Source organism: Pyrus communis, chromosome 13 (genome assembly GCF_041283825.1).
Source record: "Pyrus communis isolate YQ-2024b chromosome 13, ASM4128382v1, whole genome shotgun sequence".
NCBI classification, from domain to species: domain Eukaryota; kingdom Viridiplantae; phylum Streptophyta; class Magnoliopsida; order Rosales; family Rosaceae; genus Pyrus; species Pyrus communis.
In genome coordinates, this window is record NC_142577.1 from 9,134,919 (window position 1) to 9,207,007 (window position 72,089).

Here is a 72,089-nt window from a genome sequence, read left to right on the forward strand (position 1 = left end):
AACTACCCGGATCTTTGTATTTAGGGGGTAATTTCCTTTGTAACACAGCAGAGACATTTTCACTTACCTGAACCACCTCTTTGTTCGAGATCCTTTTCCTTGTTGTACAAAGTTCTTTCAAAAACTTAGCATACCTCGGAACTTGCTTAATCGCATCAAGGAGCGGGATATTGACTTGAACTTTCCGAAAGGTCTCTAGAATGTCCTTCTCAGCTTCTTCCTTCTTTGATTGCCTAAACCTGCTAGGAAAGGGCACGTTTAGTGGAATAGGACTAGAAAAAGTCGAATTGGGACTTACCTTGGTGGTTGGGGATGGTTTAGGAGGTCTAGATGAATTTGGCAAGGTTTGGTCATCCTTGGCCTTGGGCTTTGCTCCCTGTGCTTCTTCTTGCAACAACTTGTCCTCCTCGTCTTGACTTGATTTTGGTGGTTGTGAGGTGGTTCCAACTTCCTTGCCACTTCTTAAGGTGATTGAAGGAAGATTTGTGAAAAACATGTTCATTTAAGCAACATCAATAGCATGCAATTAACAATTAAAGGCGGAATCATGCTTGTATGCACTTAAAACAAAACATTTACCCATGAAATTCAAAGCCTGGTAGATAGGTGAACCAAGACTCAACTCAAAACAAAGTGAGTTGAGAAATCAATACCTTTGTAGATTCCTCTTTGCATAAGCAAAGGCTAATCACCCAAAGAGAGGGCCTTCATTCCTTGCATCTTAGATCCATGGATTTGAATGGATGAAAAGGATTCTCCAAGTTCCCAAAATTGAGAACCTCTAAGTCTCCACACCAAGGTAAGATTGGAGAAGAAATGAGTGACCTTGAGGAAGTAAGATTGCTAGATGTTATCCTCAAGGTGGCCGGCCATTTCTAGAGAGAAAGAAGAGTTTGTGTTTCTCCAATTTCCCCAAAAAAACACTTGATGAATTTTGGCTATTAAGTCAAACTTATACCTTAATTCATTTGAGTGGCAAACTTGTAAATAAGTCCAAAGCCCACTCTTTCTCTAAATGGCCGGCCTTAGGGTATTCTTTGGGCTATTTGGGCCTTTGTGAATCATTATTCATTAAGTTGTCATACAACTTAAGTCAATGGACTTGACGTTCGAAGCCCATTGGGCCTTAAGGTCCAAAACTATCCCGAGGTCTTCAACGAACTTATTCGTTTGATTAATAATCATATTAATTAATCCTTGCCATAAATAATTAAACCATTTAATTATTCTTACTCATCTCCGTTGAATCTTCAATCTCTACCTTACACGGTGTACGATCCATTAGGTTCCTTTTAGCGAGGCAGTGGGCGATTCAAACTCTTTCAAATCGATTGTGAATTGAAACTTACTTTCAATTCTCCCGTTAGTGATAATACACTTTTAGGGCTTCCACAAACCATGGTTGACGCCTAGCAGCATGTCATGGTTACCCAAGCTAATCAGAAGAGGTGGAGAACCTATTCAGTTTTAGGATTACAAATGCAATACGGTCTTTCTCTAATACAATACTCTTGACCACATTGTTTGGTTTGACAGTTTATTCATGTCTACTATCCAATGTGAGTCTTGTGCTTATATGATTACCTTGAATGTGATCTGGAACGCATTCCAACATCTCATTCATACTCTGGCCAGAGATTCTAAATCATATCATAGAGTATTCTCCCTCAAACAGTTTGAAGGTTAGAGATCCCTTCTTGCGCATTCACTTGCCTCCATGGCTAAGTGGCTTAACCCCGACGATGCCGTGGACACCCTGATAGAGTGACTTTGACATAATCAAAGATTAAGGACCTAACCACAAGACAACTGTGATGCCTCAGGTCAAAAGACTAATTTGCATTATCCCAACCATGAGTTCTCATGTGACATGAATATGAGAACTCTTCGTTGATCATGTTCAGTGAACTCATTCTCTATTGAGCACCTACGTACTTGTCTTGATGTCACACACACCAATGACTCGAGACTAGTCACTCTCCCCGAGAGAAGACATAGCACGTACTGATCTTAACGGACTGTCAATGCCCAATTGGCAATCCTATGATCAGGAACGTTTAGGATGTGTCTACGAAAGAATGGTCTCATGAATCTAACTTCTTTAGATCGCATTCTCCCAATCACATATTCCTTGGACTTATCGTTTAAGCATATAACATTTATATGAGACGGCTCAAACAATAATGTTTGCCCTTTACATTTAAACTACATTAGTTTGAAATGAACTACATTAGTTTGAAATGTCCGTAAAGTATCATCATATGATTGGTTTTAGGGCACATTTCCAACAATCTCCCACTTGCACTAGAGCCAATCAGCTTAGTCATCATTGATGATACCTCTTCTGTAATTCATTTCATAAATGGCTGAGTAGTAGGCCTAAACAATGGATATCTATATGTTATCCATAGAAGCAACCTTGAGAATAACGACGTCACCATTATACATGATTCTCAATCATGTGGTTCAGTCTCTCATTTGAGTTCGGACCTTGATGAGACCTTGATTCCCTGGCTTGAGCTATCGCCCCATTAGTGTCATACACTTTCTGGTTGGAACCGAATGGAGAGTTCATGAATGAACTTTCCCATCCAAACAACAATGTTGTAAGCTTCTATATGGCAATATATTTTGCATACATGATAGAACACATTAAAGTCATTACTTTTAACGTTTCCACCCAAATATCTCTTTAGTCATAATAAAGAGATATCTCGTTATCACTTCATTCATAATGAAGAGATATTCTATGATGGATTAGATTCATAATCTAATACATTTACGCTTCCATTACGTTACTCTAATTCTTCCTCATTCTTGAGGAATCCATCCTTAGTATTTCTTAAATACCTAAGGATTCACTTGACAGTTGCCATGGTTCTGATCCTGGGCTTGCACTGATATCATCTTGTACCGTTCTAGGTACGACTTATATCAATGTTTTCATACAATATGAAATACATAAATCACCTTTCTGCGTATGCATAAAGGATTCTATTTACGCATTATTTCTTTGGGAGTCAAAGGGTACATTCCCTTTGAGAAGAACAACTTCCTAGTCTCACTAGAATTGTCATTCTAATTTGAAGTTTATCATCATATGAGAAACTTCCTAGCATCTCTTGTCTATTTTAGAGATTGATATAATCCAATTATATCTTGAAATCTATCATTATAGATTTCCATCCCATGTATATAGACTATATCTCCCATATACATTCTATCATTATAGAATGTTTAAAGTCATAACTTTAACGATGAAGAATTCCTTTCATTTTCAAAATTAATATATATCATGTATATATATTCTAATTTAGGAATATGATCAACTCCCACTAATCTTTTGTAAACCTAGTAAACAAAAGATTCATTTACATCTTTATGAGAAATCAAACAATTGATCTTTTCTCATAAGACGCTTATAGCTCCCACTAGCTTGCTAAGATCCATGATGGATGGATCTTCTTACAACTAACATGTCTTAGAAGTATATATCATATATATATGGGTAATTGATAATGTCCAATGAACTAAATCTTATTTATGTTCATTCTTCTCCTAATGGAGAAATTCATTATCTTACGATGCTACTTTCCTTGATATTTTTCAAGGAAATTAATCTAAAGTGTTACTTTTTCCTTGGATCAAATCTAAGGAGGTAAATACTTTAGACGTCTTACTCATCTACTTACATTTCTTGAATTCTTTGAAACCTTTTGCAAAGTATTCGGACTTGTGTTTATTCAAAATAAACTATAGTCCAACCGAGAGTGATCTTCGGTGAATGTCATACAACATGAGTAGTATTATGTTGTGGACAAGTGCCACTAACATCTAAGTGAATCAACCTCAACAACTTTGTGATTCTTTCTTCTTTCCAAAAAGAATAAAGATTCGAACATTTCGCCTCTATGAAATTTTAACAAGAAGGTATTGGATCCGGATCTAACGATCCAAAGCATCCATCTATGACCAACTCGTAACTTATGTTTTAGAGGTATCACAACTCAGTTGGGATTAGTCACTACCTTGCAACCTTTTGGGTTTTAAGCATCATCGTATTCTAAACAGTTAAACTACCACATCATCTCTACTATAGAGACAACCAATTTAAATTACAATAATCTAATTATTGATTAATAAAGAACAATGTTTTTGTCAAACAAAACATTTATCCATCTCTACTATAGTGACGGATTTAAGTTCCTTAAAATTGGAATGTAAAGACAATCTTTAGTATTTTCCAATTTCTTTGGTAGTTCATATGAGGAAGTAAGTACAATCCGCTTTCGCAGAGATCTATATTCGATTCACGTTTGGAATGTGAAGTACTTTCTCTTCTCTCATTTAATCTTCTACTTCTTATTAGCACACTTTTACAACAATTGTAAAACATAGTTACTAATACGGAATCAAGCATTCAAGTAGAAGAACCAACTGTTTTGAACTATTTCAAGAACATATTACAACACCTTCGAAAGGTGTGTTCTTGACACTTGCAAGACATTTCTTGCAAATACCCCTTCCAATGTCCATCCTTTCATAAAGAAAATTTGTTCCCTTGGAGTTATTTTGCCTTCTTCATTTGACTTCCCTTTTGACTACAATAGTCATGGTCCCTAAACTCCCACTATCTCTCTTGAAACTCATTTCAAATGTGTTATACACATCAAACGATTTGGAGAGCGTGCGGTTATTGTTCACTATATAGTTTACAATAAACTTAGTGAACCATTAGGATAGGGACACAAAGGTGAAGTCCTTGCCTAGTTTCCGTCTCGTTAAGTGGTTTAACACTTCAACACTCAATGATTCAAAATCATCATAAGTCCATATAAATGGACTATTTTTGTCAACCAACCATTATGTTCTAAACATAACAACAAACTCTCAAGAGTTGTTCAAGGCAACTCTCATTTCTTCATACAACAATTTGTAAGTGAAGAATCATGGCACATAAAGTGTCCATGCCCTTGTGCTTACTTCTCAAGTTCCTTGTTCGTGTAACAAAGAGACAAGCACTAAAGTTTGTGTTGATTAAGGGTTGTTCAAAGCAACTCTTATTTCTTCATACAACAATTTGTATTTGAAGAATTATGACATTAAAAGTGTTGTCCTTCTCATGTTAGACTTATCTAACATACTCTTCCAATGATACATTATCAATAGGAAGATTGTGAGGATGAGACTACTTAGTTACATCTACAAGCCATTAAAGACAATCTATGGGATTGTAGAACTAAGTCCGGAAATTAAAGCGTTTGGTTTTTCTTTGTCAAGTTTTGGATAGCGTTTGCAAATATATTGGTAAACAAATACATAACGAATATAAATTGATTGATTTTAAGCCATTTGATTCGGGTCTTTAAATCAAAATAGCACCACCCACTATTTTTGGCAAATTCCATATCCCTCATCGGAATTCGAGAGTTTTGGAGGAAACTCTTAGTAGGGTATGGGAGGCTCACCATTACCAAGCCCACCTCACGATTATACGATGTTGGTTAGCAAAAATAATGATGAGAGAATAACGCTTTACTCATTTACAACTCTTGTAATTACCCATCTAGTTTGGCCTCTAGAGAATGAATGCCTCAGAATTTTATCATGTTGGCACCATTGCACTTAGTTAAGTTATTCCCACCATGCTTAGTTTATGTAGAGGTTCAAGCACAACCTCAGAATTATATCATGTTGGTCATACTCGTTGTCTACACTCACCTCATCATATGCGTATAGACTCCTCCTGAATGTAAGCATGCACTTTGTACTCCCCCATTATAGGGTGAAGCCGGTGTACAAGTCACAAACGATTGGAGCCTACCACGGTGGAAGGCCACGAAGAGATATTCAAAGCATCTCTCGCTTATCAACTTAATATTGGTTTGTTGAGGGTTTTAGGTCTCATCACATATAAACATACATTTTAATCCAATTAAAACATTTTGGTCCTATTACAACTATTGGTCCATTTGATTGATTTAGTTGTATATAATACTCCCACTAAGCTTTTAAAACGGTTTTTAAAGCAAGAGTATATGATACTACTAACATAAGGTTTGCATTCATTGATGGACTATATAGTTGCCTTAGGGCCTTAGGATGACTATGAACCTTTGATTCGATTCAACACGAGCCTAGTGTTGAATCTCGGTCTAGGGATGGAGATTGATTTTAGTTACGCGTTTAATCACATTAAGGCGTGTTGTCTTATTGGGCGTTGGACCCAACTACTCCAATTTCATGCATATCGAATAAAACAAGAAAGGAGTACTTCAAAGTAAATAAGAGCTTATGCTCTTTTACAACAATTGATCAAATCAAATTACTTTAAAGTAAAGAAGAGCTTATGCTCTTTTACAACAATTGATCATATCAAATTACAACCAAAATTTAATCTACACATTCCCATGGTTCAAACAAATTTGAAACGGCCTTTCACATAGCTCAATTATCGTAGGCTTAGGTTCATAATCACCCTTTCATTAATTAATTAACGCTTTAACTAATTAAACTTGAATGCAACATTTTCATTTGGTTTTTGTATTCATAGAATTGATTTAAATGGAACTAAATATAATGAAAATCCAATTCTCATTAAAGAGACAAAACAATTTTTGTTCTCATTCTATTTGGGCCATTTTGCAAAAACACAAAAGTATCAAAACTTTATTTAATTGCACAAAAGCACCCCACTAGAGGGGTGGCCGGCCATAGGATAGTAACATAGAGATTTTTGATAAAAAGAATTTTGTAAGTGGATTTTGGTGGGTGAGATTAAAGATGGTGGGGATGGTTTGAAAAGAAAATATACCTTTGATATAATTAAAAACATTTAATCATTTCTTACCAACAAACATCATCCATCAACTAATATTCAAAATTATATCTTTGACATAATCATCACCCATCAACTAATATTCAAAATTATATCTTTGACATAATCATCACCCATCAACTAATAATCAAAACTTTATGTAAAACATAAAACTTTTGAATCAAAACTTCAAAATCTTTTGTTCTTGATAAGAACTTCAAGAAATATGAAGAACATACATGAAAACTCATAATAGCTCCATGGATGTTTTCTTTCATCAAAAACTCAAATTTTCACAACTCAAAAGAGGGTTAATATCCTAGGGTACTTAGGGGTCCCAAAAAGCACTTTAAAACCATTTTAACAAGCCTAACATGAACCCAAAAAATCACCCTTTGGATTTGGCCGAAAATCCCAAAACACTTGGCACCAACTTTTAGTTCCATTATTCATGCTTTAATGAAATACATCTACAACATTTGAAATGCTAAATTTTCAAGTAAAATTTATATTCAAAGCAAGAACAAAGCTTGTAACAATTACAACATTCAAATCACAAACTATGAACTTACAAAACCCAAAAGGATTCACCAACTACTAGACTTAGGCTCTGATACCACTTGAAGGAAGATTTGTGAAAAACATGTTCATTTAAGCAACATCAATAGCATGCAATTAACAATTAAAGGCGGAATCATGCTTGTATGCACTTAAAACAAAACATTTACCCATGAAATTCAAAGCCTAGTAGATAGGTGAACCAAGACTCAACTCAAAACAAAGTGAGTTGAGAAATCAATACCTTTGTAGATTCCTCTTTGCATAAGCAAAGGCTAATCACCCAAAGAGAGGGCCTTCATTCCTTGCATCTTAGATCCATGGATTTGAATGGATGAAAAGGATTCTCCAAGTTCCCAAAATTGAGAACCTCTAAGTCTCCACACCAAGGTAAGATTGGAGAAGAAATGAGTGACCTTGAGGAAGTAAGATTGCTAGATGTTATCCTCAAGGTGGCCGGCCATTTCTAGAGAGAAAGAAGAGTTTGTGTTTCTCCAATTTCCCCAAAAAAACACTTGATGAATTTTGGCTATTAAGTCAAACTTATACCTTAATTCATTTGAGTGGCAAACTTGTAAATAAGTCCAAAGCCCACTCTTTCTCTAAATGGCCGGCCTTAGGGTATTCTTTGGGCTATTTGGGCCTTTGTGAATCATTATTCATTAAGTTGTCATACAACTTAAGTCAATGGACTTGACGTTCGAAGCCCATTGGGCCTTAAGGTCCAAAACTATCCCGAGGTCTTCAACGAACTTATTCGTTTGATTAATAATCATATTAATTAATCCTTGCCATAAATAATTAAACCATTTAATTATTCTTACTCATCTCCGTTGAATCTTCAATCTCTACCTTACACGGTGTACGATCCATTAGGTTCCTTTTAGCGAGGCAGTGGGCGATTCAAACTCTTTCAAATCGATTGTGAATTGAAACTTACTTTCAATTCTCCCGTTAGTGATAATACACTTTTAGGGCTTCCACAAACCATGGTTGACGCCTAGCAGCATGTCATGGTTACCCAAGCTAATCAGAAGAGGTGGAGAACCTATTCAGTTTTAGGATTACAAATGCAATACGGTCTTTCTCTAATACAATACTCTTGACCACATTGTTTGGTTTGACAGTTTATTCATGTCTACTATCCAATGTGAGTCTTGTGCTTATATGATTACCTTGAATGTGATCTGGAACGCATTCCAACATCTCATTCATACTCTGGCCAGAGATTCTAAATCATATCATAGAGTATTCTCCCTCAAACAGTTTGAAGGTTAGAGATCCCTTCTTGCGCATTCACTTGCCTCCATGGCTAAGTGGCTTAACCCCGACGATGCCGTGGACACCCTGATAGAGTGACTTTGACATAATCAAAGATTAAGGACCTAACCACAAGACAACTGTGATGCCTCAGGTCAAAAGACTAATTTGCATTATCCCAACCATGAGTTCTCATGTGACATGAATATGAGAACTCTTCGTTGATCATGTTCAGTGAACTCATTCTCTATTGAGCACCTACGTACTTGTCTTGATGTCACACACACCAATGACTCGAGACTAGTCACTCTCCCCGAGAGAAGACATAGCACGTACTGATCTTAACGGACTGTCAATGCCCAATTGGCAATCCTATGATCAGGAACGTTTAGGATGTGTCTACGAAAGAATGGTCTCATGAATCTAACTTCTTTAGATCGCATTCTCCCAATCACATATTCCTTGGACTTATCGTTTAAGCATATAACATTTATATGAGACGGCTCAAACAATAATGTTTGCCCTTTACATTTAAACTACATTAGTTTGAAATGAACTACATTAGTTTGAAATGTCCGTAAAGTATCATCATATGATTGGTTTTAGGGCACATTTCCAACAGTGATTGCATTGGCGGTTTCAAATCCACCCTTTTGATTGACAATTGTTGAGCTTGGAAGTTTGCCTTGATCTCGGAATTGTCCCACAAACTCCGCAATCTGCACTATTTGCTTCTCTAATTGGTCCACCCTTGTGTCTTGGTTTTGCATCGCCTTGTTTTGATTTTCTTGTCCCTGAGACAGACTAGTAAGTAACTTAAGAACTGTAGCATTATCTAAAGACGTACCTTGATGGTTTTGGCTGGATTGTGGTTGGTTTTGATCTTGGTTGTGGGTTCTGGTGTAAAACCCGGGGGGTTGTTGTCTAAAGCCTCCTTGCTGTTGAGGTTGTTGGGGCTCCCTCCACTTGAAATTTGGATGGTCTCTCCAACCTGGATTGTACGTGTTGGAATATGGATCATTCCTTGGTTGATTGTGGCTTGGAAATCCAATGGCATTTGCACTCTCCCATCCCCCATTCTCAATCAATTGTGGGCACGTGTCTGTAGGGTGTCCTTGCATGGAACATACGCCACAAGGAGTTACGGTTTTGACTTTTGGACCTTCCACCACCTGAGAAAGCAACGTAGTAAGGTTAGCCATTTGATTTTGAAGTTCGGTTATGGCACTTACCTCGTTGACTTGTTGTTGTCGTGGGGGGTCTCTTTGTCCAACACCTTCGTATTGTTGTGCATTATGTGCTCGATTGGCAATTAGAACTTTTGCATCCCCCGGAGTTTTATCCACTAATGCACCTCCCGCCGAGGCATCAAGCATTTGGCGTTCCATGGGAAGGAGTCCTTCGTAGAAGTATTGAATAAGCAGCTCCTCTTTCATTTGATGTTGTGGACAAGAAGCAACAAGTGATTTAAAACGTTCATAATACGAAGGAAACGATTCACCTTGATTTTGTTGGATGCCACTAATCCGTTTCCTTAATAGAATGATTCTTGAAGTTGGGAAAAATTTCTCCAAGAAGGCTCTTTTCATGCTATGCCAAGATGTAACCGTTCCGGGTGCTAATTCGAAAAGCCAATCCTTCGCTTTTTCCAAAAGTGAGAATGGAAAAGCCTTCATCATAAGAATGTTCCCGTCGACATTTATGGGTGTCATGCTCGAACAAACAACCTCGAACTCCTTGAGATGCTTGTTGGGATCTTCCATGGAAAGCCCATGGTATTTCGGAATGTGGTGCAACAAGCTTGACTTCAACTCGAATTCATCGGTCTTGCCTTGGGCAACCACGGGGTATTGAATGCATAATGGTGCGGCATTGGCCAATCCCGAAGCGGAAAGCTCCTTGATTGTTCGGTTGTCTGCTGCCATGTCTTCTTCACCCACTGTTGTCTTGGGTTCTTCTTCTTCAAATTCAGAAATGGACTCGGAGCTTTCACTTGATTCGCTAGGTTCTGGGTTCTTTCTCTTTCGTCTCAATTCTCGCTCGAAATCGGCGACAAAGACCGAGATAGGTTCACGAATCGGATGAGAACTCCTAGTCATAAACTAGTACCTAAAACAAGAAATAAAACAAGATCAAGAATCTGGAATAAAATAAAAACAAAAGAAATTAAAACAATCCAAGAGATTAGCAAAGTTGCTAATCCCCGGCAACGGCGCCAAAATTTGATGCGAGAATTATACGCACACAAATTAAACCCTCTTTTTGTCAATTGTAGTGAAGTGTATAAGTAGGGATCGTTCTGGACCGGGGATTAGGAGGGATTGTTAATCACTTGGATTTGACTTAAAAACGAAAAAACACAATATAAAACACTATTTAATGCTCAAAGAATGCAAAACTAAAAATAAGAAAGATTAAGACTAAGACTTCAACGAAATAGGGGGGAATTGGATTTGGACGAATTTAAACTAAAATGGAAACTTGGAAATAAAACAAATTGTAAATATGGATTTGACGGAAATGAATGGATGGGAAGCTAGCTAAGGGGTTCATCGCCACACATGTTATACTTGCATACGAAACGATTTCTAATTGCTTTTCAATAAACCATGAATTCTCAACACCCCGGGTTAATTAGGTCCGCTTAAATTAACCGTCAAGTTTTCCTTAAGTTAATGAATTGGATGATTGCATATGACAACCCAAAGCATTCCTCACAAGTTCCCTACATGAATTGCATAATAGAGATACAAGCAAGAATCATTAAGCATCATGAAAACTATAAGTGTTGACGAGGCATTTGTTACTATGATTGCATGAAACTTATGCCAAGACTTTGTTTAACGCGATTGTTTATAAGCAACCTCCACTACTTGTGAATATAAGTTCATAACTATTACGTGAAACTCACTTATATTCTAGCGTCAAATTCATGCATGAAAATTAAGCATTCATTCTCAATAAACATACATAAATAGGTTATCAATCAAATAGTTAAACAAATTGAATTCACAACTTATGAAACGTAATTAGAAGTAATCAAATCATATTGCAAGCATAAACATATATTTCGAATCACCCCCTAGCTAAGGGGGGTTTAGTTCCTCATACTTACAAAACAAAGAGAATTGAAATTAAACCTTGAAATCAAAGAAACACCTAAACATTCCAACAACTCAAACTTGAATTGTATGAACGTTTAGGCCCTCTTCTCTTCCTCTTCGTTGTGGCACAAGGTCTAAGGAGATGTTTAGGGCTTTAAGTGTATGTGGAATGGAGTGGGGAATGGTTGGAGAGGGATGGAAATGGAAGAGAATAGATAGAAGATAGAAAGAAACCCACGGCAAAGATTGGGAAATGGTGTGTTTGTGGTGTGTTGTGTATGAAAATGAGGAATGAAATGAATGATGGGAATGCAAGGGCTTTTATAGGAGAATGAAGGTGTAAATGGCTGTTTGTTTAAGCATGCAAGTGGCTAATTAATGATGAACAAACAGCTAGGAAAGCATATGCAAGCTGGAATTGCATGTGAAGGTGTTGGAATGTCAATGTGTGCCACGGCATTGATGTTTTCTTGCTTATTTTCTGGCTACATGATGAAAGGTTAATGAATAATGCATGTAGGTGGCTGCAATGATGAAGAATGAGAGCTTGAAATGAAAGGAAAAGCTGGAAAGGCATGTGAAGATGTTGGAATGTCAATGTGAAGTGCACGGCAAGGATTTTCAGGATGGGTCTTTGTGAATGATGGCAGGTTGTGTGGTGGTTTTGTTGTTGGTTAAAGCTTGTGAAAGCATGTGCAATGTGTGGTGGATAATGAGATTGCATGTGGCTTTATGGTTGAATGATTAAAGGGTGCATGTGGGTGGATATGTGGCTGAAATGATGAATTGGACAACCAGAAAATGGAAGGGGATGCACGGCATGGGTGGTGTTGTTGGTGTGTGAATGCATGTGTTGAATTGGTGGTGCAATGATGAAAGAATAAGTGCATGTGTGTGTGAATGGAGTGGGGAATGGTTGGAGAGGGATGGAAATGCATGTGGAATAAAGATGGAGAAGGTGGTGTAATGATGCATGGTTGTAGTTTAGGGTGTTGAATATGGATTTGCATGGCTTTTGAAGTGATTGTGGGTTTTGGAATTGGAAGGAAATGCATGGCCTTGGGTTTGGTTTAAGAGAGAATGGGCTAGGCCCTTTGTTTTATGTCCAAAGTGAATACAAGGCCTTCAAATTCGTCCAACACTTTGGCTCCAATCATATGCTATCCATTCCAAGCCCAATTTTGCTCCAAAATGCTCCAAAATGCATCTTTTTGCTCCCTTAGCCATATGAACCTAAAAACACACGAAAATGGCTTAAACTACTAAAACAACTATGAATTAACAACATAGATGCACGAAAACAACCTAAGTAAGTCGCCTAAATATGCTCCTATCAACTTTGCCTTTCATCATTGCACCACAAATCAGCCACATGCACTCCCATTCTCTCCCAAAACCGTGCATCCCATAACCCATTCACCCTTGCCGTGCATTACTCCATTCATTCCAGCCAATCCACACACCTTTCCAACCTAGCAGCACCCTTTAATCATTCACCCTAGCTGTCCCTCCCATGCTCTCCCATTAATTAATTCAAGTCCATATCTGATTACCCTAGGGGTCTAAGTGCCTATATATACTCATATTAACCCCTAGATCAGATCACCACCTCTCATACACATTCATTCACGCCAGAAATTCATTCCCTCTCTCTAACACAGCCATACTTCACCATTCTTCATATTTTCTGCCCAAAAACACTCCTTGCCTTCCCCTACATCCATCCCTACCCTAAACACATCATTCTACATCATCCATAACCCCCAAAACTCACCAAAACCCCTTGTGCCGCAGCAACTAGAGGAGAAGAGGCTTAAACGTTCATACAATTCAAGATTGAGTTGTTGGAATTTTTAGGTGTACTTCGATTCTTGTTTTCAATGTTTACTTTGTTATTACTCTCTAAGTTTGTTGTAATCATGAGTGGCTAAACCCCTAATTAGTTAGGGGAAAGTTCGAAGCCATGAACATGTTTGAAATATGAATTGATTTCTTCCAATTGTGATTTGTTAAGTTGTGATTGCAATTCAATTATCTGTTTATTAAAAACTTGTTTTTGTATGTTGATTAGGGATGCATACTTAGTCTTCATGCATAAACTCGATGCTAGTTTATAAACGAGTTTCACCTAATCGTCACAAGTTTATAAACATGAGTAGTGAAGGTTGCTAGTCACAACCGCGTTAATTGAATTCTTGGCAAGAGTATCATGCATTCATAGTTACAATTGCCTCGTCAACACTTATAATTTTCATAGAGCATAATGATCTCTCATTGTATCTCTTCTATGCATTCATGTTGAGAACCATTGGAGAATGATTTGAATTGTCGCATGCATCATCCAATTCAATAACATAAGGAAAATTTGAGAGTTAATTAGTGCATCACGGTTAACTTGGGGTGTTGAGCATCATAGTTAATGAAAAGCAATTGGAGAATCGATTCATATACAAATGTGTCTTGTGTGGAGAATGGACCTCTAACTAATCCATCCATTATCTTGTTTTCAAGGAATTCGTTTTACAATTCTGCCTAGTTTATTAACTTGTTTTGTTATTTCAATTTTCGTCAAATCAAAACCCCCCTTTACTTTCTTGTTCTTTAGTGCTTAGAATCTGTTTAGTTTATGTTTTAAAATGTTTTGAATCAAGCCATAATCTTAAATTCGTCCAAAATTGGGTTTAAGGTCAGAAACTGCCTAGTTAGTGTTTTTAGGCAGTTTTGAGTCTTTTGAACTTGTTTTGAGTCCTTTGAGTCTTTGTGAACGTTTTTAACCTTGTTTTTATGTTTTTGAGTCAGTTTAGAGGTTTTAGCAAGCCCTCCTAATCCCTGGTCTAGAACGATCCCTACTTGCATCCTTACTACAATTTGACAACAAGAGGGTTAATTTGTGTGCTTAACTATTTTCGCATCAATGGAGGGTCTCATTTTGGTAATCGCACCATTGAGGCGCTGCTCAAGAAATATAATATCACACATAAGGTTTCAACATCTTATCACCCTCAAAAAAATGGCCAAGCCGAGGTTTCCAATAGAGAAATCAAGCAGATTTTGGAGAAGACCGTTGGGCCAACAAGAAAGGATTGGAGCTTGCATTTGGAGGATGCATTGTGGGCATATCGTATGGCCTACAAAACACCCATTGGGATGTCCCCATTTCGGCTTATCTATGGCAAACCATGCCATCTTCTCGTGGAATTAGAACACAAGGTGCATTGGGTTGTCAAAACATTCAACATGGACATAGATGCGGCTAGAATTCATAGGAAGCTCCAATTGAATGAACTTGAAGAGAATAGGCTTGAAGCTTATGAGAATGCTCGCATTTATAAGGAGAAGACAAAGACATTCCATGACAAGATGATTCGTACCAAAACATTCTCCATAGGGCAGAAAGTGTTACTTTTCAATTCCCGCCTTCGTTTGTTTCCCGGTAAGTTACGTTCTAAGTGGATTCGTCCTTTTTGTTATTACTAATGTTTTTCCATATGGTGCAGTCCAAATCCAAAGCTTAAGGATTGGCCAAGAATTCAAGGTGAATGGGCATCGTTTGAAGCCATATTATGAGAATGTTGAAGGGCAGATTGTGGAGGATATACCCTCCATGCCGTGGGCCCTAATAGAGTTTAAGAAGAGGTATCGTCCGGCTGAAAGACGTTAAAGCAAGCGTTTCTTGGGAGGCAACCCATGCATTCCAATAAAGAAGACTTAGGCAATCCAACAATCCACAACCAGATTTGCGTTCCTAAACCTTTCTCTTTATTGCTTTTACTTTGCCATGATAGTTGTGTTTGTTGGTTTGTGTTGTTTGTTTGTTTGAATGTGAGTCTGATGTGAAAATTAACTTGACACACAAATTAAACCCTATTGTTGACAATTGTAGTATATATGCAAGTAGGGATTGTTCTAGACCAGGGATTAACTAGGGATGCTGATCAACACAAATAAAACTCAAAAACACTTCACTAGACTCTATAGACTCAAAACTAACTTAAAACACTCAAAACAACAACAAACAATAAAAAAGACTCAATTTTAGACCTAATAAGTGATTTTGACGAAAATAAAACTTAACTTGACTCAAAAGACCAAAAGAAGACAGATTTTGACTCAAATAACAAGACTAAATGATAGGGGATTGTTTTTGACGAATTTAAAACTTAAAACAGAAACTTTGCATAAAACACTTTGTAGAAACGAATTTGGTGAATTTAAATGGGTAAAAGGCTAGTTAAAGGGTCCTTCTCCACACATGATATATGCATACAAACCAATTTCCAGTTATTATTCCTTTAGACTATGAATGACAACACCCCAAGTTAGTTGCATCGCACAACTAACCATCAGATTTTCCTTATTTCATTGAATTGAATGAATACACATTACAATCAAATTATCTTTCTCAAGTTCTCTATATGAAACGCATAATAAAGATACATATCAAAAGTTATTAATTTTTGTGAAAATCATAAGCATTGACAAGGCATTCATCACTATGAAACGCATGAGACTCATACCAAGGATTCACTTAACACGATTGTGACTAGCAACCTCCACTACTTATGAATATAAGTGAATAACTATTACGTGAAACTCTCTTATACTCTAGCATCAAATTCATGCATGCAAATTGAGTGTCGACCCTTAACCAACACACATAAACAAGTTTTGATAACTTAGATAAGCAAATCACATTCAAGACTCAAGAAACAATAACTGGATGTAATCAATTCATATAAGACATATAATCATGGCTTCAGATTCACCTCTAAGTAAAAAGAAATTAGTTCCACGTATTCATCATAATTGAAAACCATATGGTGTTTGATGGCTGAATGTATGAATGAATGAATGAGTGAATGGATGATTGAAACCTGCGGCAAAGGCTTGTATTTATAGGCTAGGTTTCACGGCAAAGCCTTGAATAACAAGGATAAGGCAAGGCATAAGCTGAATAGGAATAGAATTGTGCAACCAAAACCCAAGTGGAATGGGTTTAAAACAACCAGAAACCAAGGGGAAAAGGGATATGGAATACACGGCATAGGTTGGGGTTTCTACAAAAGAATAGGTGCGGCACCTTAGGGATAAGGCTTCTAGAATCTGAGTTATGTATTTAAATGTATAACTAACCCCTTCTAAATAGCTAAAATTAAGGCACAAACTGATTTGGATAAGATAAGATACGATAATGCTAGATTTTGGAAAGGATAAGGTTGGTTAGGATAGGATAAGATAAGGTTGGATAATGTTCCTTATTTCTTGCTCTTTCCTTATCTTCTTTGTATTTGAACTTGTTTCTCTAGATTTGTAGCATGTTCCTAACCTCTCTTGACTTCAATTTCGTCCATCCACCTTGCTCCATAGTTACGCTATTCAATCCATGCCCAAAACTGCTCCAAATGGCTCCAAAATGCACTTTCTTGCCTTCTTTGCCATTAGGACCTACAAACACACGAAAATAGCTTAAAACACTATAATAAGTAGTAATTAGCTTACTAAATGCAAAGAAACAACATAGCTAAGTGGCATAAATATGCTCCTATCAAATTCCCCCCCCCCCACTTAGCTTTTGCTAGTCCTCGAGCAAAACAAAACAAACAAAATAAACAAAACACAATCTAGACCTTCCAACAATTTCCTCAAGAATTTCTAATGCAACATGACATATTAAAGATCACCCCTTACATAGATTTTAGTTATCCCTACCCTGAAGCACATATTTAATCATAGTTGCCACTCAATAGCTCACATTTAATCAATTAAAACAACATTTTGAATGTAGTAACATACTCTCTATTTTCACACAGATTTTCTGACTACACTCCCTACACTAGATATATGTGAGAAGATTGATGTAAACATGTAGACTAATACTCACATATGTTATAATCAAAGAAGGCAATTTCTGGAATTATTAACATGTATATGATCTCATGAATGGAATGCCACTACTTAGACGCGAGAACCAGGGATACCAAATGCTCAAACCAATTTTAAACTCCACATATTGAAACACATAACAATCAAGATCGAAGTCTAAGGGTTGTAACAGGGCTAAGGTATTGGCTAACAAAGAAAGGTAAGGATAAACAAAAGTTCTTAAAGCAATAGTAAGCAAAGTAATGAAATAAACACTTAGAATTCAGTTTTGAATGCAGAAACCAACTTTAAACATGAAAGGAAGATTCACACATCACTTAGGGCCAGATTCAAACTTTTGGACCCTTTCTTCAATAATCAACACTTGTGAGTTCATTCTCACTTATTTTCAACTCTGTTTCTTTCTTTTCTCTTTCTTTTTCACGTTTTTTTTTTCTTTTCTGTGCCCGTGCCCTTTTCTTTCTTTGCCACACAAATCATACATCTTCATAGATTTCCAACGAAACACCTTCCCCTACACTTGTTTTTCTGCAATTTTTAGATCAAAAGGAATTACCTCTAAGTCTTGCTCCACTATTCTTTAAGAACAAGGGTATGGATAGTCCTATTCTAGGCTAGGTAAGGATAATGTGGCTAACAAAGAAAATAGGCTAACTAAGGCTCAAAGGGGTTAAACCTACAATACATATGCAAGGGGTAAGGCTTTTTGGCTCTGGTTTAAACTAAACAACTTCATCTTGTTATATGTTATGCAGTCAATTTTATGCTTTGAATGAAGCGGACATGAGTTCTAGTATTTGGAACTATAGTGATGAAACGTGTTGATTCACAAAATTGGCAAGGACTTTGGTACAACAGAAAGTGTCAAGTTTGTGGCCTTCGCTAGATTGCTCTGGTCATTAGTGTGGATAAGTATGTAAATGAATAGAGACAGGGAAGCAAACAATACAAGATGTACGTGGTTCACCCAGATTGGCTACGTTCACGGAGTAGAGGAGTTCTCATTAGTTGTGAAGAGTTTACACAAATACATAAGTTCAAGCTCTCTTTTAGTGATTTCTAGTGAATAGTTTAGTACAAATGACATTAGGAATTATTGTGGGAGAATGATCCCCTTTTATAGAAGAGAGTTTCTAGCTTTGTTCTGACATTGACACGTGTCGTGTTGTGATTGGCCTCTGATATCGACACGTGTTGCGCTGTGATTGGTCTCTGATATCGACACATGTCGTGTTGTGATTGACCTCTTGGTTGGAGGGAAACTCTTGTGGATCCTTGACGGTATACTGTTGACTGGTGCTCAGTAGTTTCGGGATTGGTCAAGTATGGTACAAACAGTGCTCCCCTAAGTTCCTGAGTGAAGAAAGCTCCTCGGTTGGGGACTTGCAAGATCCAAGCCATTGAGTAATCGTGAAACTTCTAAGTACCGAAGCGTGATAACATTTTCACTTACCTCTGCCCCATAGGTAGATGTGGCCTTTTCTTTGGAAATACTTTTCCTCCATCCAAGAATGGTATCTTTAGTTGATATTGATGCACAAGGTAATGTATCATTTTCATTTGAAACTTACTTGTAGTTTCGAGCTTGGTCAAGTGCGATACAAACCCTATAGTAGGAGTCCCCCAAGTTTTTGAGCGAGGAGATCTGCCGAAAGAGGTGACAGACAAGGTAAGCAATCAAAATTCCAAGCAATCGGCCTTAGATCGGAAGCTTGATCTCGGGTTTTGGCTGATCATTCTCCTTCTTCTTATTTCTCATTCAGCACTAAGGATAAAGAAAAGGACAGGGAGAAGATATGATATGAGATACTCTTATTTTTGGAGAAGTAACGGATGAATCGGCACGTGCTTTATTGTACTTGTTGACTTTCCACATGTGTATTCTTGAACTAGGCTGGAGGGTTTTCTGGTTTCCTCCAAAGAAGCGAGCTGACTCCAGAATTTGAGGGTCAAAACAAGTCCGTCAAATATGGAGTATGTTCGATCCTGATGATATGGGATACTTCTGTTGTTTGACAAAGTAATGGATGTGATATGGTGAGGCTTTGTTCTTCGGTGGCGGTGCTAGCAAAAGGCTGTTGAAGCTTATTGATCTCTTTAATTAGAGCAACGATGATGAGCTTGGATTTGACTTAGACTCCTTCGTCTAGATTGTACAATTCTACAAGAAGGGCGTCGTGCTGTAGTGATCTGTTCCAGCTCATCGTTGAACCTTCTGTTTCAATCTCTTGTAGTATATGCCCCCCGATGTAGGAGTGGAATGCAACCTTTGCATTTAAATGGTCTTTCAGAACATTACTTCTCAACGACGATGAGTACTCGAGAGTAATGTAAGGTAAGCACCAAGGCAAAGGTTCGAGCAATCAATTCTAGATCGGAAGTGTGATTTCAGGTTCCAACTGATTGCTTTCTTTCTCCTTGTCTTGCAAGTAAGAGCAAGGGCAAAAGAAAAGACAGGGAAAAAGCATGATATGGGATACTCTTGCTTTTGACAAAATAGTAGATGAATTAGCACGTGTTCTGTTGCACTTCTCTCCACATGCTTCTTTGTATCCTTTTCACTTGCCCTATCTGTTCCCCGAGCAGATATGGTATCTTCTCTAGAAGCACAAGATGTTGAAGATGAATACTCGAGAGCAATGCTAGATAAGTAATCAGGCAAGGGGTTCCAGGCAGTCAGTTCCTGACTGGAAGCTTGATTCCAAACGCTGGTTGATTGCTCTCTTTCTCCTTGTCTTGCAGGTAAGAGCAAGGGCAAGGGAAAAGACAAGGAAGAAGCATGATATGGGATACTCTTGTTTTCAACCCTGATGATATGAGATTCTTGCTTTGATGTGGTTGGTTGGTAGAGGTATTATCGAGGGGGAAGAAAACGGAGTATTTTGACAAGCTAGATTGGGAGTGCCATTTCAGATGTGAGGAAGGGTTGAGCATTTTTTTTGGCAAGTCTGCCTGGCTGTGGAGGATGGAGGTCGATATATATAGGAATTGTCCCAACAGCGAGTAGTAATGATGTTCCTTTACCCTTCTCTGTCAGAGCAATGTAGTGGTCGCTGCAAGGTTCACGTGTTTTAACTTTGTCAGAGCACTTTGAAAAAATGGTCTGTGGTATCCAGAAAGCTGATGTTGCATGTGAGGATTATGGTCAAATTTTATCCAAGGAAATCTAACTCTCGAAGTTCAGGGAACGGTGCCTCTTCGATTTCTGAGCAGGCAATCTTGTTGGGGATATGGTTCTCGAGATTCGGAGAGCGGTGCCTCTTCTATTTCTGGGCAAGCAATCTTGTTGGGAGTGTTTCTTGGATGTGAAGAAAGGTTGGGCATTTTTGCAAGTCTGCTTTTGCCACGGAGCACGGAGGTTGACACACATAAGGATTTTCCAGTTATCAAGTAGTGGTGTTGTTCCTTTATCCTTGTGGGTAATAGTAGGGTAGTTGGACCTTCAAAATTTACATGTCTTAACTTTGTCAAAGTTCTTTGGCAAAGTTGTCCTTGGTATCCGAGGAACTAATGTCGCGTGTGAAGATTGCTAATAAATTTTAACTCAGGAAATCCGCTTCTCGAAATTCGGAGATTGGTGCCTCTTCGATTTTTGAACAAGCAGCCCTGTTGAAGATCTGGCTCTTTCTTTTATAAGGGCACCAATTAAGTTCAAGGAGTACGTTCAGAAAGTTATTGCTTGTAGGAATTCTTCACTTATTTTCTTACTTCTGAGATTTACTATACCTCATTTTTTCTTCATCCTTTCTGAAAATGTCTGGCCCGTCCAACCATCATTTGGACTTGAATGTTGTGGAAGAGGTAGCCATGTCTCCTCAAGATAACATATGGTGCCCATCCTTCTTATCTTCTACTGGTTCCCTTACAATCGGTGATTCTGTGATGAAGAATGACATAATCGCTGCGGTGGTGGCCAAGAATCTTCTCACTCCCAAAGACAACAGACTACTTTCCAAACAGTCCGATGAGTTGGCTATTAAGGATTCTCTTGCTCTCAATGTTCAATGTGCGGGTTCAGTGTCTAATATGGCCCAATGCCTATTTGCTCGAACCCGCCAAGTTGAATCGTTAGCAGCTCAAGTGATAAGTCTCAAATAGGAGATCAGAAGGCTTAAGCACAAGAATAAACAGTTGCACATGCTCGCACATATCTATGCTACAAACATGAAGAGAAAGCTTGACTAGTTACAAGAATCCGAGGGTCAGATTTTAAGTGATCATTAGAGGTTCATGAGTTTGTTCGAAAGACATTTATTGCCTTCATCTTCTGAGGTTGTACCACGTACTGAAGCTCCAAATGATCAACCTCTGGTGCCTCCTCTTTCTGGGGTTCTGCCCAGTACTGAGGCTCCAAATGACCATCCTCCAGTGCCTTCTATTTCTGAGGCTTTGCCGAGTGCTGAGACTTCTCCTGAGCAACCTTTGTGAAGCCCCCTCTTGTTTGTTTGTTTGTTTTGATTCATGTGTATGCATGTATTTGTAATTTATCGATGATATCAATAAATAAGCTTTACTTCATTCAACGTGTTGTGTTAAATACACTGAGGCATCCTTCACTAAGTTCTTTGAATTTTTTCTTTTGTTGAAGTTTGCACGTTGAAACTTCGTGGGTGGATCCTGTTGATAGGAGCATATTCATGCGACTTAATTAGCTTGTTCTCGTGCATTTATGTTGTGTTTACTTATCTATTTCAGTGTTTAAGGCCACTTTTGTGTATTTTCAAATTATAAGGCCAAAGTGTGCAAGAAGATGCAAATTGGAGTCTTTTGGAGCGAAAGAGGAATGAATGAGTTGAAGACTTGAAGAAACGACGAATTCCTACGCCAACGATGAATTCTTACCAAAACGAAGAATCCTACTCAAACAAGGCTTCCTATTTTAGGAAAGTTGACCCTAAGTTTCCCGTTTTGGTAACCTTTCCTAATCTTAAACGTCCGCATTTTCTAGCCACTTTGAAGTCCTTGTAGGCGCCTTAGGACACAAAACGAAGGCCCTAGGGCCCTTAACACCCAATGCCGTGGGCTTTAGCCCAAGTCCTTTCCCTTGCCGTGCAAGGGGGGGCATTTTAGGCCCAAATCCATGCATTAAACCCTAAACCCTAATCACCCTAATTACCTTGCAGCCATCCCTTTTATTTTCTGATTTTATTTCCTAGTTCTAGAAGCTTTTAACTTAATTTTAATTAACCAAAATAAATTAGGATTTATTTTCTGAAACCTTACATATTTTATAACCCTAGCCGCACCCTTTATGCTCTATTATTCATTCTTTAATCTTGCAGCCGCACCTCTCATTCCATATTGATTCAGCCATTTAACCTAACTCCTTTGCAGCCGCAAATCCCCATCCATATTTCACCCTAAGCTTTCTAAATCCATCTCAGCCACACCCTTTAATTCACCCTAGAATCTCATCCACTCATTCATAATTTTCAGCCACCAACATACACATATTTCACCCTAGCCGCACCTAATTCCCATTAATTCTACACATTCACCCTAATTCTCCCATACACTCATCAGCCGTAGCCTCCATAACCCCATTCTCTCTACAAGCCGCAGCCACCATAACCCAAAAACCACCCATTCCACCCATTTTACAACCTGTCCGCAGCCTTCCCACCATTGCAGCCACCATCCTACACCATTCCACACCTTCATACCACCTTGCCGCACCACCTTATCACCATAACTCCAACCCTAAACCAGAAAATCACCCAAAAACACCATTTAACCAATCTGCCGCAGAAAGGAGAAGAGGAAAGAGGAGCTTCGACGCGCACCAATTCACGTGGATTCGTTGGGCGTTCTAGGTGTAATCAATCCTTTGTGCTTTATGTTTAAATTCATTTGTAATTCTCTTTTTGTGAACATGAGAGGCTAAATCCCCCTAGTTAGCTAGGGGGTGATTCGAAACCATGTTTATGCTTGCAATATGAATTGATTACTTTTGGTTGGAATTTCATGAATGTTGGATTCAATTCATTTAGCTGTTTGATTGATAACTTGTTTGTGTATGTTTATTGAGAGTGCACGCTTAATGTTCATGCATGAATTTGACGCTAGAATATAAGTGAGTTTCACCTAATAGTTATGAACTTATATTCACAAGTAGTGGAGGTTGCTTATAAACAATCGCGTTAATTGAATTCCTGGCAAGAGTATCATGCTTTTCATAGTTACAAATGCCTTGTCGATGCTTATAATTTCCAAAGAACGTAATGATTCTAACTTGTATCTTTATCATGCTGTTCATATAGAGAACTTGTTAGGAATAATTTGTTTGCGATGCATATTCATCCAATTCAATGATTCTAGGGAAATTTGAAGGTTAATTTAAGCGGACCTAATTAACTTGGAGTGTCGAGTTCCATAATTCATCGAAAGACCAACTGAAAATCAAAGTGTATGCAAGTGTAACATGTGTGGAGAAGAACCTTCTAGCTAGCATTCATTCCATATTTCATCCAATTCATTACAATCTGCCTTTAAACTACAATCTGTGCATTTAATTTATTTTCGTCAAAAACTCAATCCCCCTTTACTTTAGTGTCCAAATTAGTTAGAAAGTATCTTAGTTTGTGTTTATAAGTGTTTTGATTCAAGTTGTTACACCAATTCGTCCAAATTCACCAAAGTGCTCAAAACTGCCCAGAAAGTGTTTTTAAGGCAGTTTTGAGTGTTTTGGGGCTGTTTTGAGTCTTTTGATTTGTTTTAGTGTTTTTATTGTTTAGTTTTGCATTCTTTGAGTCTAGTTTAGTGTTTCAAACTTTAGTTTACGTTTTTGAGTCAGTTTCCAAGTGATTTTGCAATCCCTCCTAATCCCCGGTTAAGAACGATCCCTACTTATTCATATACTACAATTGTCACAAGAGGGTTTTAATTTGTGTGCTTACTTAGTTCGCATCACCTGTAGGTTGAAATAATGCTCCCTTAATTTCCTCGAGTGAGGAAAACTTCTTGGTTGGGAACTTGAAAAATCCAAGTCACTGAGTAAGCGTGAACCTTCCGAGTACCATGGTGTAGTAGCATATGATAGGAGTCCCCCAAGTCTCCGGTCGAGGGAGTTGACGAAGGAGGTGTCTTGCTAATAGCCAATTTTCCAAACAAAACTTCACCATTTTCCTTTCTAAGTGGTTGCCCAAAACTCCTCCTTCATATATATTTGGTATGAAAGTTGTTAGGCCCAAAGAAGGGGTTGCCCAAAACTCCTCCTTCACCATTTTCCTTTCTAAGTGGTTGCCCAAAACTCCTCCTCCTTCATGTAGTGATAGAGTTGCTAGGCTCCTTTCTTTCTTTCTTTCTTTATTTTTTGTTTTTTTTGTTTTTTTTTTTGTTTTGAATTTTCGAAAGTATTTGTTTTTTAATAGGTGAAGCTTTCATGTTGAAGCTTTGTTGGTGAAGCTTTTGTATTGAAGCTTTGTAGGTGAAGCTTTTGTGTTGAAGCTTTTGTATTGAAGCTTTGTAGGTGAAGCTTTTGTGTTTAAACTTTGTAGGTGAAGCTTTTGTTGGGCACCATAAATTGATTTTGCTTCACACTATCTTGATCAAGAGTGTGTGAAGCTTTTGAGAATTGTAGTTGGTCTCCATTGATGAAACTTTGTTTGATGTTGAAGCTTTGTAGGTGAAGCTTTTGTGTTGAAGCTTTGTGTTGGTCACCATAAATTGATTTTGCTTCACACTATCTTGATCAAGAGTGTGTGAAGCTTTTGAGAATTGTAGTTGCTCTCCATTGATGAAGCTTTGTTTGATGTTGAAACTTTGTTGTTGAAGCTTTGTAGGTGAAGCTTTTGTTGGGCACCATAAATTGATTTTGCTTCACACTATCTTGATCAAGAGTGTGTGAAGCTTTTGAGAATTGTAGTTGTCTTCCATTGATGAAGTTGATGTGAAGGAACTTTTGTAGGTGAAGCTTTTGTTGGGCACCATAAATTGATTTTACTTCACACTATCTTGATCAAGAGTGTGTGAAGCTTTTGAGAATTGTAGTTGCTCTCCATTGATGAAGCTTTGTTTGATGTTGAAACTTTGTTGTTGAAGCTTTGTAGGTGAAGCTTTTGTTGGGCACCATAAATTGATATTGCTTCACACTATCTTGATCAAGAGTGTGTGAAGCTTTTGAGAATTGTAGTTGTCTTCCATTGATGAAGTAGATGTGAGGGAACTTTTGTAGGTGAAGCTTTTGTTGGGCACCATAAATTGATTTTGCTTCACTCTATCTTGATCAAGAGTGTGTGAAGCTTTTGAGAATTGTAGTTGTCTTCCATTGATGAAGTTGATGTGAGGGAACTTTTGTAGGTGAAGCTTTTGTGGGAGAATTGTAGTTTTTTTTTTTTATTTTTTTTTTTGGAGTGGGGGAACTGAAAATTTGAAGTTTGAAAATCCCAAGACTTTCCATGTAGGGCTTTCTCATGGTTTGAATTTGAATTTTGAATTTCTTTGATCCTGTTGAACTTATATAAGAAGGATAAGTTTCCACTCTTTAGCCTTCACTTACTCATTTTGTAGTAATCTTTGAAGGCAGAGTGTTCTCTAGTTGAGAGGGATTCGAGCATTGCTTTGCACCATCTTCAGGTTGGTAGTTTTCTCCACTAGATCGCATGCGTTCATTCTTGTTGAATTGTTTGAGTGTTCATGTATTTGGTTGAGAACATGATGAACTGGTTGAGCTTTTCTTCATGCCCTAGGAACTTCCTTATGTTTCAATCTTTCATGTAGTGATAGAGTTTGTTTCTGTTTGCTGTAGACGTCAGAGTCTGGAAGTCCTAGTGATGAGGGCTCCCCTAGCTCTAGCTCTAGGTTTGAGCTTGCAATGTTGGAGTCTTCAGGGCCTTTGTTGGAGTCTTGTACAAAAGAAACATTGGATGATCTTCGCAATTGTCGAACCTTTGCCAATATTGGTTTTTCCTCCTTCATGTCAGTGGGTGAGGGGGTTGTTTTTGACGCCATACCCATATTTTGCTCTGAGTTCACAGCGGACCATTTAGAGAAAAACTTGTTAGATAGCTAAAAACAACTTGAGGCCCTAAGGCAGTCATGTAGTATCCCCCGCAGTGTAGGAATGTGTTTGGTACATGATGAAGAATTGCCCTCTGAACCGCCCAAGGGTCATGTTATGTTCTATACCCAAATATTATTGACCTTAGGGGTGAAGTTGCCTTTGCACCCTTGGTTGCAACGGATGCTATCTTTCATTGGATATGCGCCTGGGCAACTCAATCCTGGGTTTTGGGATACCTTCATCGAGTTTTATATTATTTGGATGGAATGTGGGTTAGGTGAGCCTTCTTTCCATCAGTGGCGCTACTGTTATAAGATGCACCCTGTGAAAGCATGCCCTGGGTTTGCCGAGTGTGCATGTTGAAGTAAGAGAGAGCGTATTGTCTTTGGTAAGAAAAAGGCGTACTGCACTTGGAAAAATCGTTGGTGCTTGATAGGAGCATATTTATGCGACTTAGTTAGCTTGTTTTCTTGCATTTACATAGCTAATTTCTACTTATTAGAGTGTTTTAAGCTATTTTCGTGTGTTTTTAGGTTCAATTGACAAAGTTGGCAAGAAAGTACAATTTAGAGCATTTTAGAGCAGTTTTGGGCTTGGAATGGATTGCACATGCATGAAGCAAGGTGGATGGACGAATTTGAAGATCAAAAGAGGCTAGGAATGTGATCAAGATCTAGAAGAATTAAATTGAAGACTTTGAAGATAAGGAATCAGCTACAAAGAAGGAATATTATCCAAATTTCCTTATCTTATCCAAACCTTATCCAACCTTATCTTATCCTATCCTAATCTTTTCCTACCTTAATTCCAACTTCAAAGAGGACTCCTTTTCACATTAAATCACCTAAATATCAAGTTTTAGAAGCCCTATTTTCGTGCATTAAGTTTATGCCACATGTAACCCTTCTAGAAGTTCTAGAATCTGCCACAAGGACTATTCCTTGTCCTCCTTCGAATCTGATTGAAAGTGTCCTTGTTCTTTGGTGATTTGGAGTCCTAATTCCTCTCATTTTCAGCCCAATTTCGTGCCTCCCCTTTACCCTATAAATACATGATGCCACAACACTCAAAAACCACCACCCTCTACCACAAATTCACACCACACCATTCACACCACACCATCTACCACACCTCAAGAGCCTAAATTTACACAAATCCCCATTGTTGGCAGCAAGGAAGGAAGGAGGAGCCACCTGGAGTGTTTCTAGGTGTATTCTATCTTTGTTTTTAATGTTTAAGTTTAATTATCTTTGTTTTGCTAACATGTGGAACTAATTTGTTTTTAGTTGGAGGTGAATTCGAAGCCATGATTATATGTTTTATATGAATTGATTCCATCCGGTTATTGTTTTTTAAGGCATGAATGTGATTTGCTTATCTAAGTTATTAAAACTTGTTTATGTATGTGGGTTGGGGGTCGACACTTAATTTGCATGCATGAATTTGATGCTAGAGTATAAGGGGGTCTCACGTAATAGTTATTCACTTATATGCACAAGTAGTGGAGGTTGCTAGTCACAATCGTGTTAAGTAAATCCTTGGTATGAGTCTCATGCGTTTCATAGTGATGAATGCCTTGTCAATGCTTATGATTTTCACAAAACTTAATGACTTTTGATATGTATCTTTAATATGCGTTTCATATAGGGAACTTGAGAAAGATAATTTGGTTTAGATGCGTATTCCATCTAATTCAATGAAATAAGGAAAATCTGATGGTTAGTTGTGCGATGCAACTAACTTGGGGCATTGTCAATCATAGTCTAAAGGAAAAATAACTGGAAATTGGTTTATATGCATATATCATGTGTGGAGAAGGACCCTCTAACTAGCCTTTCACCCATTTAATTCACCTAATTTCGTTTTTACAAAGTGTTTTCTACAAAGTTTTTCTTTTAAGTTTTAAATTCGTCAAAAACAATCCCCCTTTCATTTAGTCTTGTTATTTGAGTCAAAATCTGTTTTCTTTGAGTCTTTTGAGTCAAGTTAAGGTTTATTTTCGTCCAAAACACTTGTTAGGTCTAAAATTGAGTCTTTTTGAGTGTTTGTTGCTATTTTGAGTGTTTTAAGTTAGTTTAGAGTCTATAGAGTCTAGTTTAGTGTTTTTGAGTCTTAATTGTGTTGATTAGCATCCCTTCTAATCCTCGGCCTAAAACAATCCCTACTTTCATATATTACAATCATAGGGTTTTAATTTGAGTGTTAGAATATTTCACATCAGTGCTTTCTTTATAATGATTGGGAGCATGTTAGGGGTGTCACGCCTGAGTGATGTGTTCTCACTCACTTCCAGACTGTAGGTTGTAATGTATCCATTGTTCGCATGGTTTGCTATTTGTTGTAGTTTCTTCTTGCGTCTAACATTTTCCTTCATGCAGTGCCTCGAGGCAACATCAAATTGTTCGAACGGGAGCTGGCTGATGTAGAGAAGATGTTAAGGGTGCCTAAGGAAGATAAACATTTGGGCAAGCTACGACCTTTGTTTGGAAAGTACGGTTTCCAACCCCTAGTGTCGGAGTGTCAGAGACGAGCAAGTAAGTTGTATCTTTCATTTTGCCCCCTCTTTCTTTTACCAAGTTGCATTCTTTACTTTGATTTTTCTTGTTTAGTAGAGAAAGTGAGCAAGAAAGGGGGGACTCGCACCAAGAAAGGGAAAACACCCATGTTAGTTCCTGTAGACGACATTTTGTTTCACAAGGGAGCTCGTAAACACCGGGTGAGGCCAACCCCTAGATCTAAGTCGCAAGAGGAGGTCCTCAAGATTACTGCCTCAAAGAAAGCTGAAGCTGAGGCTATCAGGTGTGCTGCTGCCATAGTTGCAGGGAAGGAGAGACGACTGTTGCCTCCTCTTCCTACCATCGATCCCATGTTTCCTCCAACTATGGAGTCCACTGACTAAGAAGGTGACCCTAGCTCCAGTTGTAAGAGGAAGTATAAGGAAAAGGTTGGCAACATCCATTGGAAGGATTTGAAGGTTGCCATGCGGCTAGTAGTTTTAGGTATGTCAATAATTGCCTGGCAGGACGTCGATCCACGGTTGACGAGCTTGGCGAGCCGCTAGATGAGAACGAATCAGATCATGACTGGATAATGAGGCGATTTTCTTATGTAAGTGTTATTCTGTCATTTCTTTATTTTCTTCCCTCTTTTTCTTGGTAGTGACGATCATCTTGTCATGTAGGTCATGACTAAGTATGACGACAAATTACGAGAGGTCGAGCGGTACAAGGCAAAGTTTAAAGAGAATAACCAGCTTATGAATGACGCCAGAAAAATGAGCAAAGCTTTGGCTGAGGCCATCCGCCTCAAAGATCAACACTTTGAGAGTTTGAAGAGGCGAAATGGTGAGAATGTGAGGCTCAAAAAACAACTGGAGAGGATTGGGAAACAGTTGGAGACAACTATCCTCGAAGTTTCCAAGGTTAAAGGGGAGTTAGATAGTGCCTTGGTTGAAGTTTCTGAGCTAAAAAGGAGTATCCCAACTAAGTTCTTAGGTTCCCAGGCTTTTCACAATAGACCTCACTGCATCCGGGCGGCTAATTTTGAGAAAATGAAATGGATGGCCGTCCTTGAGCGTTATGATAATGGAAGCATTATCTAAAAGTACAGTGATGAGATGGATGAGTGCCGACAAAGAAGTGAAGCCTTCATCCTCGCAGTTGATCCTAGTAGTGAGGATGACTTTGATAATGAGGCTATTGTCGGTGAGCAGTCTCGGGAGAGTGAGGATGGTTTTGGAGATGCCGAGGATGGTGGTGATGGTGATGGGGTTGAAATGCAGAGTGATATTGCCCTTTTTTCTGCATGTACTCTGAATGTACTAGTTTATTATTTGTGTGGCGTGTGCCATGTTGTAAGTGTTGGAAATGTGCCCTAAAACCAATCATATGATGATACTTTATGGACATTTCACATGTTAAACTAATCTAGTTTAATATTAAGGGCAAACATTATTGTTTGAGCCGTCTCATATAAATGTTATATACTTAAACGATAAAGTCCAAGGAATATGTGATTGGGAGAATGCGATCTAAAGAAGTTAGATTCATGAGACCATTCTTTCATAGACACATCCTAAACGTTCCTGATCATAGGATTGCCATTTGGGCATTGACAGTCCGTTAAGATCAGTACGTGCTGTGTCTTCTCTCAGGGAGAGTGACTAGTCTCGAGTCATTGGTGTGAGTGACACCAAGACAAGCATGTAGGTGCTCAATAGAGAATGAGTTCACTTAACACGATTAACGAGGAGTTCTCATATTCATGTCACATGAGAACTCATGGTTGGGATAATGCAAAGTAGTCCTTTGACCTGAGGCATCACAGCTGTCTTGTGGTTAGGTACTTGATCTTTGATTATGTCAAAGTCACTCTATCAGGGTGTCCACGGCATCGTCGAGGTTAAGCCACTTAGCCATGGAGGCAAGTGAATGCACAACAAGGGATCTCTAACCTTCAAACTGTTTGAGGGAGAATACTCTATGATATGATTTAGAATCTCTGGCCAGAGTATGAATGAGATGTTGGAATACGTTCCAGATCACATTCAAGGTAATCATATAAGTACAAGATTCACATTGGATAGTAGACATGAATAAACTATCAAACCAAACAATGTGGTCAAGAGTATTGTATTAGAGAAAGACCGTATTGCATTTGTAATCCTAAAACTGAATAGGTTCTCCACCTCTTCTGATTAGCTTGGGTAACCATGACATGCTGCTAGGCGTCAACCATGGTTTGTGGAAGCCCTAAAAGTGTATTATCACTAACGGGAGAATTGAAAGTAAGTTTCAATTCACAATCGATTTGAAAGAGTTTGAATCGCCCACTGCCTCGCTAAAAGGAACCTAATGGATCGTACACCGTGTAAGGTAGAGATTGAAGATTCAACGGAGATGAGTAAGAATAATTAAATGGTTTAATTATTTATGGCAAGGATTAATTAATATGTTAATTAATCAAACGAATAAGTTCGTTAAAGACCTCGGGATAGTTTTGGACCTTAAGGCCCAATGGGCTTCGAACGTCAAGTCCATTGACTTAAGTTGTATGACAACTTAATGAATAATGATTCACAAAGGCCCAAATAGCCCAATAAATCCCCTTAAATTCGGCCATTTAGAGGAGGGTAGTGAACTTGGCTTAATTGCAAGTTTGCCACTCCATTGTGAGGTGGTATAAAGACATCTTTATAGCCATTTCATCCTTAGGGTTTTCTAAGGGTTATTTTGGGGGAAAGGATGAGAACACAAGCTCTCTTTTCTCTCTAAAATTTCAGCCACCCTTGAGGAAAACATCTAGCAATCTTACTTCCTCAAGGTCACTCATTTCTTCTTCAATCTTACCTTGGTGTGGAGACTTAGAGGTTCTCAATTTTGGGAACTTGGAGAAACCTTTTCATCCATCCAAATCCATGGATCTAAGATGCAAGGAATGAAGGCCCTCTCTTTGGGTGATTAGCCTTTGCTTATGCAAAGAGGAATCTACAAAGGTATTGATTTCTCAACTCACTTTGTTTTGAGTTGAGTCTTGGTTCACCTATCTACTAGGCTTTGAATTTCATGGGTAAATGTTTTGTTTTAAGTGCATACAAGCATGATTCCGCCTTTAATTGTTAATTGCATGCTATTGATGTTGCTTAAATGAACATGTTTTTCACAAATCTTCCTTCAGTAAGCCTGAGGGTTTTTTGTTTATGTATGTTTATGACCTTGTATTGTGCGCTTTGATGTTAATTGCTAAGTATTTGTACTATCATTGATGAATGTTTGGCTATGTTTGAATAGATCCCTTGTTTGGATATAAGTCATGTTGACATATACTTAGACTTTATTTCATGTTGTAAGAATTCGTGTTGAAGCTTCAAACCTGAGCATTTCAGTGATAGGGATGTAAGGGAGTTAGGACCAAGTTGTCTAAATCACCTCTTTATTGAATTGATGCCAAATGGCCTTCATTACATAGGATGTTGAATGGCCGTAGCTCAACACTTGTACAGTGTAAGTCTACTTGTAATAGTACTTCAAGTGATTAGTGTTCCATGGATGGCCAAGGGTCTTACCATCAGAGCTCCTAAGCTTGTAAGAGTCAGGGCGACTGATGCCAATTACTTCAAATGGTCCATCCCAATTTGGGCTGAGCGTGCCTTCACTTGGGACTCTGTCGTAGAGTAGTGTTTCTTCAATACCTAGTCCCCTACTTTGAAAGAACGAGGTTTGACTCTTGAGTCATTGCAGTTGGAGATGCGCTGCTTGTAGGCGCCATTCCTCAAGTGAGCCTGATTTCTGTGCTCCTCGATTAGATCCAAGTTGAGGGTGAGTTGTTTGTCATTTTCACTTTCCATATAGTTATGGACTCGAAACGTTGCTTGCTCAAGCTCAACTGGGACAACGGCCTCCATACCAAAGGTAAGTGAAAATGGAGTTTCTCCTGTTGAAGTCCGATACGAAGTGCGGTATGACCAAAGAACTTAGGGTATGAATTATGGCCATCAACCTTGAGCCTTGTCCAAGCTGGTTTTCAGGGTGCGCTTAATTATTTTGTTGATGGCCTCAACTTGTCCATTAGACTGGGGATGAGCTGGGGAGGCAAAACATAAGTTGATGTTGAACTTAAAACAAAACATCCTTAACTTCTTGTTGTCGAACTGTCGCCCATTGTCCGTGACAATCACATTGGGAATTCCAAATCTGCAAAGGATATTCTTCCATAAGAAGTCTTCTATTTTTGCCTTAGTAATGGTTGCTAAGGGCTCTATTTCGGCCCACTTTGTGAAGTAGTTAACTGCAACGATCGCATAGCGGACCTTGCCCTTCCCTGCAGGCATTGGGCCGATAAAATCAAGTCCCCATTGGGCGAAGGGCCAAGAGCTGATCATAGGAGTAAGAGGCTCAGGAGGGGAGTGATGAATAGTTACATAGTGTTAACACTTATCACATGAGCGGGATATTCTAATGGCATCTTGGTGGAGTGTTGGCCAGTAATATCCTTGGCAAAAAGCCTTGTGTGCTAGGGATCGAGATCAAACATGATCTCCGACGACTCCTTCATGTATTTCTCGAAGGACAATTTCCGCTACCGCAGGTGTGATGCACCATAAGTATGGTAGGTTAAAACCTCGCTTATAGAGTTGGTCATTAATGATCAGGTAGTGGGTAGACTTGTATCGAATCTGCTTAGCTTAGACTTTATCATTTGGGAGGGTGCCATGAGCAAAGAATTTATAAATCGAGGTGATCCAGCTATCCCCCTGTTGCAAGTTACACACTTCTGCGACCATGGTGCTTGGTGCTGCTAACAATTCGACATGAATTTTTCTCCCAATCTTGTCTTCCATTGCTGAGGCAAGGCGCGCCAAAATGTCTGCATAACTGTTTCCTGCTCGAGGGACTTAGGTGATCTGGTAGTGGAAGTGCTTGAGCAAAAGTTGGGTTTGCACAAGATACGCTGCCATGGAGTTATCCTTAGCGTCAAAGTTGTTCGTGACCTGGTTAACCACCAATTGGGAGTCACTGAAGATATTAATTTGTTTAACTCCAAGGTGTTTGGCCAAACGTAAGCCTGCTAAAAGGGCCTCATACTCGGCCTCATTGTTTGACTCCTTGAATTTGAAGCGAAGAGCATACTCCATTGCCACTTTGTCGAGGGTAGTCAGGACTAGTCCTGCTCCACAGCCCTGTTGGTTGGATGAGCCATCAACATATAGAGTCCATACTGGGAGTGTTGGTTCTACCTTCCGGGCTTCCGGGGGTGATGAAGCCACTGCCTCAGGTGTAGGAGAAATGTCAACAGGATAAGTGAATTCGGCGATGAAATCTGCAATTGTTTAGCCCTTCTCAGCTGGCTTTGGGTGGTAGGAGATGTCAAACTCTCCCAGTGCTATCGCCCATTTGATCATTTGCCCCGAAGTGTCAGGACTCTGAAGTATTTGTCGAAGGGGGCGATTGGTAAGCACGATGATGGAGTGTGCTTGGAAGTAGGGGCGAAATTTCCGAGCAGACATGACTAATGCTAGAGCTAATTTCTTAATGTTGGAGTATCGTGTCTCCGCATCTTGTAGAGCCTTGCTAGCGTAGTAGATAGGTCGTTCGATACTACCATCCCTACGAATAAGGATGGAACTAACTGCTAAAGCTGAGACAGACATATAGACAATTAGGGTGTTGCCAACTTCAGGTTCAAAAAGCAGAAGGGCTTTACTCATGTACTCCTTGAGGTTCTTAAATGCTTCCACACCTTTATCAGTCCACGTAATGTACTTCTTACTTCCTTTAAGTGCTTTGAAAAAAGGAGCGCATTTGTTTGTGGCCTTCGAGATGAACCTGGTCAAGGCTGCCACCTTGCCAGTAAGGCTCTGGATGTCTTTTGAGGTTACTGGTTCTTTAATGTCCATGATTACCTTGATCTTCTTGAGGATGGAGAAGGTTTCGGGCAAGTTGGCGACATGTTGGTCAGCATGTTTGCTTTTGACTAACATATCATCAACATAAACTTCCATGTTTTTCCCAATCTGTTCAGCGAACATTGAATTGACTAATCTTTGATAAGTCGCCCCTGCATTCTTTAGGCCGAATGGCATGGCTTTATAGCAATATAGTCCTCTGTCAGTAGTGAAGGCCGTGTGTTCTTGGTCTGAAGGGTTCATGAGGATTTGGTTGTACCTTGAGTAAGCATCCATGAAGCTCAACAGTTCACACCCTGTCGTAGAGTCTATAAGTCTATCAATGAGAGAAAAGGGAAAACTATCCTTCGGGCATCCTTTCTTTAAGTCGGTGTAGTTGGCACACATTCTCCACAAGATCTTTTGAAGCAAGAGACTTTCCTTGGTCGGATTTTTCTTAACAAGGACCACATTTGCTACCCACGTTGGATAATTGACTTCATGGATGAAGCCTATGCTTTTGAGTTTTTCAACTTCTACCTTCATTGCCTCGTATCGTTCAGCATCATAAGATCTTCGCTTCTGTCTCACCGGCTTGATCTTGGGATCAATACTCAAGCGATGACAGATGATATCAAGAGAGATGCCTGGCATGTCTTCGTATAACCAAGCGAAGACTTTAGTGTTCTCTTGCAAAAAAGAGATCAATGCCAACCGAATGGGTGGTGACCAAGTGGTGCCAATCTTCACTATGCTATTAAGATAATCTTTTGAGATAGAGACCTTCTCCAACTCTTCAGCAGGTTGTGCTTGCTGGGTGAAAAAGTCATCTCGAGGATCGTCGGGCTGACTGTTACCACTGTGAAGATCCAAGTTGGCTTTGTCCGAGCTGGTCTTTATAACTTGGTCATGTATAGAAAATGTTTCTTTGGGTACATGCAAGTGTTGTTGCTTGACTGAAGTGTTGTAACATGATTATGCACTAAGTTGATCTCCTCTAATGTAACCGTTGCCATGGGAGGTTGGAAATTTCATCAACAACACATGTGTGGATACCATGGCCTTGAGATCATTGATGTATGTACACCTAAAGATGACATTGTATCCATCGGGCAGTCAACCACTAGGAAGTTAGTGGTGATGGTGGCTGTGTAAGAGCCTGTACCAATGGTGAAGGGTAAGTGTATACTCCCTAAAGGTTTCACGATATCACCGGAGAAGCTTATCAGAGGAGAAATCGAGTGATCGAGCAAGTGTTCAGCTACATTAAGTGTTCTGAAAGCTTCAGCAAACATGATATTGACCGACGCCCCCGTGTCTACCAGGATTCGTCGTACGTCAAAGTTGGCTATATGAGCCTCCACAATCAGTGGGTCGTTGTGAGGATAGATGATACCTCTTTCTTCCTTAGGGTAGAAACATATTGGATCCCAGTTAGGCTTTTGATACTTGCCTCTAATGTCTTCCACATGAAACACTTGGTGGCTAGGCCTCAAAGTTCGTTCATTGTTTTTCATGGCCCTGTTGGAAGATTCAGATATGGGTGTGCCACCGCTTATGGAATATATCACATGCACTTGGCGTTGGTTACAGTTATCCCTTGGAGGGTGAAGAAGGAATTGATCAATATTTCCTTCACATGCCAAAGCTTCAATATGATCATGGAGGGTGATACATTTCTCGCCGTCATGGCCATTATACTCGTGGTAACCACAAAACATGCCTGTGTTCTTCGTGGACTTGTAATCTGGCTCCCTCGGCCTTAGCTTCGGTATCAAGTGAGCTATATTAGGGTAAATGGCCGTGCATGTGGCGTTCAAAGGTGTGTATGTCTCATACCTCGGGGTAGGACCCTTCTTGACACGTGCTTGGCCCACTGTGTTGACTGCCTGGGGGCGGGCATTATCGTGGCGATACCTTTGGTTATCACGATAGTGCCCCCTTACTCTTTTTATTAAAATGAGACTGCTGAGGATGGAAGTCTTTCCTCTTGCCCTGAGAATGATACGCCTATTGACTTGGCGAAGTATTAAGTAGGGCAGGGGGAAGCGTCACTGCCGTTTAGAAGGTTAAGGTCTTCTCATTCGATTGAATCTGGCTTCCACTCCCCATTTGTTGATAAAGGATGGTTGTAGGGAGTTTCCCTTGATATGTCTTTGCCTCGGCGAAGGCATGGTTGTAAGCATGTGCCATCACCTCAGAGTAAGTCTTCCAAGTGTTAGCATTGATCATGTACTTGAAGAAACAGTCGCGTAAGCCTACCGTGAAGGCTTTAAGGGCAGTCTTGTCATCTGCCTCAGCGCAGCGAGAATACTTATGGCTGAAGCGGCCGGCATACTTTCGTAGTGACTCGTTCAGCTTCTGGCGAATAGTGTACAAGTCATCTGCATAATGCAAGTGATCTGTCTGGAAGATGTGTTGAGAGACAAACAGTTTCCTCAGTTCTTAAAAAAAGTCTACCGTCTCAGGTGAAAGACGGCAATACCAATTTAGAGCTCTGCCAGAAAGGGTAGAGGGGAAGAGAAGACATCGCTCTTCGTCAGTGTGCATCTGGTATGCCATGGTGGACTCAAAGAGGTTAAGGTGTTCAATCGGGTCCTCCCTTCCAGTGTAGAGTTGTAAGCCAAGCTTTTGCTTTGTCTTTGTTTGGAGGGGGTGTTGAGGATCCTCTTTGTAAGAGGGCCAGGCCTAGGTTGGTTCCAGTCAGGTATTTCGGCCTGACATTCGGCCTTCAACTTGTTTACTTCCTCAAAACGTTGTAGGACAAGGGGGTCCTGAGTGGAGTTAGGTATTACTGGATCCTTCTTCCATAAGTCTCCATCTCCTCTTGGAAGTAAAGCTTGATCAAGAGCATGAGATTTTTCTTTGGACTCATCGTACTGACTTCTAGGGTGAGCCTGTCGAAACACCCCCGAGTCCCCCGTACCTTCATATTCCTTTAAGACATGTCTCTCCTTCAGAAGATTGGCAGCTGGCTTGGGGCTTGGGAGAGGACCGAATCTTTCAAAAACCCTTGGGTCATTGACCTTCGAGCTTATTTGGATGGGGTTCTCTCGACGTTGCCTCAAAAAGTCTCGACAATCATGATAAACGACTTTTGATCCTTCTGCTCTTTCTACAAGAAGGTGCCTTCCTCCACTTCTCCTGCTTCGAGTCGAAGCAGCTGGGTCGAGAGAGGTCTCATGTTGATCAACACCTTGATGAGTAGCTCACTCCCCATTAGGGATATCCATGTTAAAGGCAGGTGATCCCCCGTGTTAGGGGGCACCTAGGTGGTGGTTGAGTTCCCCGGGGGCGATGAGTTCGTGTGTTTGAGTATGCCTAGCTTCATAGAGCATCCCGAAGAGCTTCTCATACTGCTCTTGGAGGATCTCATTCTTTATCGCTATCTTGTTGTTCTCAGCCTCTAGCTCATCGACTTTAGCCTGAAGAGCAAACTTCCTTCATTCCTTCTTTCGTTGCTTCCCACTAAGTGTTAGGGGGGTGTCATTCTGCGTGCTGTGGCTCCCTTCGCTCCCCATGTTGGAGAAGGGTGCCTGGTTGAAAGAAAGTGTAGGAATGGTGGAAACCAGCTTGATAAAGCTGGAGAGAGTAGGAATAAGTGCAATTCCTACAGACAATGCCAAATGTTGATGCACAAAATCAGCGAAGACTTTGGTACAACAGAAAGTGTCAAGTTTATAACTTTCACTAGATTGCTCTGGTCATTAGTGTGGATAAGTATGTAAATGGATAGAGACAGGGAAGCAAACAACACAAGATGTATCGTGGTTCACCCAAGTTAGGCTACGTCCACACTGGTGTCGATTTCGTTTCACTATGTAAATGTGTGGATTACAATGGACAAGCAAGGGAGCTCTTTGTGTGCTACCCTCTGTGCTTCCCTTTGTTATATGTCCTCCTCCTCTAGTGAGTGCGAGGGAGCCCTTTTATAGAATAAGGGTTTCCTCCCCTCTTACATGAATCATGGACTAAGTAATGAAGCCCAAATAATGAGGCCCAATATATGGTACAACAGATTGCATAACATACAATAAGATGAAGTTGTTTAGTTAAACTAAAGCCAAAAAGCCTAACCCTTTTGCATATGTATTGTAGGATTAACCCTTTTGAGCCTTATCTAGCCTATTTTCTTTGTTAACCACATTATCCGCACCTAGCCTAGTGATAGAAGCATATTTAGGCGACTTAGCTAGCTTATTCTTGTGCATTTGTGCTATTATTTCTTAGTTAATGTCGTATTTCAACTCATTTTCGTGTGTTTGTAGGTCCTAAGGGTTAAAGTACCAAGAAAGTGCATTTTGGTGCATTTTGGAGCAATTTTGGACACTATGTGGATAGCTTGCATATGGGCCAACATGGATGGACGAATTTGGAGTTCAAGAGGCTAGAAATATGATGAGAAGAGGAAGGAACTAAGCTCAAGACAAAGTGGATAAGGAAGTAGCTCAAAAGAGGAAACCCTATCCAAAACCTTATCTAAAACCTTATCCAACATTATCCAAAACATTATCCAAAACCTTATCTCATCTTATCCTATCCTTATCATGTCTTAATCCTAGTTGCAAGGGGACCTAAATAGATATTTCTAGAACCTATTTCTAGAAGCCCCAAATCAGCCACAAAGCTCATTCTTTCTAGAAACCCTACAAAGGTGGCGCCTAATCCCTTCTAGAAGGCCTTGCCTTGCCTTGCAAGCCATTCCACCTTTTCCTCCATGTGTGCCGTACCTTTCTAGGCCCTATTCCTTTTGGATTCTGATTTCTAGGGCCTCATTCCTTAGGATTTGGGTTACACAAATCCTTGCATGAAACTAAGTGGGCCAAACCCCGTCCTAGGTGGATTTGATCACCTATTGCCGAACCCTAGGGCCCTAATCCACTAAATCTGTTAAGTGTAACCCTAGGACTATATAAACATAAAATCAGCCACAAATTCGCACCACCTCTTATGCTATACAGAAAACACCCTGCCGCACCACCCCTATTCTCCATATACTACATAATTTGATTGCAATGCGCTAATTCCATTCAATTCAATGACCTAAGGGAAATCTGAGAGTTAATTTAAGCATACCTAATTAACTTGGGGTGTTGAGGTTCATGATTCATTGAATAAGCAACTGGAGATTGTTTTGTATGCAAGTATGCCATGTGTGGAGAAAGACCTCCTAGCTAGCCTACCATCCACTTAATTCCATCAAATTCGTCCAAATCTGCCTAGTTTAATTTCTTGTTTTGTTTGTTTTGTTTTCGACCAAAACCAAATCCCCATTTGTTTTAGAGTGTCTAAATAGTTAAAATATGCTTTAGATTGTGTTTTTGAGTGTTTTGAGTCAAGTTAGAACTAATTTTCGTCCAATTTGGTGTTTAGAGTCAAATCTGCCCAGTTTGTGTTTTTTAGGCAGTTTTGAGTGTTTTTAGCTTATTCTGAGTCTTGTGAACTTGTTTTGAGTCTTTTAAGTTGAGTTAAGTGTTTTAAAGTTTAGTTTTAGTTATTTGAGTCAGTTTAAAGTGTTTAGCAATCCCTCCTAATCCCCGGTTTAAGAACGATCCCTACTTACTTATATACTACAATTGTCAAAAGAGGGTTAATTTGTGTGTTAAGTTAATTTTCGCATCAAATTTTGGCGCCGTTGCCGGGGATTAGCAAAGTTGCTAATCCCTTGTTATTTCTTTTTGTTATTTTCGTGTGTTATTGGTTTTAGTTCTGACCTTGTCTTGTTTTCTTGTTTTTAGGCACTAGTTTATGACTTGGAGTTCTCAACCGGTTCATGCGCATATCTTAGACTTTGACGACGATTTTGAGCGAACCTTGAGAAGAAAGAAGAATCAACAAGAGCCTCAACCACCTCAACCTGCACCAGAGCTTGAAGAGGACGAAATACAAGTGGGAGAGGAGGCCACGGCAAAGGTTTTTGAGGAAGAACAAGTTATGGCAATCGACAACCAAACAATCAAGGAGCTTTCCGCTTCGGGATTGGACAATGCCATGCCTCTATGCATTCAATATCCAAGGGCAGCCGCAGACAAGACTGACGAGTTCGAACTCAAGTCTAGCTTATTGCACCATATTCCTAAGTTCCATAGGTTGTCCATGGAAGATCCTAATAAGCACTTGAAGGAGTTTGAGGTTGTTTGCTCAAGTATGACCCCGGTGAATGTTGATGGGAGTATTTTGAAGATGAAGGCTTTTCCCTTTTCTCTCTTGGAAAAGGCTAAAGATTGGTTGTATGAACTAGCCCCCAGAATTGTCACATCATGGGAGAGTATGAAACGAGCATTTTTGGAGAAGTTTTTCCCAACTTCTCGAGTCATTCTTTTACGCAAAAGAATTAGTGGCATTCAGCAAAACCAAGGTGAATCATTTCCAACTTATTATGAACGTTTTAAAACTCTTGTTGCTTCATGTCCACAGCACCAAATGAAGGAGGAGCTTCTTCTTCAATATTTCTACGAAGGGCTTCTACCAATTGAACGCCAAATGCTAGACGCCTCAGCAGGAGGAGCTTTAGTGGACAAAACACCCATGGCCGCTAAGACTCTCATTGCCAACCGAGCTTTAAATGCTCAACAATATGAAGGCGTTGGTCAAAGAGACATACCACAGCAGCAACAAGTTAATGAGGTAAGTGCTATTTCCGAACTTCAAAATCAAATGGCTAATCTTACTTTTCTTCTTTCGCAGGTGGTTGAAATACCAAAGATACAAAGTGTGCCTGTTTGTGGCGTGTGCTCCATGAATGGACATCTCACGGATAAGTTCCCGCAATTGATCGAGAACGGAGGGTGGGAATCTGCCAATGCCGTGAGTTATGGGAGCCAAAACCAACCAAGGAGTGATCCTTTCTCTAACACATATAACCTCAGTTGGAAAGATCATCCAAATTTCAAATGGAGGGAGCCCCAACAACCCTAACAACAAAACACATTTAGGCAGCAACCTCCGAGATTCTACCAAAGGCCGTATGCACCCACACCACCCCAAGCACAACCTACACAACCCAAATCAGGTTCGTCCATAGATAATGATCAAATTTTTCAATTACTAACTTCTATGGCGCAGGGAATGCAAAATAGGGATAAAAAGGTTGATGAATTAGAAAACCAAGTAGGGCAGATTGTGGAGTTCATCGGCCAATTCAGAGAGCAAGGCAAGTTGCCTAGTTCAACCATTGTCAACCCAAAAGGAGGATTCGAATCTGCCAAAGCAATCTTGTTGCGAAGTGGAAAACAAGTTGGAACGGCCTCACAACCATCTAAATCAGCCCCCACTGAGGCCGAAAAGTTGCAATTCGAGGAGGAGGAACAAGAGCAAGCCATGGCAAGGGTAGCACCACCCATGCCGCAGCCACCCAAACAACACCATTCGGCTTCCAAAGGTAAGGAGGCTGAAAAGGACATTTTGGAGACATTTACAAAAGTACAAGTCAATATACCACTTTTGGATGCAATTAAGCAAGTTCCAAGGTATGCTAAGTTTTTAAAAGAACTTTGCACTACTAGGAAGAGAATTTCGAACAAAGAGGTTGTAAAGGTAAGTGAAAATGTCTCAACCATCTTACAACGTAAAATGCCCCCTAAGTGCAAAGATCCGGGTCGTTTTACAATTCCTTGTGTTATTGGCAATAATTGTTTTGAACATGCCATGCTAGACTTAGGTGCATCTATTAATGTCATGCCTTACTCAATTTATGCATCTATGAACCTAGGTGAGTTAAAAAAATGGTGTGATTATTCAATTGGCCGATAGATCTAATGCCTATCCAAAGGGTGTTTTGGAAGATGTTTTAGTGCAGGTCAATCATTTAGTCTTTCCAGCTGATTTTTATGTGCTTGAAATGGAAGACTCGGTTCATTCTCCACCCTTGCCACTCCTACTTGGAAGACCATTCATGAAAACAGCTCAAACAAAGATTGGTGTGGCCAAGGGAGTATTAACAATGGAGTTTGGTGGTGATATAATTAAATTCAATGTTTATGACTCTATTAAGAAGCCTAATGATGTTCGTTCTTGTTTTGCCATTGATGTGCATAAGGATATAGGGCAGGAACAATCCGCACCTATCAAGAAGGATGCATCAAGAACCACCATTGAAGAGGGAATTGGAGTGGTTGCCCTAAAACCACCCAATCTGGCCGAGAGTAGCCATAGTGACATTGTTGATAGGGCTGCCACTTTTGAGTTTCCATCACTATATGTTTGTAAGTCTCCAATCCCAATTCAATTCCCATTTCAACTAATAGGTTGTTACCTTCTTTGGTGCAAGTACCCAATCGATTTCAAGGTGGTGGGACATGGACTTTAGGAACCAAAACACCACAATCAGGGAGGATCACTATCCCCTTCCATTCATAGAGCCATACTATGAGAATTTCGAGGAGCATGTTGTGGATGATGTACCCCTCCATGTCGTAGGTACTAGTGAAGCTTAACATGGCATATTCGTATGGCTGGAAGACGTTAAAGCAAACGCTTCTTGGGAGGCAACCCATGTATTCGACAAGGAGAAGATGGAACTTCCACTCGAAACCCAGATTTGCGTTTCTAAACCCTTCTCCTTGCTGATTATTTTATCATGCTTAGTTGTTTATTATTTGTTTGCTTTTGTGTGAGTCTTTGTGTGAAACATTGAGGACAATGTTTGATTTAAGTGTGTGTGTGTGTGTGTGTGGGGGGGGGGGGGGGTAAACAAGTGTTTTTATGCAAAATTCGTGGGATTCTATCACCTATCACTTCTAATGTTGTTTCTCACTGTTTTTAAGTGTTTTTAGTGCATTTTAAGCTGTTTTGGTGTGTTTTGAAGTAAAATCCGAAAATTTGAAAAAAATTGAAAAAAAAAGTGTTTTGAAAAAGCCAAAAAGAGTTGTTTTTGTGTGCTTGTTGTGTCTTAGGGTACCTTCCAACACAATGATGAGGATTTGGTTTTTAATGCATGACTGTTGAAGAGAGTTACAAACATGGATGGAAGTTTGATTTGCTCTTTGGTTTATGCTTGGTTGTAGTTATAGTTTACGAATTCACATGTAATCACAAAGGATAAAATCAGTTTTTGTAACATTCGTGAAGGAAGGAACTCAATCAAACGCTACATCCCTGAGAGACTTGAGCCTAAACGTTTATTTGGAGAGTTATTAATCTGTGCATTCATGTTTTCTAAAGTCGTTGCATGATCTCATTATTCTTTGCTTGGTTGCTACTTAGAATGCATTTCATCACTATAGTTCCAAATACTAGAACTCATACCCGTTTCATTCAAAGCATGAAATTGATTAGCATAACAAATAACAAGATGAAGTTGTGTAGTAGTCACCACCATAGCCAAATAGCCGAATCCACCCTTGTCATTTGTATTGTAGGTTTAAACCCCGTTGAGCCTTATTTAGCCTATTTTCCTTGTTAACCACATCCCCCTTACCTAGCCTACAATAGGACTTTCCATACCCTTGTTCTTGAAGTATAGTGGAGCATGACTTAGAAGGAATTCTTTTTGAGTGACATTCTTGCAGAAAACAAGTGTGGGGGAAGGGATTTTTGTGTGTATGTGTGTGCCTAGGGAAAAAGAAAAAAAAAAAAAACGAAAAACAAAAATGTGAAAAAGAAGAAAAAGAGGAAGAAAAGAAAGAAAAGGAGTTGAAAATAAGTGAGAATGAACTCACAAGTGTTGGTTGTTGAAGAAAGGGTCCAAAAAGTTGAATATGGCCCTAAGTTTTGTGTGACTTCCCCTTGGGTGTTCAAAGTTGATTTTTGCATTCTAAAGTGAATTCTGAGTGCCTACTTCATTACTTTGCTCACTATTGCTTTAAGAACGTTTGTTTATCCTTTACCTTTCGTTGTTAGCCAATACCCTAGCCCCGTTACAACCCTTTGACTTCTATCTTGATTGTTATGTGTTTCAATATGTGGAGTTTAAAATGGGTCTGAGCATATGGTATCCCTGGTTCCCGCGTCTAAGTAGTGGCATTCCATCCATGAGATCATATATATACATGTCAATAATTCCAAAAAATGCTTTCCTTGTTATAACATATGTGAGTGTTCGTCTACATGTTTACATCAATCTTCTCACATATACCTAGTGTAGAGAGTGTAGTCAGAAAATCTGTGTGAAAATTGAGAGTACATCTGGTAAGGAATTGAGGGAATTCTCTAAGGCATGTTACTACATTCAAAATGTGTTTTAATTGATGCAATGTGAGCTAGTAAATGGTGACTATGATTAAGTATGCTCGAGGGTAAGGATTGCTTAAATCTATGTGAGTGGTGATCTTTGACATGTTATGTTTCATTGGAAATCCTTGAGGCAAACGTTGGAAGGTTTAGATTGTTTGTTTTGTTACTTTTGTTTGTTTGTTTTGCTCGAGGACTAGCAAAAGATAAGTGTGGGGGAATTTGATAGGAGCATATTTAGGCGACTTAGCTAGCTTATTCTTGTGCATTTGTGCTATTATTTCTTAGTTAATGTCGTATTTCAACTCATTTTTGTGTGTTTGTAGGTCCTAAGGGTTAAAGTACCAAAGTGCATTTTGGTGCATTTTGGAGCAATTTTGGACACTATGTGGATAGCTTGCATATGGGCCAACATGGATGGACGAATTTGGAGTTCAAGAGGCTAGAAATATGATGAGAAGAGGAAGGAACTAAGCTCAAGACAAAGTGGATAAGGAAGTAGCTCAAAAGAGGAAACCCTATCCAAAACCTTATCTAAAACCTTATCCAACATTATCCAAAACATTATCCAAAACCTTATCTCATCTTATCCTATCCTTATCATGTCTTAATCCTAGTTGCAAGGGGACCTAAATAGATATTTCTAGAACCTATTTCTAGAAGCCCCAAATCAGCCACAAAGCTCATTCTTTCTAGAAACCCTACAAAGGTGGCGCCTAATCCCTTCTAGAAGGCCTTGCCTTGCCTTGCAAGCCATTCCACCCTTTCCTCCATGTGTGCCGCACCTTTCTAGGCTCTATCCCTTTTGGATTCTGATTTCTAGGGCCTCATTCCTTATGGATTTGGGTTACACAAATCCTTGCATGAAACTAAGTGGGCCAAACCCCCTCCTAGGTGGATTTGATCACCTATTGCCGACCCCTAGGGCCCTAATCCACTAAATCTGTTAAGTGTAACACTAATCTAAGTAACCCTAGGACTATATAAACATAAAATCAGCCACAAATTCGCACCACCCCTTATGCTATACAGAAAACACCTTGCCGCCATCCCTATTCTCCATTCTCCTTCATTCATTCACTCCCTACACCTCCATACACCACCTGCCGCACCCTACCATCATAATCAGCCATCCTTCATCCCTCTAAACAAGAACACACCATTCGCAACCCCCAAAACCACCACCCACACCAAGTGCCGCAGCAAGGAAGAAGGAGGAAAGCCCTTAGACGTGCATGCCATTCGACTTGGAGTTGCTGGACATTTTTTAGGTGTAATCATTCTTGTGTTTTCAATGTTTAATTTCAAGAATTTTTGCTTTGCGAGTATGAGGAACTAATCCCCTTTTTGGCTAGGGGGAATTTCGAAACCATGGCTATGTTTGCATTATGATTTGATTACTTTCAGTTGTGATTTCATGAATGGTGAATTCAATTTACTTATCTATTTGAATTAAGACTTGTTTATGTATATGAATTGAGAGTGCACACTTAATTTGCATGCATAAATCTAATGCTAGGGTATAAGGAAACTTCACCTAATCGTTGGGAACTTATATTCATGAGTAGTTAAGGTTGTTAGTCACAATCATGTTAAGTAAATTCTTGGCATAAGTATCATGCGCTTTCATAGTTACGAATGCCTCGTCAACACTTATGATTTCCATAGAACCTAATGATCTTTGATTGTTTTTTCTATTATGCGCTTTCATATAGAGAACTTTTGAGGAATAATTTGATTGCAATGCGCTAATTCCATTCAATTCAATGACCTAAGGGAAATCTGAGAGTTAATTTAAGCATACCTAATTAACTTGGGGTGTTGAGGTTCATGATTCATTGAATAAGCAACTGGAGATTGTTTTGTATTCAAGTATGCCATGTGTGGAGAAAGACCTCCTAGCTAGCCTACCATCCACTTAATTCCATCAAATTCGTCCAAATCTGCCTAGTTTAATTTCTTGTTTTGTTTGTTTTGTTTTCGACCAAAACCAAATCCCCATTTGTTTTAGAGTGTCTAAATAGTTAAAATATGCTTTAGATTGTGTTTTTGAGTGTTTTGAGTCAAGTTAGGACTAATTTTCGTCCAATTTGGTGTTTAGAGTCAAATCTGCCCAGTTTGTGTTTTTTAGGCAGTTTTGAGTGTTTTTAGCTTATTCTGAGTCTTGTGAACTTGTTTTGAGTCTTTTAAGTTGAGTTAAGTGTTTTAAAGTTTAGTTTTAGTTATTTGAGTCAGTTTAAAGTGTTTAGCAATCCCTCCTAATCCCCGGTTTAAGAACGATCCCTACTTACTTATATACTACAATTGTCAAAAGAGGGTTAATTTGTGTGGTAAGTTAATTTTCGCATCACCTAGATTAGGACTGTCCATACCCTTGTTCTTAAAGGATAATGAAGCATGACTTAGAAGGAATTCCGTTTGACTTACATATTGCAGAAAACAAGTGTGGGGGAGTATAAAAGGGCACGGCAAAGAAAGAAAACAAAGAAAAAATAAATAAATAAATAAATAAAATAAAAGAAAAAAGAAGAAAAGTTGTGAAAAGAAAGAAAAAGAGTTGAGAAATAAGTGAGAATGAACTCACAAGTATTGATTGTTGAAGAAAGGGTCCAAAAAGTTTGAATTTGACCCTAAGTTTTGTGTGAATCTTCCCTTTGTGTTTAAAAGTTGATTTATGCATCAAAAGTGAATTCAAAGTGTCAATTTCATTACTTTGCTTCCTATTGCTTTAAGAACCTTTGATTATCCTTTACCTTTCTTTGTTAGCCAATACCTTAGCCTCACTACAACCCTTTGACTTCTATCTTGATGTTATGTGTTCAATATGTGGAGTTTGAAATTGGTATGAGCATATGGAATCCCTGGTTCTCGTTCTAAGTAGTAGCATTCCATTCATGAGATCATATACATGTCATTTTAATAATTCCAGAAAATGCTTTCTTCGTTATAACATATGTGAGTGCTAGTCTACACGTTTACATCAATCTTCTCACATATACCTAGTGTAGGGAGTGTAGTCAGAAAATCTGTGTGAAAATAGAGAGTACATCTAGTGAGGAATTGAGGGAATTCTCTAAGGCATGTTACTACATTCAAAATGTTGTTTTAATTAATTAAATGTGAGCTAGTAAGTGGTAAGTGTGGTTAAGTGTTTGCTTAAGTATAAAGAGAGCTAAAATCTGTGGGAGTAGTGTTCTTTAATGTGTCATGTTCATTGGAAATCCCTGAGACAATTGTTGGAAGGCCTAGGTTGTGTTTTGTTTGTTTTTGTTTTGCTCCAGGACTAGCAAAAGCTAAGGGTGGGGGAATTTGATAGGAGCATATTTAGGCAACTTAGTTAGCTTGTTTTCTTACATTTATGTTGTTAGTTCTTAGTTATTTTAGTATTTTGAGCTATTTTCGTGTGTTTGTAGGTCCAATGGGCTAAAGTGGCAACAAAGTGCAATTTGGAGCATTTTGGAGCAGTTTTGGGCTTGGAATGGTTAGTACATGCTTAGAGCAAGGTGGATGGATGAAATTGAAGAGAAAAGGAGGCTAGGAATCTGCTAAAGAGATGGAAGAAAATAATTCAAGATTTGGAAGTAAATAAATTAGCCACAAAGAAGGAAACATGAGTTAAACTTCCTTATTTTGACTTTGTTTCCTTAAATCTTTCCTACATAAGTTCTAGCTGCCAAAGAGGGTCCCTAATTAATTTAGGACATTAAACACAAGTTCTAGAAGCCTTAATCCCAGCCAAAAGGGGATGCCGCACCCAACTTTCCCTTTATCCTTCCTTGTCGTGCAAGGGAAACAACATTCCCTTTCCTATTCTCCTTGCCGCAAATCCCTTCCCTTTTGCCCTTAGGATTCTGACTTTAATTCTCCTTTTCCTTGGGGATTTGGGGTCCAATTCTTTCCTATACCATTTAATTAAAGTTAAGATCCTTTCCCTAAAATAAAAAGCTTGTGCCGCACCCATACACGCATTCCATTCATTCACATACACAACCAGCCATCATTCATCCTTCTACACCTTCATCCGCAGCCTTCATCACCTTCCATACACAATTCCACACCTTTTTCCTCCACCATACCTCCCTACCATTCATCTATCCTTCACCCTAACACACCACAAACCACTTTCACACCCTTAGACCCTTGTGCCGCAGCCTAGCAAGGAAGAAGGAGAGGAGAAGCAGCCTTGGACGTTTTTGCATTCAAGTTGGATCGTTGGAACGTTTTTAGGTGTAATCTATCTTTTGTTTTCAATGTTTAATTTAAGTTTTCTTTGTTTTGCTGTGAACATGAGAGGCTAAACTTGTTTTAGCTAGGGGAGACTTTGAAACCATGATTATATTTGTGATATGAATTGATTAATTCTAGTTGTGATTTCATAAATTGTGAATGCAATTTACTTAACCATTTGATTAAGAACTTATTCTTGTATGTTGATTAAGGAGGCCTACTTAGTTTGCATGCTTGAATTTGATGCTAGAATATAAGGGAGTTTCACATAATCGTTACAAACTTATATTCACAAGTAGTAAAGGTTGCTTGTCACAATCATGTTAAGTTAAATTCCTGGCATGAGTATCATGATGTCATAGTTACGAATGCCTTGTCAATGCTTATGATTTTCATGAAACTTAATGATCTTTGCTTGTGTCTCTATTATGCAATTCATGTAGAGAACTTGGGAAGAATAATTTGGTTGCCGATGCGTTGTCCATCCAATTCAATGATTTAAGGAAAATATGAGGGTTAATTAGTGATATCATGGTTAATCTGGGGTGTTGAGGTTCATGGTTTATTGAAAAAGCAACTAGAAATCAATTTGTATTCAAGTGTATCATGTGTGGAAAATGACACTCTAGCTAGCTTATCACCCATCCATTCACTCAATTTCATGCCAAACTTTGTTTAAGTCTTTAAGTTACTTCTTTTTACTTCAAATTCGTCAAAAACCCAATCCCCTTTACTTTGTTGTGTCAAATTAGCTAGAATCTGTCCAATTTGTGTTTTTAAGTGTTTTGAGTCAAAACTAATTCAATTTTTTTTTCCAAAGTAAGTCCTAGAGTCTAGTGATGCGGAAATTAACTTAACGCACAAATTAACCCTCTTTTGACAATTGTAGCATATAAGTAAGTAGGGATCGTTCTTAAATCGGGGATTAGGAGGGATTGCTAAACACTTTAAACTGACTCAAATAAATAAAACAAAGCTTGTAAATACTTAACTAAACTCAAAAGACTCAAAACAAGTTCACAAAACTCAAAACAAGCTGAAAACACTCAAAACTGCCTAAAAAAACACAAACTGGGCAGATTTGACTCTAAACACAAAATTGGACGAAAATTGGTTCTAACTTGACTCAAAACTCTTGGAAACACAATCTAAAACATATTCTAACTATTTAGACACTCTAACATAAAGGGGGATTAGGGTTTGGACGAAAATAAAATCAACAAAACAAGAATTTAAAACGAGACAGATTTGGACGAATTTGATGGAATTAAGTGGATGATGGGCTAGCTAGGAGGTTTTTCTCCACACATGGCATACTTGCATACAAAACAATCTCCAGTTGCTTATTCAATGAAACATGAACCTCAACACCCCAAGTTAATTAGGTACGCTTAAATTAACTCTCAGATTTCCCTTAGGTCATTGAATTGAATGGAATTAGCGCATTGCAATCAAATTATTCCTCAAAAGTTCTCTATATGAAAGCGCATAATAGAAAAACAATCAAAGATCATTAGATTCTATGGAAATCATAAGTGTTGACGAGGCATTCGTAACTATGAAAGCGCATGATACTTATGCCAAGAATTTACTTAACATGATTGTGACCAACAATCTTAACTACTCATGAATATAAGTTCCCAACGATTAGGTGAAGTTTCCTTATAACCTAGCATCAGATTTATGCATGCAAATTAAGCGTGCACTCTCAATTCATATACATAAACAAGTTTTAATTGAAATAGATAAGTAAATTGAATTCACAATTCATGAAATCACAACTGAAAGTAATCAAATCATAATGTAAATATAGCCATGGTTTCGAAATTCCCCCTAGCCAAAAAGGGGATTAGTTCCTCATACTCGCAAAACAAAGATTATTGAATTTAAACATTGAAATCATAAGAAAGATTACACCTAAACGTTTCAGCAATTCTAGGATGAATTTGATGCACGGCTAGGCTTCCCTTCCTCTTCCTTGCTGCGGCACAAGTTGTGGGTGGTGGATTTGGGGGTTTTGAATGGTGTGTTCTTGTTTAGAAGGATGAATAATGGCTGATTATGGTGGTAGGGTGCGGCAGGTTGTGTATGGAGGTGTATGGAGTGAATGAATGATGGAGAATGGAGAATAGGTGTTGCGGCAAGGTGTTTTCTGTATAGCATAAGGGGTGGTGTGAGTTTGTGGCTGATTTTATGTTTATATAGTCTTAGGGTTAATTAGATTAGGGTTACAACTTAGCAGATTTTATGGATTAGGGCCCTAGGGTTCGACACAAGTGAGTTAAATCCACTTAGGAGAGGGTTTGGCCCAATTCGTTTCATAAAAGGATTTATATAAACCAAATCCACAATGAATAAGGCCTAATAAATCAGAATCCAAAAGGAAAAAGGTTTAGGAAATTCGTCCAAAATTGGGCCTTCTAGAAACTAGGTGTTTTGTGGCTGATTTTGGGTTTTCTAGAAGAGATAAAAGGGGGAAGGGTGCAGCACCCTTTTAGGGTTAGATAAGGCTTCTAGAAATCATGTTTTAGGTCCACTTGCAGCTAGGATTAAGGTGGAACAAGATTAGGTTAGGATAGGATAAGATAAGATAAGGTTTTGGATAATGTTTCCTCTTTTGAGCTAATTCCTTATCCACTTTGTCTTGAGTTTAATTTCTTCATCTTCTTATCAAATTTCTAGCCTTTTGAACTCCAAATTCGTCCATCCATGTTGGCCCATATACAAGCTATCCATTTAGTGCCCAAAACTGCTTCAAAATGCACCAAAATGCACTTTCTTGGTACTTTAACCCTTTGGACCTACAAACACACGAAAATGACTTGAAATACTACATTAACTAAGAAATAACAACACAAATGCACAAGAACAAGCTAACTAAGTTGCACAAATATGCTCCTATCATCTAGTTTGAGTCTATTTGATTATTTTGTGTTGTTTTGAGTCTTTTTAGTTTGTTTTGAGTCATATAAGTTTAGTTTAGAGTCTTTGAGTTTATTCAAGTGTTTTTAAGCCTAGTTTTGTATCTTTAAGTCAGTTTTTGTTAGATTAGCAATCCCTCCTAATCCCCGGCCTAGAACGAACCCTACTTACATCTTTACTACAATTGTCAATAAGAAGGTTTAAGTTAAGTGCTATTATTTATCACATCGTTAATTCAAAATTGTTTTGAATTTTATTTAAAATTTGTTTGTAATAGTTGATGTGAGATAATTGACACTATTCATCATCACTATTCAATCACTACCTTACCAATCACTTTTTCAATAAACACATAAGTGTCTCACCCACCCTCTCTACCAAAACCAGTCACCCTATTAAAGTAGGGTACTTTTGGGGTTTTTATGCACTTACATAAAGTTTTGATACTTTTATGTATTTACGCTGTGACCTAAAAGTTTATGTCTTTACATAAAGGCCCAAAATCACAAAAGCATAAATTGTTTTGCTCCTTTAATGAAGTTTTTGTAATTGTTGAATTTTTTGGGTTCTAGTTGTAATTACATGAAGTAGTGCACTTTTGTGTTTTTACAAAGTGACGCTAAAAGTTTATGTTTTGCATAATAGCCCAAAGTTGAGGTTATTGCATTTTGGCCCAAATTAGCTTGAGAACAAAACAGTTTTGTCTCTTTAAATGAGAATTGGATTTTCATTTCATTTGGCTCCATTTAAATCAATTCTTTGGATACAAAAACCAAATGACATTGTTGCATTCTAGGTAAATTAGTTAAAGTGTTAATTAATTAAAGAAATGGTGATTATGAACCTACGCCTACAAAAATTGAGCTATGTGATTGGCCATCTCTCAAATTTATTTGAACCATGGGAATGTGTAGATTAGATTTTGGTTGTAATTTGATTTGATCAAATGTTGTAAAAGAGCATAAGCTCTTCTTTACTTTAAAAGTGCTCCTCTTATGTTTTATTTGATATGCATGAAATTGAAGTAGTTGGGTCTAATGCCCAATAAGGAAACACGCCTTAACATGATTAAACACACAACTAAAATAAATCACCACCTCTAGACCGTGATCCAACACTAGGCTCGTGTTGGATCAAATCGAAGGTTCATAGTCATCCTAAGGCCCTGAGGCAACTATATAGTCCATCAATGAATGCAAAGCTTATGTTAGTAATACCATATAGTCTTACTTTAAAAAACATTTTACAAGCATAGTGAGAGTATCTTATGTTACTAAATCAATCACATGGACCAATAGTTGTGATAGGACCAAACAGTTTAAATTGGAATAAAATGTATATTAATAGGTGATCAAATCTAAAACCCTCAACCAAACTGATATTAAGTTGACAAGCATGAGAGTGCTTCGAAAACTCTTTCATGGCCTTCTACCGTGGTAGACTCTGATCACTTGTTACTCATACTCCGGCTTCGCCTAGGAGATAAGCGTCTTGACTGTAAATGTAGTTCAGTCATCGGAAAGCCAAACTCTAAAATGCACTTGTGAGTACCCAATCATAAAATGGGCTCGGCTGTCAATGTACCGAACAATGTAACCTGGTAACACCTTACTCGCCGAGAAGCTAATGAGTGACCTCTTCCAACAAGGACTTAGAGATTCCTCACCGACAGAGACTTGGAAAAATGGTAAACCGAACTCGAAGTAGTGTTGTTTCTACAAACTGGAAGGTGTTCCTCGATCACTTGACTCTACTGTGGATGCAAATTTCCACCTTCTTCTTCTTAGACAAAAATGCACCTGTAAAACAATCAACACCTAAGATCAAGGCCAAAAGCCTCACACGCCCACGATGAATGAGGGGGCTTTGGTCGAAGAATCTCCGATGCCAAAGTTAGAATTTGAGAGAAAGTAGAGAATTTTTTAGAAAGGAATTGGACTTAGGTTTTTGGAGAAAATGAGGGCCTATATATAAGGGTGTGGCCGACCCTATTAGGAGGATTAGGATTGGCCACATATGGTTGATTTGTGGGATTGATTGCAAGATATTATGTGAAACAATATCTTGCAATTAATTTGGTAATTAATCCCAATTTGAAAAGAATAATTGGGAATTACCTTGTGGGTGAGGATTTGATGAGGAGTGATGAGAGGGTTTTAAAAGAATACCATTTTGATCACCTTTGACCTCGATTGAGCCGTTATTGTCCGTTGCATGCGCATGGGAATCCCGATGTGCCTCAAGGGTAATTTTGTCTTTTTACCCAATAGTCCACGTGTCGCCTCCATAATTTTTTTGATTATTTTTTGCTCCACAAATGCCCCCACACCGGTTAGGCTACTGATAGGAGCATATTTAGGCGACTTACTTAGCTTGTTTTCGTGCATCTATGTTGTTAATTCATAGTTGTTTTAGTAGTTTAAGCTATTTTCGTGTATTTCTAGGTTCATATGGCTAAGGAAGCAATAAGGTGCATTTTGAGGCTATTTGGAGCATTTTTGGGCATGGATTGGATAGCTTAATCATGGAGCAAAGAGGATGGACGAAATTGAAGCCTTGTATGCTCTTTAGAACATAAAACAAAGGGCCTAGCCCAATCAAACAATCCTTTGAGCCATGCAAAACCTCTAGCCCAATCAAACAATCCATCAAAGCCAAGCAAAACCACCATTCACACACACTTCACACAAACAACATCCTAGCCGTGAGTTCCATTGCATTTCCAGCATTCCACACAATCATTGCAGCCACATTCTTCCATTCCCCTTTCATCATTCAACAACTTTTCCCATTCATAAACCCATACATCCCCTCACCAAGAAATCATTCAAAACACATGCATTTCCAACACATTCCAACCATTGCCGTGCACATCAACAAATTTCAGCCATACCACTTCATCATTCCAGCCACCAAGACATTATTCCTTCATCATTACACCACATTCCAGCCTTGCCATGCATAACCCACCACAGAAATCATCACATGCACCCAAACAAGCCTTTGCCGTGCATAACCTTGTCAATTCCAGCACCTACACACCTTGCCACATGTTTTCCAGCTTTCCACCAACTTTCCTAGCTGTTTTTCCATCATTAACCAGCCACATGCATGCTTAAACAAACAGCCATATACACCTTCATTCCTCCTATAAAAACCCTTGCATTCCCATTACCATGGAGAGGACAACACAACACAAAAACAGCATTCTTCCATCTTTGCCGTGGGTTCCCTATCGCTTCCAGCACCATTTTCATTCCATTTCCTGCATCTTCTCTTCCATTTCCATCACTCCCCATTCCTCTAAAACACTACCCAATCATTCCCCAATCCATTCATACACAATACACACCAACACTATCCTTAGACCTTGTGCTACAACAAAGAGGAGGAGAAGAGTGCCTAAACGTTCATACAATTCAAGTTTGAGTTGTTGGAATGTTTAGGTGTTTCTTTTCCTCGATTTCAATGCTTAAATTTACTTATCTTTGTTTTGTACGTATGAGGAACTAAACCCCCATTAGCTAGGGGGTGATTCGAATACATGTTTATGCTTGCAATATGATTTGATTACTTCCAATTGCGTTTCATAAGTTGTGGATTCAATTTGTTTAACTATTTGATTGATAACCTATTTATGTATGTTTATTGAGAGTGCACGCTTAATCTTCATGCATAAATATGACGCTAGAATATAAGTGAGTTTCACCTAATAGTTATGAACTTATATTCACATGTAGTGGAGGTTGCTTATAAACAATCGCGTTAAATAAATTCTTGGCATAAGTTTCATGCAATCATAGTAACAAGTGCTTCGTCAATGCTTATGGTTTTCAAAGAACTTAATGATTCTTGCTTGTATCTCTATTATGCAATCATGTAGGGGACTTGTGGGAAATGTTTTGGGTTGTCGTATGCAATCATCCAATTCAATAACGTTAGGAAAATCTGAGGGTTAATTAGTGGAATCACGGTTAACCTGGGGCGTTGAGAATTCATGGTTTATTGAAAAGCAATTAGAAATCGTTTTGTGTGTAAGTATAACATGTGTGGAGATGAACCCCTTAGCTAGCTTCCCATCCATATTTTCATCGCATTCATATTTACATTTTGCCCTTAATTACAAAGTGTGCATTTTAGTTTAACGTCGTCAAAACCTCAATCCCCCCCCCCATATTTTGTTTAGTCTTAGTCTTAATCTATCTTACTTTGAGTTTTGCATTCTTTGAGTCTAATATAGTGTTTTAAACTTGTTTTTACGTTTTTGAGTCAAACCCAAGTGATTAACAATCCCTCCTAATCCCCGGTCCAGAACGATCCCTACTTACATACTTACTACATTTGACAAAAAGAGGGTTTAATTTGTGTGCGTATAAATCCCGCACCAGCTACTCGCAGGAAAGGACAGTAAGTGTAAAGATCTTCTCTTGCTTTATGAAACATAGGATTGTTTCCTATTTTGATGTAGATTCCATCTTCAATTGGAAATTAGGTCATTCTAGAAAGGGAAATAAATTACTTCCACAGTCTATTTAAGTCTACCTTAAGTAGATGATTAAATCAACTTCAGATAGCAATATATTCTACCCTATGAGATTGGATGTTACATACCTCAGATTCAAGATCTTGAGCGTGCCGTTTCTGAGCTTCGTTCTGCTGCTTATGCAATGGATGAAGAGTTGATTACTACTTATAATCAAGTAATCTACTTCAAGAAGATCATCAATAGGTTTGAACCCCAAGTGTTGGAACTCCAAGGTTCATTGAAGATCAACGAAAGTCTGAAAAAAGAAATGGATGAGTTGCAATGCGTCCGTGTTAGTCTGCTCGAGGAGAACGAGCAGCTGAATAGTGAGAAGGCTGAGCTCAAGACTTCACTTGTTCAAAGTTAGGCCGATTTCTACAAGCTGGTTTATGTAAATCATCTCTTTGGTAGGCCGTTTAATTTAGAGTTTGTTGGAAAAGACTTCGAAACCTTCTCTATTTCTCCAGAAGACTTACTTGCCTTTACTTTTGAGGCTTCCATTGGTGAAGTAGTCAGAGAAGTTAGTGCCCAGGCTAGGGCAGTCAGGGGTGAAGCGCTGGATGATGCCGCTGCTGAGAGCATCGCGGCTGCGGAAGGTGTGGCGACTAAGTCGTCATGGGATGTCCAAGCTGCTGAAGAGTAGTCTTCTAGGTAGCCTTTAGGATTTTTTTTGTTTTCCTTGTTGCTTTTCGATTTGTTTGAACTCCTTCGACCTTTGCTAGTCATTTATCAATTTTGCTAGAAAATTTCATCAACTTGCTTCCTTCGATTTTCTTCATCTTCGCTTCTTTTGTTCTCGCCCAACCTTAGACCTTTAGACCTGCAGCAGGCATGCTACTTTTCTATAAGTAGACAGGCCCGCGTAGCCTACGCAATCACATGTGTTGGTGTGAAACTTTTGCAAAGTTGTTAGCCATATGGTCGGCAGCTGGACACCTTACTTATAGAAGCAGATGAGTCCGCGTGACCACTTAGCTGTTAACCTTGACTTTCTTCAATCCTTTGAGCTATATGGCTTGCATCACAACATACTAAAGATTTTTGGGTTTTTTAATTCACTAACCTCTCGTATCAAAAGTACGCAGTTGTATGGAATTTTGTAAGCAAAGGTTTGAGAGAACTCCTTGCCTTTTTGTAACCAATTTCGTGGGTTGCATAGCAAGTATCACAATACTTTAGGAATTAGGGTACATCTTAAACGATCATTCTGCGCTTTGGCAGAGGTGAAGCTGATCGACTACGTAGCATGTCAGCATATGCACGCTAACTTGTTTAACCTTTCACAAAAACGTGTGGTTGTATAAGTTTAGCGTGACTTATCGCTCGAATGGCAAGCCGTAAGCAGTCTTCTAGAAACCGTAGGCTACCTTAGTGCACTCAGTAGCAGATTTAGGGTTCCAGGGCAACCGTCCATAGGGCGTACCGTGTAATGTGCCTCTTACATCTCTGAGGCCCAGTTCCCCACAAATTAGGCCAAGAGACCCAAAATTCTTCAGTTAGCTAAGCCTTGAAAAAGACCATTGTGGCTACTTTTAGGAATCTCGGCTCAAGCCATCATGCACCTAGTTACACTAGGGCTTCTTGACTCATCCACATCTGGATATTTGGAGTGTATAGTTTACCTCTCGCATTGGAGAGCAAACCTATATGGGTGTTAGGGAATTGGTTTACCCTCTTGCACTAGAGAGCATGATTGGTCCCCAGGGGGGCGCAATTCCTGCGATAAGTCCCTAAAAAGGGCACGATCTTCTTTTGAAGTGCATGAGTTGAAGGGAAATCTATGAGATTCATGTGGGATTTCTAGTGACTAGCATGCATATACAATTCAAAATTTATATACGAAAGCAACGGAAGCATGTCATACATTTTATCAAAGCTATAGTCATGCAAATCCCCTTCAAGATGCATAGGTTTATATAAGATGCATCAAAACAAAATTTATAAGAAGAACAAACTAGAAGTTTAGTTTTATACCTCTTGATCTAGATCTTAGACCAAGGATGGACCACCTTCAAGATCTTTGCTCCTCAAACTCCTTGAGCCTAGCCTCCCTCCTTGCTTCCTCCACTTTGTAAAGTAAGTGCTCCTAGGTTCTCTTCAAGTTTCCAAAGATATGAAAACCTCTAAAGATCCTCACCCACTTTGTAATGAGAAAGATGAAGGAATAACCAAAAGAGTGTATAGATGATTAGTTAAATCACCCCCTTGGTGGCCGGCCCTTTGTGTTCAAGAGAGAGAGCTTTTCTTTTCTCTTTTGTTGTATTTAGAACACATAAAACCCTAATGAACTTTGTGTTATAAAGTTCCTTTTATAGACAAAAGAAACAAGTCAACATTTTAACGCTTTCCTTTATTACGCTCGATACTTCGGCCGAAGATTCCCGAATCATATCTTAGAGTATTCATCCTCTCTTATCGAGGATTAGAGATTCCTTGTTGCGCATTCACTTGCCTTCATGGCTAAGTGGCTTAACCCCAACGATGCCTTGGACACTCGCGAACGGAATGACTTTAACATAATCAAAGATTAAGTACTTAACCACAAGACAACGACGATGCCTCAGGTCAAAGGATTACTTACATTATTTCAACCATTAGAGTTACTTGCTTGACATGTGAGTAGACCTCCATGCAAGTACTCTCGTTCGATTGTGTTCAGTGAACTCATTCCCTTAATGAGCACCTACATGCTTGTCTTAGTGTCGCTACACGAATGGGATGATACTTTCCATCCTTCCAATTGAAGCGGACATAGTATGTACCGGTCTATGGATTGTCAGTATCCCTCCGACAATCCTTATGACCAGGAACCTTTTTGGACATGATGGTTGTGAGAAGAAGGTCTCTGTAATCTAACATCATTAGGTTACTTCTTCCATCGATCCATTGTCCATGGATTCACTATTTAGGACATATTTTGTTCATTGAGATAGTCCTAATTAGTATCTTTGCCTTCCGATGTATAAGAGTTATATATACATCAATTCATTGTCCTGAAAGGTTTCTTCCAAAGATTGACTTTCAGGGCATATTTCCAACAATCTCCCACTTGCACTAAAGTCAATCACTAGTGTATCTTATACATGCTAGTTGAGTGAGCTTATGCTCGTAGGTTAACTTGGTTATGTATTAATCACCTTTTAATTTAAAAGGGATTTACTTATCAAATGTTTCTAAAACATTTTGATGATGTCTCTTTCTTGTGTTCGAATACTTTGATGAGACCTTGATTCCATGGCTTGAGCTATCGCCCCATTATGTCGTAGTATCCTACTAACGACCTTATGGTTTGGATTCAATCATTGGTTCTAAAAGAACCCCTTCCTTTCAAAACACCTTTTGAAGCAGTTTCTAAAACAATATATCGACATATATTTTGTTTGTATACTTTATACAAACTTTGCTCCAACCTTGAGACCATTGTAGTACGATACTAACAATACATTCATATGATTAGTACTTCATCCATTATGAAGTTCCATTTGTTAAAATGGGTTATTTTCACTTTGGTTCGTAACCTAACTGAATGCACGCTTCCAAAGTCCCACTCTGATGTTCCTTTCTTAAAGGCAATAATACTCTATCAGTTGCTTTGGTTCTGATCCTGGGATATAGTAATATCTTAAAGTGATAACCCATGGTTTTTCACTTTTGGATATCTACTCACAAGTCCATACATGTGTCCCTTTTGTGATTTTATGACACATTCATTATAAGGGATATGAAAATGATTTTCTATCATATAGGAAAATGCTTTCTTAAATTAAATTTTATGATTTGAACCATGAGGTGACGAATTTGAACCATGAGGTGACGAATTTGGATTGTCTTGTTGTTAAACTATATGTTGTGACTCATTTTGAAACTATTCCCTTTTGTTTCATCAACTTGTCCATATGCTTTGTTATTAGCTTGTTCTCATAAAAGAGAATGATGGACAACTTCCAACATATAACCATTTTATGCTAGGTTGACGAAACCAACATTCAAAGACTATTCTTTAGAGTGTTACACAACATAGAATTTTAACGTTTTGAAGAGCTTGAGTCTTTTAACAATTAAAATTACAAACTCTTAATAATAGTCAAATACTATTATTATTTAGACAACTATAAACCAATCATATTCAAGTTTATATCCATTTTTACACCTCCCACTATTTCTCATGACTTTAATGAGAAATAATTTCATACATTCAAAAATGTATAAACGTGGAATATACGGGTAGAGGACATTGTGTAGTAGCTTTAAAACCTTTCAAGCTCATTTGTTTCAACCTTCATTAAGTTGATGCCTTGTTATTAAGTGATTAAAATCTTTAAACTTTTTATAGATTTAGACACTTCTTTCTTGGTTTTAATCACTAACACACTTAACATTTTAAAACAATTTTAAGAATGCCTAATTAGTTGTTCAAAACTACTAATTGAATCAAGAGTGACCTTGATTATTGTGGTTTAAGTGATAACCATATAAGAAACGTTTTTCTTATTACTTATATCATTATAAAGTGATATAAATCTTGTATCTCAACTAGGATACAACAAGACAATATTCAATTCATAACACTACTTTAAGGAAATAATATATTAGAAGGCATTCTTCACATTACATTAATATGATAATTCAAACATTCATAATGTTTAATACAAAAGACATTAGCTCTATACTTTTAGAGACTAATTAAAATACCTTCATCCATTTAGGCAATATTAGTGATCATCCATCATATGAAGCCACATAATAAGTTCTTAACTAAATAAGAGAGTTTAAAGACAATCTTTAAATGCCTAACAAACTTCCGAAGTAGTAAGCAAAAACATGGTGATCGAACCCTTCTCCACCTTTCCTTTGCTTGTTCCTCTTCTACTTGGCTTCTTCACCTATATACAATTATACAAGTGATTAGCCTTTTATATCAAATATAAATATTTAGAAGATCTAACATTTAGAATTGAAGATAAGAACATAAACCATACCTTTTGGTTTGTCCTTAAGAGTTGCAAGGTAAAACCTGCAATTCCTCCTCCAATGCCCCTCCTTTCCACAGTGGTGGCAAGTCCCCTTGGGCTCCATTGCCTTTTTCTTTTTCTTCACTCCTCCTTTCGGCTTAGGAGTGGGAGACTTTATCTCCTTCCCCTTTCCTTTGCCATACAGCTTAGGATTGGAAGAGGATGGCTTGTTGTAGGCTACTGCAACAGTCCCTACAACGTTCTCTTTCATAGTCTTCTCAGCAGTTACTAACATATTTAGTAACTCAGAGAGAGTATGATCCATCTTATTCATGTTGTAGTTCATTACGAACTGCGAAAATGAATCAGGAAGAGAAGCCAATATAAAGTCTTGGGCCAATTCCCCGTCAAGTGGAGTACCTAGGTTCTCCAGTTGTTCTATGAATCCTATCATCTTCAGTACATGTTGATGCACTGGAGCCCCTTTGACCATCTTGGTCTTCACAAGTTCACAAACAGTGTTAAAGCGACGGTTGCGCGTCCCTTCACCATATAACTCCGTAAGATGGAGTATTATGGAAAATGCACTGTCCATGCCCTCGTGCTGTCTCTGTAGCTCCTCATTCATGGAAGCCAACAGATAGCACTTGGCTTGTGTATCATCCTCAACGTGCTTGTCATACTTAGCACGTTCATCCTCTGTGGCCTCAGCGCCAAGAGGTATGTCAGGAAGAGGCTTGTCAAGTACGTAAATAATCTTCTCCAATGTTAGGAGAATCTTGACATTACGATACCAGGTTGGGAAATTATGCCCCTCTAGGCAATGTTTGTCGAGTATTTTCGCGAACGTGCTTCCAACCATATCTAAATACATAAACAATAAAATAAATTAGTTTGATTGTTGATTAAGTCACACGATTCGGGTCTTTAAACCGAATGACACCACCCACCATTTTTGGCAAATTCCATATCCCTCAATAGAATCCGAGAGTTATGTTGAACTCTTAGCGGGGTATGGGAGACTCACCATTACCAAGCCCACCTCACGATGATACGATATCGGTTAGCAAAAATAATGATGAGAGAATAACACTTTACTCATTTACAACTCTTGTAATTACCCATCTAGTTTGGCCTCTAGAGAATGTGGCCTCACGATGATACGATATCGGCACCATTGCACTTAGTTAAGTTATTCCCACCATGCTTAGTTCATGAAGGGGTTCAAGAATAGCCTCACAATGATATGATATCGGCCATCCTCGTTGCCTACACTTACCTCATCATATGTTTATGGACTCCTCCTGAGTGTAAGCATGCACTTTGTACTCCCCCATGATAGGGTGAAGCCGGTGTACAAGTCACAAACGATTGGAGCCCACCACGGTGGAAGGCCTACGAAGAAATGTTCAAAACATCTCTCGTTTATCAACTTAATATTCGTTTGTTGAGGGATTTTAAGGTCTCATCAATTTTATTTATTTAAACATATTCAAATAAATTGTCCTATTACAACTACTAGTCCAAAGTTAATGAAATTAGTAGCATATGATATCCCCACTATTCGTTTTCATAAAACAAATCAATATCAAAACATTTTTCAAAATATTGGAGATATATATAACTACTAATTGAAATCATTATAGTTTAGTAGCGTATGATACTCCCACTATTTGTTTTGAGAAAAACAAATCAATATCAAAAACGAATTTTTCAAATATTGGAAGTAACTACTACTACTACGGTTTTTGCAATCCTTTGAAATTGGACTTTATAGTTATCTTAGGCTCTTGGATGACCATGGACTTATTGGGTTATTGCAACAATGAGCCAACATTGTTGAATAAGATCTCGGGGAGGTTGTGTCATTTTAATTACGTGCTTTTCAATCCAATTAAAACATTTTCATTGAGCCATTAGAAATGAAAGATAATCATTCATTGCTTATTAGGGCGTTGGACCCATTTAATCTTGAATCTCATGTCAAAACCCTCTTTTAGTTATGTCTCCTTACCAATAGTTAAAGAAACTCTAGTCTAGCACTAGAGGGAATCAACTAACTAAAAGAGATTAAGAAGTAATAAGAATTACAAACCGATTTGTACAAATTCCTACAAATTACACATACTAAGAGGGAGAGATAGATTAATGTCGAAACGTGACAAGGTCCAATTGAAACAGTAATTAAAACACATTCCCAAGGTTCAAACAATTTGATTTTAGCGCCTTATCTCATAGCTCAATTATCGTTTAAGGCATAAGTCCATAGTCACCCATTTTCTAACTACTTAATCATATTAAATAATCAAATGGAATGCAACATATAAACAATTAGATTTAGTGCATATGGGCATAATATTATGTTGAGTTCAAACAATTAAAATCAAACATTTTAACTTTAACAAATAGTAAGGGCCTAAATGCAAATATGAAAAAGTTAGGGGTTAAACCGTAAATACTCAAAAGTAAAAACAACTTTTTAAATTACATAAAACCCCACAAGTGGGAAATCCACTAAGGGTGGCCGGCCACAATTTAAGGGATGGGATATCTCACCCAATTTTGCATTGAACCAACATAAAGTAGAAGAAAAATATATCTTGTTTGTCACTTAGTTTTGCTTTAAGGACTTTAGGGAAAAGGGTGATGGAAATATATACCTAGACAAGTCTAGGTATTAATTTAAATTTTGGTGTAGGCTATGGATGGTATGTACATCATCCATAACCACAAAACAATGCATGTAAAACCATTTTCACCAAAAACCAAACCATGAACACCAAGAACAAAACCATGAACATATTTTCAAGATTTGTATGTTCTTGGTGATTTTTCAAACCCAAAAAAAAACAAAAGTGACAAGATCACTACTTTCTAGCTTCAAAGTGTGTGTGTGAGGTTCAAAACAAAACACAAACACTAACAAAAAAATCCCCATTTAGCCGAACCCCCTTGGAGGAATAAAACCCCAAAATTTTTGTTTCTAAACCCTCTTTTCATTCATGCATCCAAAACATTTTTGCATACATATCTTTCTCAACTATTGATACACCTTTTTCAACATTTGAAAAGACAAAAGATAAACATATTTTGAATGAAAAACAATTTAAACTCAAACTTCATTCATGCATCAAAAACACTTTTCTTGCATATCCTTTTCAACTTTTGATTTACAATTTTTCAACACTTTGAAAAAACAAAAGATAAACATATTTTGAATGAAGCAATAATATGACATACATAAAATTAAAACCCATATGCATAAAATCTAAAAGGACACATCATACATAAACCTTTGGCTCTGATACCACTTGAAGGGAAATCTATGAGATTCATGTGGGATTTCTAGTGACTAGCATGCATATACAATTCAAAATTTATATACGAAAGCAACGGAAGCATGTCATACATTTTATCAAAGCTATAGTCATGCAAATCCCCTTCAAGATGCATAGGTTTATATAAGATGCATCAAAACAAAATTTATAAGAAGAACAAACTAGAGGTTTAGTTTTATACCTCTTGATCTAGATCTTAGACCAAGGATGGACCACCTTCAAGATCTTTGCTCCTCAAACTCCTTGAGCCTAGCCTCCCTCCTTGCTTCCTCCACTTTGTAAAGTAAGTGCTCCTAGGTTCTCTTCAAGTTTCCAAAGATATGAAAACCTCTAAAGATCCTCACCCACTTTGTAATGAGAAAGATGAAGGAATAACCAAAAGAGTGTATAGATGATTAGTTAAATCACCCCCTTGGTGGCCGGCCCTTTGTGTTCAAGAGAGAGAGCTTTTCTTTTCTCTTTTGTTGTATTTAGAACACATAAAACCCTAATGAACTTTGTGTTATAAAGTTCCTTTTATAGACAAAAGAAACAAGTCAACATTTTGACCTATCTCTCCCTTGGTGGCCGGCCATATGTGTTTGGTTTGGGCTTTGGGCTTTTAATTATTTCAAGTCATCCAATGCTTGTGATAGGAGCATATTCATGCGACTTAATTAGCTTGTTCTCGTGCATTTATGTTGTGTTTACTTAGTTATTTTAGTGTTTAAGGCCACTTTTGTGTATTTTCAGATTATAAGGCCAAAGTGTGCAAGAAGATGCAAATTGGAGTCTTTTGGAGTGAAAGAGGAATGAATGAGTTGAAGACTTGAAGAAACGACGAATTCCTACGCCAACGATGAATTCTTACCAAAACGAAGAATCCTACTCAAACAAGGCTTCCTATTTTAGGAAAGTTGACCCTAAGTTTCCCGTTTTGGTAACCTTTCCTAATCTTAAACGTCCGTATTTTCTAGCCACTTTGAAGTCCTTGTAGGCGCTTTAGGACACAAAACCAAGGCCCTAGCCGCACCATTTTAATCTTCCCCCTTTAATTTCTAATTTTTTCTAAATTCTAGAAGCCTTTGAATTTATTTTAGTTAATAAAAATAAGCTAGGGATTAATTTCTGGAACAAAAACATTTTTCAAACCCTAGGTTCTACCATTCTAGCCGCATCTCCCATTGCTCCATTATTCATATTAGCCACCATAAAATAATTTCCATTTAAGCCGTCACCCTTTTTCCTCCCATTCAATTTTAAAACCGTAACCTAAAACCATCCCATATTTATTCCAGCCGTGGGTTTTCAATTCATGCCATTGATTATGCAGCCCATTATCCCATTAATCTAACCTAAGCCGCAAGCCATAACCCTAGTTCAACACAAAAACCCGTGCATCACACAATCTTCCTCCTAAGCCGTGCATCCCACCATTCCTATCCATCATCCATAAACCCTAATTCCCTTTAATCAAAAGCCTTTGATTCATACAAAAAACATAACAGCCGCAAACCACTTCCCATTATCCATATACAACCCGTGCATTGCCATTAACCCTAAAAAAAACTAAAAAAATGATTCTAGCCGCAATTCCCATTCATGCATTTTTTTATTCGGCCACCATTCCATTTTTCTAACCTAATTCATTCAGGCCGTGGCATCCATTCACCCTAAATCATCTTCCCATTCTCTCCAAAAGCAGCACCATATCCCATAATTTTCCAAACAGCCGCATTTTTTTTACCATCAACCGTGCATCCATTCAGAACCTAATCCTCTCATATTTTTCATTCTAGCCGCAACTTTCCCCCATAATTCCACCACCTTGCCGCACCACCAATCCTCCCTAAATCCATCCCCAACCCAAAATAACATCGAAATCATCCATTTAACCTCACTGCCGCAGCAAGGAGAAGAGGAAAGAGGACTTAGACGCGCAGAAATTCACGTGGATTCGTTGAGCGTTCTAGGTGTAATCCATCCTTTGTTCTTTATGTTTAAATTCAATTGTATTTCTCTTTTTGCGAACATGAGAGGCTAAATCCCCCTAGTTAGCTAGGGGGTGATTCGAAACCATGTTTATGCTTGCAATATGAATTGATTATTTTTGGTTGGAATTTCATGAATGGTGAATTCAATTTGTTTAACTGCTTGTTCGATAACTTATTTATGTATGTTGATTGAGAGTGCACGCTTAATTTTCATGCATGAATATGATGCTAGAGTATAAGTGAATTTCACCTAATAGTTATGAACTTATATTCACAAGTAGTGGAGGTTGCTTATAAACAATCGCGTTAAATAAATTCTTGGCATAAGTTTCATGCAATCATAGTAACGAATGCCTCGTCAACACTTATAGTTTTCATGATGCTTAATGATTCTTGCTTGTTTCTCTATTATGCAATTCATGTAGGGAACTTGTGGGGAATGCTTTGGGTTGTCGCATGCAATCATCCAATTCATTAACTTAAGGAAAACTTGACGGTTAATTTAAGCGGACCTAATTAACCCGGGGTGTTGAGTTTCATAATTTATCGAAATACCAACTAAAAGTCATTTTGTATGCAAGTGTGACATGTGTGGAGAAGAACCTTCTAGCTAGCATTCATTCCATATTTCATCACATTCATATTTAAATTCTTCCTTTAAATTACAATTTGTGCATTTAATTTATTTTCGTCAAAAACTCAATCCCCCTTTACTTGAGTGTCCAATTTAGTTAGAAAGTGTCTTAGTTTGTGTTTTTAAGCATTTTGATTCATTCTATTACCCAATTTCGTCCAAAGTTGTCAAAGTGCTCAAAACTGCCCAGAAAGTGATTTTAAGGCAGTTTTGAGTGTTTTGGGGCTGTTTTGAGTCTTTTGATTTGTTTTTGTGTTTTATTGTTTAGTTTTGCATTCTTTGAGTCTAGTTTAGTGTTTCAAACTTTATTTTACGTTTTTGAGTTAGTTTCCAAGTGATTTTGCAATCCCTCCTAATCCCCGGTTAAGAACGATCCCTACTTATTCATATACTACAATTGTCACAAGAGGGTTTTAATTTGTGTGCTTACTTAGTTCGCATCAGCTTGAATAAAAGCCCAATGGGTTTTGGCCCAATGGGCCTAATTAAACCCGATCGTTTCTTTAAGCCCAAAACGATCTTTATCGCTTTTATGATTTCTTTAGACTTTCTAAATTAATCAAAACACTTAATTAATCCAATTAATTATTTCCTTCATCCATTAGTTACTCACTACAAGAGTGTAGTGGTGAACAATCTTTTAGGTTCTAATTAGCAAGGCAATGAGGTGATTGACACCAATCCAATTGATTATCCAATCACTTTGTGAATTAAAACTTACTTTTAATTCACCTTCCTTTTGATGACTACATTTAATCATCTAGAAGAACTCACAAGCCATGAGTGACATCTAACCATATATCATGGTTACCCAAGCTAATGTAGAAGTTATTCGGAGAACCTATTCAGTTGGAATTACAATGTAATTCGATCCTTCTCTAAAACAATACTCTCAATCACATTACTAGGGTATGGATTTATAATGTCAAACCCCTAATGTGATTATTCCTTCTTATACGATTCATTTGAGACGTATAGGAACGCTTTCCTTTATTACGCTCGATACTTCGGCCGAAGATTCCCGAATCATATCTTAGAGTATTCATCCTCTCTTATCGAGGATTAGAGATTCCTTGTTGCGCATTCACTTGCCTTCATGGCTAAGTGGCTTAACCCCAACGATGCCTTGGACACTCGCGAACGGAATGACTTTAACATAATCAAAGATTAAGTACTTAACCACAAGACAACGACGATGCCTCAGGTCAAAGGATTACTTACATTATTTCAACCATTAGAGTTACTTGCTTGACATGTGAGTAGACCTCCATGCAAGTACTCTCGTTCGATTGTGTTCAGTGAACTCATTCCCTTAATGAGCACCTACATGCTTGTCTTAGTGTCGCTACACGAATGGGATGATACTTTCCATCCTTCCAATTGAAGCGGACATAGTATGTACCGGTCTATGGATTGTCAGTATCCCTCCGACAATCCTTATGACCAGGAACCTTTTTGGACATGATGGTTGTGAGAAGAAGGTCTCTGTAATCTAACATCATTAGGTTACTTCTTCCATCGATCCATTGTCCATGGATTCACTATTTAGGACATATTTTGTTCATTGAGATAGTCCTAATTAGTATCTTTGCCTTCCGATGTATAAGAGTTATATATACATCAATTCATTGTCCTGAAAGGTTTCTTCCAAAGATTGACTTTCAGGGCATATTTCCAACATGAGTGATTAGTTGTTGTAAGCATGGAGTTGAGCCAAGTTGTAGATTACTTCTGAATTCCTCATTGAAAAATGAGTGAAATGAACGAGAACTTAGCTATAAGGTAATAACTACATAACAACTGGATAGTCTTCAGCTTGTAAGGTGGTGCTTGTCGAGCTGCTTGAGTCTTCGGGTTTTGATGTAGCGGGAGGTCACGCATGGTACTTCCTTATATTGTAGGCGTTCCACTGCTTTTCGATCTCTTTGTCATTCATGGTGGCGAGGGTATAGCTACCCTTGCCACCTATTCTGCTGATCTTGTATAGACCTTCCCAGATGGGATCCATTTTTTTGGAGCCTTGATGTGATAAAAGATAGCACTCAAATTAAACCCTCTTTTTGACAATTGTAGTACAGATATAAGTAGGGATCGTTCTAGGTCGGGGATTAGGAGGGATTGCTAATCTAATGAAAATTGACTCAAAGATGTGAAAATATGCTTTAAAACACTTTAAATAAACTCAAAAGACTCTTAACTAACTTGTATGACTCAAAACAAACTTTAAAGACTCAAAACAACTCAAAACAACCAAAAAGACTCAATTTAGACTCTAGGACTCAATTTGGACGAAAATACAATTAGTTTTGACTCAAAAGACTCAAAAAGACTCTTTTGGACAGATTTGGAACAAGTAAGAAAAGGGGTTTTGATTTTGGACGAATTTAAAAGAAACCAAGTAACTTAAAACTTTAAAACAGATTTTGGACGAATTTAAGAAAAACCAATGGATGATGGGATAGCCAAGGGATACTTCTCCACACATGATACATTCAAACATAAGTTGATTTCCAGTTGCTTTTCCGATAAACCATGAACCTCAACACCCCAGATTAACCGTGACATCACTAATTAACCCTCAGATTTCCCTTAAGTTAGTGGATTGGATGACATCATACGACAACCCAAAGCATTCTTCAAAAGTCCCCTACATGACATCATAATAGTGATACGATCAAAGATCATTACGTTCAATAGAAATCATAAGTATTGACAAAGCACTTGTAACTATGACATCATGATACTCATGCTAGGAATTTACTTAACATGATTGTGAAAACAACCTTAACTACTTGTGAATATAAGTGTGTGACGATTATGTGAAACACCCTTATATTCTAGCACCAAATTCAAGCATGCAAATTAAGTAGGCCTCCCTAATCAACATACAAGAATAAGTTATCCATCAAACGGTTAAGTAAATTGCATTCACAATTTATGAAATCACAACTGGAATTTATCAACTCATATTATAAACGTAATCATGGTTTCAAAGCATCCCTAGGCTAAAACGAGTTTAGCCTCTCATATTCATAACAAAACTAAGGAAAATAGAATTAAACATTGAAAATAAAAAATAGATTACACCTAAAAACGTCCAACACTCCAACTCGAATGCACAAACGCCCAAGGCTTCGTCTTCCTTCTCCTCTTCCTTGCTAAGTCACAGCACAAGGTCTAGGGTGGTTTTGTGGATGATTTTCTGGGTTTTGGATGGATTTAGGAAGGTATGGTGGTGCGGCAAGGGTTGATGGTGGTGTATGGAGGTTAGGATGAAGGTTTGGAAGTAGGGGAATGGTGGAAAGTTGGTTGTAAGGCTGCGGCAAAGGATGGATTTCTGAATGAATGAATGAATGTTGTGTGGAAGGGTGGTGATTAAATGGTGCGGCATAGGGCTGTTTATATAGGCTAATTAGGCATACTTAGTGAAGGAGAAGGATTGCACAATCCTTTTGAAAAAGGGTTAATTCAAGGCAGAAACCAAAGGGGATTGGGATAGGTAGTGCACAGCATGGATTTAGGGCCTTCTAGAAGGATAGGTGCGGCATACTTGTAGGGATAAGATAAGGTTTCTAGAAAGAATGGTTTAGAACAGATTTTTGGTCCTAAAGGGATATGGACATATGATATAGGTGTAGAGGAAAGATTGCAATTCCTTAACCTACAAGGAATGGTGTTTATGCGACATACAAAGGAATGAGGTTCTAGAATCTGTTCTAAGTGTTTAAATATACATCTAATCCCACCTAAATAGCTACTTTCAAGGTACAACCTAATTTGGATAGGATAAGATAGGATAATGTTAGAGTTAGGAAAGGATAAGGTTGGTTAGGGTAGGATAAGATAAGGTTGGATAAGGTTCCTTATTTCTTGCTATTTCCTTATCTTCTTTGCTTTAGGACTTCATCCACTAGATTTGTAGTCTTTCCTAGTCCTTCTTGACTTCAATTTCGTCCATCCTCTTTACTCCATGGTTAAGCTATCCAATCCATGCCCAAAAATGCTCCATTTAGCTCCAAAATGCCCTTTCTTGCTCCTTTCGCCATTAGGACCTAAAAACATACGAAAATAACTTAAAAGACTGAAATAAATAGTAATTAACTCCCTAAATGCAAGGAAACAACATAACTAAGTAGCATAAATATGCTCCTATCAAGCCTTCTCTGGGAACAATGGTGAAGGTTTTTCTTAGGACTAGATCCCTATGCTGGAACCGCCGGATCTTAGCCCTTTTGTTATAGTTTGAGATGAGCTGTTACTGGTAGGCTACGACGCTAGTGATAACCTTCTCGCATTTCTCCTCTGCCAGATCTAAGTTTGTGGCCATCTCCTTTCTATTCTA

The 72,089-nt window shown here is 38.4% G+C and overlaps 2 protein-coding genes and 3 pseudogenes across 2 annotated transcripts in view; 2 read left to right on the forward strand and 3 right to left on the reverse strand.

Moving 5' to 3' along the window:
- Nucleotides 1-10,734, reverse strand: part of LOC148691723 (uncharacterized) — an 11,219-nt gene extending 485 nt beyond the window's left edge. The window contains exons 1-2 of the mRNA XM_088683399.1: nucleotides 9,264-10,734; nucleotides 1-474 (exon numbers count right to left, since the gene is read on the reverse strand). The exon at nucleotides 1-474 is cut by the window's left edge and continues 197 nt beyond it. Coding sequence (XP_088539525.1) covers nucleotides 1-474; nucleotides 9,264-10,734 — 1,945 coding nt within the window. The remainder of the gene's footprint in view (nucleotides 475-9,263) is intronic.
- Nucleotides 10,735-21,375: 10,641 nt separating this feature from the next.
- LOC148691724 (uncharacterized) lies at nucleotides 21,376-22,050 on the forward strand (annotated as a pseudogene).
- A 12,401-nt stretch (nucleotides 22,051-34,451) lies between these two features.
- LOC148691725 (uncharacterized) lies at nucleotides 34,452-38,527 on the reverse strand (annotated as a pseudogene).
- Nucleotides 38,528-40,754: 2,227 nt separating this feature from the next.
- On the forward strand, nucleotides 40,755-57,493 carry LOC148691726 (uncharacterized; annotated as a pseudogene).
- A 4,223-nt stretch (nucleotides 57,494-61,716) lies between these two features.
- LOC148691727 (uncharacterized) lies at nucleotides 61,717-62,719 on the reverse strand. Its single transcript, XM_088683400.1, has 2 exons — nucleotides 61,830-62,719; nucleotides 61,717-61,733 (listed from the first exon to the last, which is right to left on the reverse strand). Exons 1-2 carry the CDS (start codon nucleotides 62,674-62,676, stop codon nucleotides 61,717-61,719), a joined length of 864 nt encoding a protein of 287 aa, XP_088539526.1. The 5' UTR covers nucleotides 62,677-62,719.
- Nucleotides 62,720-72,089: the final 9,370 nt, after the last annotated feature.

What these genes read in the sequence shown, in the direction of transcription:
- LOC148691727 (XM_088683400.1), bottom strand. Translation starts at nt 62,676, where the DNA reads ATGTATTTAGATATGGTTGGAAGCACGTTCGCGAAAATACTCGACAAA.